A 71338-nucleotide genomic window follows, 5' to 3' on the forward strand; every position below is an offset into this window, starting at 1 on the left:
CCCTTTGGAAGTCTGGGAGTCCTAGGTGCTCCTCCCACGACAACAGCCTCAGACAGAGACCCACATCAGCAGGAAGTAATTGGTGATGGTGTTGATCATCCCATTGCTAATATTGGGACATTCTCTTAACCACCTTTGCCATTACTTTCTATAGAAAAGTTTAGAGGCTCCCTCCGACGAATCGACATGGACGTATGCTTGTATTTTTAGGGCATTGTTAACGAGAGTGGAGCACACTTAGCAGAACATGATTCAGCAAAAAAGGGAACTGGAAAAAATAAAGTTTAATACGGTATTGGTTCAAAAGAAGGGCGGCCCAGCACAAGGCTCCTACCATTGCGGGGTTTGAGGAGATGTACGCAGCCTTACCCCTGCTTTGTAGAGAGACTGTTTCCGTGACTCGAATCTGTGACCAAGTGGTCACAATGGAGCAACCTTTCCGTTGCACCAAGGCTCGCCTTGTTTAAAATTTTTTCCATCTACAAACTGTGGAAGGGGTAAAGTTGAATAGGTGGCCAAAAAATGTGTTTAATACGTTTAAAATGTGTTTAAAACATTTTCCTCAAAAACCTGGTTTTTTTTTAACCGTAAAAGTCTTAAACGGAGCAAGTGGAAAACCCAAAAAAATATGTTTTTTTTCCCAAAAAAAAAAAAAAACCGTTTTGCTAGAGGTGATTAGGAGATTATTAACACACCTCTAAGGTTCATTGATTCTGGCTTCATTGAATCCCTGAAGTAGAGTTGCCATGATCCCTTGCATATTAGGAGGCTCCAACAGTCTTCAAGAAGTGATATTGTAACACACCTCTAGGGTAACACACTTCTAAGTAGTGATTGAAGGTTGATGAATATTTGTTCAAAGTGCACAATGTTTCTAAGAGGATGCCATCCCAATTAACTTAAATGGTGAAATGTCCTCCCAACATCAGCCCTGCTAAATTGTTGAAAAAGGCTATTTAAAATGAAAAATTACAAAGACAAATACAATTAACTCATAATCAAATTATGTAAACGTCAGATGCATATTATCTTGAGGGCTGCTAGCAATACGGGAATACGTTTTGTAAGAAGCACTAGATCCTCTATCGTGACATGTCCTCAAGGAAAAAAAATAGCATGAATTCCCACGAATGCCAAGACGCATGTGAAAATGTCCAAATCGTCCATCATTTTCAGAGCGGGATCCCGTTTTAGTAAGGCCCTGTTCATTTAAGATAATGACAACCGATTGTGAGTGCCAAACCTATTATTAGACTCAAAATTATGTTTAATTGAGTCCAACAATCGGTTTAGCATGCAGATGTCACAATCTTAAATGAACAGGGCGTAAGCGTTTTTCTATTATCTCTACTTTTTTTTTGAACAGTAGAAATGTATTCATTAAAAAAGACTGAGATCGTCAAAGAAGAAGATATAACGAAAAAATATAATACAACGCAAAAGAAAAAAGGGAAAAAACAAACAAAGAACAAGGGGCTAGTAAATCATAGAGCTCCAACTCTTCATTCTCTACCCCTTTTCTAGCGAGTCTATTAGCCACACCATTCACAGAATGACGCACATGTTGAAATACAATACTCGAGGCCCAACCAGTCTTGAATTTCATCGAAATACCCAGCAAATCTCCAAGTACAACTATGGAGATTTTTAAGCAAAGCTTGACAAACTTCAAAGGGGGCGTTCCTATTATCTACACTATATTTCATTTTAGCTTGTGCATCGTGTAATCCAAGTCTAAGTAGGGGATTTTTTTTGTTTCCAAACATACCCATTTAAATTCTTCCAAGGGGCCTACTAGGAGGCATAAGATTGGAAAAACGTAATGCGATAAATCATTTTCACGGAGACATTAAGAGTGGGAAAATGATATCAGCACAACCATGTTTTAATAAGTTATGGACCTAGCTTGTCTTGTCTTTTTTAATTGGCCTGTGAGGACTTTTGGAGAACTGTAGTAACCCTTCGAGGCTTTGACATCTCTTTAAACACTAAGGGGCCGTTTGGATACACGGATTTAGAATCCAGGTTTTAGTTTGAAAACAGTGTAAAAGAGGGTTCATGATCAATGTATGATGTCTTGAGAACGTTTCTTGGATTTTAAGTAAGAAATCCAGGTTTTAAAAATCTACCCTCCATCCTGGGATTTTTAAAACTTGAAAACATGGACGATCTCACACTCTCTTGCTGTCGGAAAGAAGGGTGAGAAATCGGAAAACGATGAGTGGTCTCCTTTTTCTCTTGTTTCCCATTCATGATTTTGATAAAATCCAAGATTTTAAAATCCGCGCATCCAAATGGCCCCTAAAAGACAAGATGCGTTAGTGCAAATAACAAAACATGGCTGTGCTGATAACATTTCCCCATTTGTGTGTTTGATATTGTCTCATTCTACCTCTACTTGGTGCTGAGTAAAATAAAAATTCATGAGAAATGAAAATTCCAGGGTATAGCAAGTTTGGAAATTTTGTCTTTGAAAAAAAACTGCTCCAAATGAGTTTATGAAAGGCTGGAAATTTTCTTTTCCATGGAAAAAATTCTTCAATAAAACTTTCCAATAACCCAAACAAGGGTAAAAAAGCAGAACCCTCAACGGAAAACAAACACACTCCTCTCATTTGAATCTCCTCACTGTAATTGGAATGGGGAGAAGAAGAACACGCCCAAATACCCACAACTTTGTCTCCCTCAAGATCCATAAAACCCCTGCTATTTTCTCCTATAATCTCATCCCCTAATCAAAACCCTATTGTTCTCCCCCTTTCAATGGGAACCCTCCAAATCCCACTAGAAAATCTCATCCCACCACCATTTTTCATGAACACAATCTCTGCAAACTTGAGGGCGAAAATCCTCTTCTCTTCTGCTAAATGTAGATGTTTCTGTACATCTACCGTCGATTTGAAAGATACCCATGAGCTGATAAATGGAAAAAATTGCAGAAAGAGGGCTGCCATAGATGATGCTAGGGTTAGGGTTAGGGTTTCTGATTCTCAGCTTAAGGAAAACTGGTTGGCTTCTATGTCTTGCCCTTTTCCTGAAAGGGCTAGTTCTGAAGGGAATGAGCTTCCCACTAGTGGTTATGGCTCTGTTGGATGGGTGATTGGAGTGGACCCAGATACGTCGGGAGCTTTGGCGCTCTTGAGTGATGATAATCCGGGTTCTGCGCAGGTGATTGATTATCTCTCTTTGAATTGTATGTTGTTAATTATGCAATGCCGTTTTGAATTTATTGAAATTATTTTGTTTTAATGGGTGATGTATGAGTTTGTTGGAGTTAGGTAAAAAATTCGATTTTCAGTTATGCATTGGCATTTGATAATGGTTGAAATGGGTTGTTTTTTAGGTCTGAAAAACCCATTGCATTAATATTCATCAAATGAGTCTTCCATGAAACAAAAACCACAGTCCATATTCGCCACATATCGGGAGAATAGAACATTATGAAGGAACCTAAGAAGAGCTTCAAAGGTGGTGTTTTCATCCTCCTTGAATTTCCTTCTAGAGAGTCATCCCTAAACTACCCTATTCCCAATCTCTCATAACATTCCATAATACATACACCCCTCTCACTTACTAATTTATAGAAACCCTAGTACACACGGCATAATAGAACATTTCTTGACATTCCTCTCACATACTAATTTATAGAAACCGTGGTACATGCGGCATAATGGAACATTTCCTACCCATATATCTTCCCAAAATCTGATTCCATCCCCTTTCCTAACCTAAACCTAGTAAAGGACCCAAAAAGAGCCGCTACAAGCTAGCTGCCACACACCCAAGCCCCTACCTCTACCTCTACCTAACTCTCACCTCCCTTCACACCCCTCCTCCCTCTTAAAAATAAAAAAAATAAAAAAAAATCGTTGCCATATTTCCCCATAATAATTGATCTCCAAAGAGCACTCCTTTCTTTGCCACTCTCGAAAGCCATTTGAGTAGATAATCCACATTCTTCATTTTAATAGTGCCAATCCCAAGGCCCCCTTCCCATTTAGGTTGCATATATTGTCCAATTTCACAACGTGTTTCATCCCCCCCGCCTTCATCTTTTCCTTCCCACAAGAAATTACATTGGAGCTTCTCAATCCTTTTAGCCACCACAATGGGGGATTTGTAGAGAGGCATAAAATAGTTTGGGAGGTTGGAAAGGGCAGCCTTTGTGAGCCGTGACCGTAATTCTTCCTCTAAATGATAAATACGATTTCTTCTAATGGGAAAGTTTCTTCTAAATCCTCCAATTAACTGGACCCTTATAAGGCTTTGGTGGGAATAAAACTCCAAGAGGAAGGCTAAAATAGGATATTGGGAGCTTATCTTTCCTACACCCCAACACATTAGTTAAATCGTCAAATCTTCTTTCATATTAACACGCACACGCACACCCACACTCGCGCTCACGCTCTTCTTCCCATTAATTTTCGGCCTCGATACCTTCTCAAACCACCACAAACGTAAAGAGGAAGGGGGATAACGGGTCCCCTCGTCTCAATCTCCTAACACTCATGAAAAATAAACATATGGGCTTATCATTGATCACGATGGAAATTTTTGGGGATTAGATACACCCCATCATGCACCTCCTCTATCATTTATTAAAACACATTCTTCCAACAAATAGTCAACAATCCACTAGATGGAATGCCTTCTCCATATCCATAATCCCCGATGCCCCTTGTCTTCTTTTAGAATCAAGCCACTCCATAAGTTCCCCATGGTTATGATAGATAACCTGCCCTAAACCCCTCTCAATCTCTTTACTAGAATCTTTGCGATGATTTTATAGGAGCTACTAAACAAGCTGATGCACAACCAAAGTGTGTCACAGAAACTCGCGCGTGCTAGAGGGCCAGTCGGAGCCGGGCTGCCGGATCCGAATCAGCCTTGCCGGTCGTCGTCCCGGCTCGCCAAAGCAATTTCTTTTCTTTTTGTTATTGATTTGAACTGTGATTGGTTGCTTGCTGCAATCGGGCCGTCCGATCATCCCACCGTTGGGTGGGAATGATCACCAGGACTTGATGATGACGACCATGCTATCCAATTCCGCTCCCGGCCTCCGTTTGATGATGGTGACTAAGCTTACGGTCACTGCCAGAAAATGGCTGTAAACCCGTTTTTAGTTGTTTTTTCGCTCTCAGAACGCTTGTACTCATGCACTGATAACACATGTGAGTTGTTTGCACATGATAAACAACTAAAAACTGATCTTGGTTGTCTGTTGGAAAAAACCAATGATCTATCATGAACCCCAAGTTTTTCGGTTCTCAGTTCTTACATGTCAATATAGTGATTTCTGACAAAGATCAACACTGCTATTGCCGCCATTTCAGTACTCTGGAGATTCTGGAATGGGTATGGAACATCCTCTGATCTTCTCCCCTCACTTCACACAATCCCGTGGTGGGTTTCCTTGGGTTTTTAGTCACCTTCTTGCTGTGGATTGCAGAGCTTGTAAACCATATGTCCATATGCATGAGAGAGGAAAAACTAAACATGTACTGGTTATGCATGTAAACCATCTACAACACATATCCTCACCTCTAAACTGTCTTCCCTTCCGTCTCATGCAATCGAATTGATAAGATTAAAAACCGAGTTAGACATGGCCGACAATCCAATTCAACAACTGGGATCTTTGCCAAAGCTACCTTGAATTAGGAAAAACTTACCATGTACTGGTTAATCTAATGCTTATTTGTAAGGGCTCATTAGTATGCTACCAATGGTAAGTATTTGGTTTCTCTAACAATTAGGCTAGTGGTTTGGTTTTGCACTTTTGCTACCAAGCCTGCCATCTGTTTGTCATCATTTATTTGCACTTGGTTGTGGAAATCCTCCCTAGTTCTTCTTCCAAACCCAAAATGTGATATGCCACAAATTCCTAATTTTTCTGAGAAACCAAAGGGTTTCTCTAATTTTAGAATGTTAGATAAGAATTTAGCATATGACAACATGCATAGCTTTTTCCTTGCTTCAAATGTCTTTTGAAGGATATTGCTTTTATCTTTCTTCAAATGGTTGTTGCTCAAACGCAAATGGTTTAGCTTTCCTTTGAGGATGTTTTGGCTTGCTAAGATTTTAAGTTATATATATATATATATATATATATATATATGAGAATAGAGTTCCTGAGGGTGCCCTCATATAAGCTTATATTAGGTGGCTCTCACAAAACATAAGGGGCCGACATTGTTAGGATGATCTGAAGCATTCATTTGAAAGGCCCCATCATAAATAGGTTGTGTACAAAAAATCAGCTCCATTGGATCATCCCAACCCCTCCAAAAGTGGGGGCGAAAATGGGCAGATTTGTGGACAAAACGTGTCTATCCATTTTTGCCCCTACTTGTGGAGGGGTTAGGATGATCCAATGGAGCTGATTTTTTGTACACACCCTATCTATGGTGGGGCCTTTCAAATGAATGCTTCGGATCATCCTAACAATGTGGGCCCCTTATGTTTTGTGAGAGCCACCTCATATAAGCTATATGAGGGCACCCTTAGGAACTCTATTCTCTCTCTCTCTCTCTCTCTCTCTCTCTCTATATATATATATATATATATATATATATATATATATATATATATATATAGAGAAAAATGATTGTACGCTCGAGCGTACCAAGCTTATGGTGCGCTCGAGTGCCCAATCACATGCGTGCCACATTTTTTGTGGTGATCCAAAGCATTCATTTGCAAGGCCTTAACATAGATAGGGTGTGTACCAAAAATCAGCTCCATTGAATCATCCTAACCCCTCCAAAAGTGGAGGGAAAAAATGGGCAGATTTGTGGACAAACAGTGTCTGTCCATTTTGACCTTCACAAATGGATGGGTTAGGATGATCCTATGGAGTTGATTTTTGGTAGACACCCCATCTATGCAAGGGCCTTTCAAATGAATACTTTGGATCATCCTAACAAAGTGGGCCCACATGTGATTGGGCACTCGAGCGTACCATGAGCTTGGTACACTTGAGCGTACAATCATTTTCCTCATATATATATATATATATATATATATATATATAATTTTTGTTACCATTAAAAAAAAGATTTTAAGTTTTATGTTTTTGGTTGCTAGGATGTTTTAGCTTTTTGCCTCCCTGATGTGGAGCCAGACCCTCTTGTATTTTTTCCTGTTTCCCTGTTTGTTTTCAATCTTCTTGTATCTTTTGGGTTGAATTCCTCTGTCGCCCCTTTGTTCATCAATATATCCCTGCTACCATTAAAAAAAAAAAGAATTTAAGTTTTATATCCTCTTTTTGTCTTGTAGGTGTTTGATACTCCTCACCTGCAGATATTGGTTGGCAAAAGAGTTCGAAGACGCCTAGATGCAAAGGCTATTGTTCAATTGCTTCACAGTTTTAGGGCACCACTTGGTATGGGACATTTTGTGTCATTGAAGTTGGTTAAGAGCCGGTTGCTTAATGTATTCACATTCACAGTTTCAGAGCAAGGTTTTAAATTTCGGTTTCGGGCAGAAATTTCGGTGGAAATTATAACATTTCAGTGTACATTTTTAAAATTTCGGTGGAAATGTTGTAAAGAAACGACTTCATGTTGTGGGAGCCGGTAAATTGGGTGTCTACACATGTGAATTTCGTTTTGGTTTAGGCTGAAACCGAAATATTTCGGCCGAAACGTGAAATTTAAAACCATGTTTCAGAGTAGACCACGCTAGACTTGCGTGAAGCCAGAGTTGCCTTTTTAACCTCAGTTACAACACCACGTGCATGTTCTGTTCTAGTTTTGTACTAGAAATGAAATTATAAAACAGTACTATGAAGAAAAGACTAAATGCATATGTTTTTTTTTTTTCTGCAAACAATACAATAACTAGAGTTTCAATGCACAGATGTTGCTCCATATGGATAATTTTCTCCATTGGATTGCCCAAATGTCCCTTCAACATCCTTGAACTATCCAAATACCTCTTACTCAATAGTTCTCACCGGAAACATTGCCTATTATTTTTGGCTTCTTGAGTAATTGTGAAAATGCCCTTCCTTTTTGCTGAGGTTTTGATTTACTTGAACACTCCCAATTTTATTGGTCTAGGTACCGATGAGCTGGAGCTTTCTCCGACAAAGCATGGAATACTATGAATTTTAATATACGGGTAGCTTGTCCAAACGCGCACGCACGCACGCTCTCTCTCTCTCTCTCTCTCTCTCTCTCTCTCTCTCTCTCTCTCTCTCTCTCTCTCTCTCTCTCTCTCTCTCTCTCTCGCACACACATACACACACGCACACGCGCGCGCGCACACTAGCTACATGTTTCTCTATCACTGTTAGCAACAGAACTTGTTTTCAAGACACTGTATAATCTTGCCTATGATAGACTAGACACAATCCAGTGTCATGAGTATAAACAAATTCAGATTTTCCATTACAAAAAAAATAAAATTCAGATTTATGGATGTCATCATTTTGCCTGAAATTGTGGGATCAAAATTTAAACATCATTTGACAATGCCTACTCATAAAAACTTGAGATCACAAATCAGTATTATCTACCATTAAATTGAATCCCAATTGCTCAATTGTTTGCCAGATAATAAAATCTTTAGATTCCTTTGTGCATGTAACTTTCTTCAAGTCTTCTATAAGGCCCATGCCACAATTTCCAATGAGAAAGTCAGGAGGAGTTAAAGGGACTAGCTAAAAGAAAATGAACATTATATCTGCACTTCCATTTCTTAGATATTTGCAGTCCTCTCTTTATTTTTACTTCTCTAATTGGCTGCTGGTCTTTTGAGAAAATGTAAAATAAAGAGGGCTGCCGATATCAAAACAAGGGAGTGCGAATATAGCTCCCAAAAGAAATACGTAACCAAATAAAAATTTATGTTATTCTGTGATCTGTTGTTTGTATTATTCGAGGGTACTCTTGGTCTTTTTTCTTGAGAGACACACATACCATTTGATGTTATTCGCTGTTTAGTTATTATAGCTGCAATTGTTATACCTGTGGGTTGGGGTTGTGTTATGGATAACAGAACTTGTTGATCTTTAAGGTTTAACTTGTGCACTTGCTAGGTCTAACACTTTATAACAGTTGTTTTCTGCGTATGAGTAGAAAACATATTTCTTTCACTTTCTAACTAAAGAAGCTCTCTATAGCAATCTCCCCCCCCCCAAATACACACACACAAATTTTTTTTTCTTTTTCTTTTGACATTTCGTTAGAGATCATTGATTTGACTTCATTCAATTCATGCATGTTCAGTGGAAGTTGACATATTTCTCAGTAGAAATGTTATTCATTTCGCTTTCTAACTAAAAATACTCTATATTTCAGGAACTACTGCATATATTGAGCAATCAAACCCTTTTCCAAAAGATGGAAGACAGGTTTCTAACATATTTCCCTACATATAAAATATCTCATCTGGACTTTTTAAATTGCACATCTTCTATTATTCGTAGAGCAATGTTTTGTTTCTTGCACCTTTTATGGATAAGAGACTAAAAATATCTTAACTTTGTGCTAACTCTTCTTGTTTTCTTATATATTCTGTTGCACCCACATGCAATTGTGACAATTTGTGTTTTTCTATCCCATGGTAATTTTATTTGTGGTTTTCTTGTTGAGATACAATCTTAAAGCTGTCTTAGACTTTTCATTATAGTGTTATTATTGTATTTTATGTCACCATGTTCCTGCATGGTGAAGTTCTTATTACTCCCTCTTGGGACTCTATACAGTGTAATCTTCCTGTTTTCCATTCGGTTAGAAAAATTGCATTTTCCAAGTCATGCCACTTGATTTTGGGCTAATAAAGTCACAAGGGAAACGTGTTTTCAGGAAAGCACAAAGGAGAAAGGGAAACAGTCTGCTTTTCTAAAAGAGATGGGTAAGGATTAATTTTAAGGGGAAATTGTTTCCGCTTGTTAGGAAATATATTACACATGATTGCAGAAAGATCTGTTCAACATCTCAAATCGAAGTGCTTATGGGTCCCAGTAGCCCTTATATTGGAATTTACACTTGGATAGAGATCTAACAGTCTGGGCCAATTAAAAATCTGTACAATTGGATCATAATTGGTATATTTTGATTCTTAGACCATGCATATTTAGCTCCACTTTATGGAAGATCCACACTAGTGTCATTTGTTAAAGTATAAAAAGATTAAATAATGCCATGTCCAACAGCATAAGCTTTTGGAGTGATTGGTTGTTTCACATGGTGTCAGAGCAATTGGCCTGGGTTCAAAACTCCTTGGTATTAAATAATCCACATGTAATGGCCCACCCAAAAAGAGGGGCCACATGTGCCACGTGTAAAAGAGGGGCCACACGTGATCGGGGAGTGTTAAAGTATAAAAAGATTAAATAACACCATCTCCAACAGCTTAAGCTTTTGGAGTAAATGGTTGTTTAACATCATTGTCTAACAAAGTTGGCGAAAGCTTGTGTATTGACAATAATTATCCACCTTTATTGTGTGAGAACCAGGTTATCTTGGAACCCCCACCATTGCACTAAGGGATATTACATCTATTGCCTATGCCTCAACGATTGACATTGTTAATACAAGGTTTTTCACTGTTTAAAGTCAGAAATTTTCATTGGATCTTGTCCAGCAAGCTGATTTTGCCTTTCCCCGTACAAAACTTCATTGGTTGCAAAATTTTCACCATGCGAATGCATATCTTTTTGATATTCATGACAACAATCTTCACCTCCTATTTATGTGATTAGTTTTTCGTAGAGTGTCTTTTTCCTTTTTGGTAATGCCAAAAGTGTATTTAAAACTTTTTTTGAGAAAGGTAATAGCATTGCAAGGGTAAAAGAAACGCCCACTGTGGGGGCTCAAACCGTGGTGTGTATTTAAAACTTGAGATGCTCCTTTTAAATATACTCTAAAGTAATGTTTTCAAACATAAAAACTCATTTTTAAGGCTGGAACAAAACATATGATGTTTTCTCAAACACTTGACAAAATGAATAAAATTTCAAGCTTGTAAAAACTATAAATTCCTGAAACTTGTAATTTTATTCAGCCTTGAAGTCCCTTTTAACTACATGTAGCCATAACCTACATTAATTCTTTCTTCCTAAACGTACTATAAACATATAAATCTGCTTGAAGTAATTTTAATCAGCTTGTAAAACTATAAATCCCCGAAACATCTAATTTTAATCAGCCTCCCTGTTAACTACTTGTAGCCATAACCTACATTAACACTTTCTTCCTAAACGTACTATAAACCTATCTCATTCTTTGCGCTTCTCGTTTGCTTCCAATGAGGGTTCCTAAATACTTCATGTTCACTTCCCATGCCCATGATGCTTTCCACATGTTTCCAATTTACCTTCCCAATTGTCTTGGTGCTTTTCACTTCCTGCAATTTCTTTTTTTAAACCTGTTGCTTCCCACTTCCGCTTTCTGTATTGCTTTTCACTCTGGCAACTATGGATGGTACACGTTGGGATAGATTGTCACTTTCCCACGGAGAAGGTTAAATCGGGTTTGATAAGCACTGCTTGCATTCACTTTGGTCTTTGGTGGACAATTGGCTGATGTATTTACAAAAACTTTTGGAAAGAGCTTTTCAAAATATTCTTTTCAGTAAGGCTCCATTTCTTTCAACGTTAAAATGGGCGTAAAATTTGTTTTATGTTGTAAAAATGAACCTAAAACAAATTTTACATCCATTTTTACGTCGAAAGAAACGGAGCCTTAGGGAAAAATATCTTTGTCCCAACTTGAGGTGGAGTATTATGAAGTAGATATCATAGGTCTTTTTTGTTTTTTTGAATAATAGATATGATAGGTATTTTATTGCATTGTTTATTTATTTGTCACTCTTTGTCCCAACCTGTTGCTTCCCATGCCCAGAGTTTACTCATATGAAGAGGTCAGCAAATGATCGAGCAGATAAGCTAGCGAAAGGAGTGGAGAAAGGAGCGGTGGCAATTACCAGCACTCACTTGGTGGCTGGATGTTGTGAGTTTGGGTTAGGCATGGCTGGGCAGATAGGGCTGTTTGGGGGGAAGCTGCTGTAGTTGCTTTGTGGGACGTCTTGTCCCTGTTATTTGTATTATGGCTGCTGTTTTCATTAATAAAATCTGTTATTTTTCAAAAAAAAAATAAAAAATCACCCATCTGCTTAGTTAGGAGACAGATTATTTTTTGTGGATTTCCGACCGTACATTTTATGTGTGCAATCCATTAGCTCTCCTCATAGCTGTTTCAGGTATATACTCGTTGCAGTGTTTTTCTCATGCTACTTTAATAGTGAGTGATATACATGCTATTTAACCATGCTATTATAACCTTATAAACTATCAGTGTATGCTGATAATATTTCCCTGAGTGTCTCCTGTACTTGCTTTTGTGAAGAACGATTATTTAAAGTGTATAATTGCAGTCAAGATAATACTTTTAGGGAAGTGATAAATGCACCCCTTTTCATCACTTGGGACACCCAGCTGCATTGTACGTGGCAATCAGGTCACTTCATTCCCTCAAATGTGAAGTACATCAGCACCTTTGCAGTCATAGATACACTGTAGCTGGGTTTCCCAAGTAATGAAAAGGGGCACATTTATCATTTCCCTACTTTTATTATAGTTCTTTCTATGGACATTGTTTGCTTTTTTCAATGAAGGGGTGGTGGTGCGGAGGATTTGGATATGGATTGTGGATTGGGATTCTAGTTGCCTCAGGATTTTCTGTCGTTCCCGTGCCATCTAAACTTTGGAAGAATCAGTTTGATCTCTTGGGGAGTACCTCGAATAAGGTTTGCCTTATCCTTATGGTCCCAGATATATACAAGCTGACTATAGTTTACTGATTTTAGGAAATCCTTATTGAGTTGTGGGAGAATGCCATAAGATATAAGTGAAATTTCGTTGAGGCCTTGTTTGTTTTGGATTTTGAGAACCGATTGTGAGTCCAAAACTGATTATTGGATTCAAAATTAAACATAAAATTGAGTCCAATAATCAGTTATGGACTCACAATCGGTTCTCCAAATCCTAGTCAAAACAAACAGGGCCTAAGGCATCTTATGAATTGATTCTGTACAGTACCTACATGCCATACGTGGATGGTATACTGATGTTGTCATTTTCCTTTATTTTTGCTGGCTAATATGATTTGGATGTATATAACCATTCCCTTACTTTCATCTACTGGCTGCTTCTATTATACTGATGTGTATCTGTCAGCACTTGTTTTTTATTTTTGTATTGCAATTGTATTTGTTTTCATTTTGAAATGTATAGTTTTGCTATTTCTTCTCAGAATTACATATATTTCAAGTAACTGTTACATTTCTTGCTGCCAAATATATAGCATGCAACCAATTGCTTGTTACTTTCCACTGTTTGTATTGGCTCGCTATGCTCAGGCAAAATTTGGTGCAAATTTCTTGTTAATTTTTTTTAATGCCACTTTTTGTTATTTTTTCTAATCAGCACAAATGTTGATTTTTGGCAGGATAGTAGCAGGAAAGTTGCATCCGACTTATTTCCATCGCTGAGTTCCTTATTGAAGAGAAAGAAGGATCATGGTATGTATTTTCATTTATTGCTCATTTAATTAGCAAGCCCTCCATGTTCTTCCACAGATTTTTATTGTGCTTGAGGATACGTTACAAAGCATTTGAATCAAGTCTATACTCGATAAAATCATATAATAGTCGATAAGTTGGTATATATCTTAACTGTTTCTTTCTGCTATTCTTAACTACACCAGTTTCCTTGCTTGGACAGAGCTCAAGCTATTCAATAGTATCAGTGATTCATTCCAGTGATTTTTTTTATAAAGATACCAACTACATTAAAAGTAAAGGATTACAAGTGCATTTTAGGTGGTAAAGATTGTCCCCTATGAAATGAGGTGCTAGATGCTCCTGATTTGGCTAGATGATCAGCCAAATCGTTGGCCCTTCTAGTTCTAGGAATGAGAGAAAAAGAGAAAACACCATAACAAAAACAGATACTTAATCTCATCCATGAGGTTGTCTAGTTTCCATGGCCCATTGCAAATCCCTTCGGCCCACAAAATAGTATTCTAGAGGAATCACTTTCCACTTTCAAACTGCTCTCCATCTGGTTGATGAAAGTGGTCAATCCTTAGTGAAGAGTGCAGACCTCTCTGCTGCTTCTGTAGAATCGGTGATGCCGATTGAGCCTGCAAATGAGTAGATGATGTCACCTGATGAATTCATAAATACGCCTCAAATAGCCAGTGCATATTCTCATGTTCTTTCGACAATCTTATTTCTCCTCAAGTTATTCTCTGCTTTTCTAATACTTGCAGGTCGAGCCGAGGCTCTTCTAATTGCTGCTTATGGGAAGGGACTTCGAAGACAGCCGGAGTTGTGTGATACATCGAACCTCATGTCTCAGAACTAGCGAGGCTTTGGGGGGATGTTTGCCCATTTCTTGGCTACAACAACGGTGTGCGGTTTAATTGGTTATAAATTATTCTGGGTAAGAAACAACATGGAATGAAGAAAATGGTACCATGTCGTTGGAGGGGAGGTGGGGGATTAAGCAGTCAAAAATATGTAGCATCTATGTGAAGGTCTAGCCGTTTTAAGCTTCAAGGAAGATTGACAATCTTTTTGTTTTTGTAGTATTAACATTCAATTTGTCATCAAATTCTTGTGGGATTTATCTCCCCACCCCAATTGATCTCACTGAAGAATTGCCAGGACATCCTTGTTTTTACTTGCAATTGCTTGAAAGCAGTGTTTAGAGTATCAGTAAAAGACAGTACCAATGTATCCTTGTTGGGGCTTTTCACTATGCATCAATGTGTCGTTCAAGGACAAAACTAAACCCCAGCTTGCTATCCCTTTTGGTAGTCTCTCTCTCTCTCTCTCTCTCTCTCTCTCTCTCTCTCTCTCTCTCTCACACACACACACGCACGGGCGCGGGCAAGCGCTATTCTAGACAATAAGCGACGCAAACGTTCAGAAAATGTTTGGGAAGAGTTGAACATTTTTTAAATGAGTTTTCTATTTACTATGCATATATCTACTTGATATGTACTTATTTTTCTAAATAAGCAACATAAGGCGCGAAATGATGGTTTAAGAGCATATGTTTGGTTGATTAGGATGCTGAGTTTGAGACAAACAGTTTGGAAAAATGTTTGGGAAGAATTAAAGATTTTTTTAACTGAGAAAATTAACGTCAGTTTGTTTTAGGTACTTTTTAGCAACTATTTTAAATAAGCGGGACTCTTAGGATATTACGGGATCGTTAAGGACCATTTACCAATTATTTTGCAAACTAGGGACTTATTGGCAAAAATCCCTTCTAAATAAGATAACATAAGGCACGAAATGATTGTTGAAGCACATATGTTTGAAAGATTAGGATGCTGAGTTCAATCTTTGTTTTTTTTTTGGGTGAGATTTAAAGAATTTGATGAAACATTCATCTAATGTTTTCTGAATTATTTGAGATTTATACGAAAAAAAGAAGAAAAACAAAATCCTTCAATTCTCAACGAAAACTATACGGCAGTCTCCGGGGAGAAAGCTTGGGCCCACCTTTCCCAATAGGACCCGAAAATGGAATGGAGCCATTGAGAGGTTCCATATTGCAGAGCCAAAGTGCAGCACCTATGCCTCCAATGCCATGGTATAGGCATGGTGAGGATAAAGACTGTCTTTAACTTTCATTCTGCTTGACAATAAACTATATCAGATCATACAAGAATTGAGTAGCTGAAGGGTGAATGAGAACTTCGATCGAGGTGCATTGATCTCCCTTGAACCCTGCAACCATTTGGATAGTTGTGAAATGCAAGAATGGTAACACTCATTTAGCTCAATTTGCAATGAATTAAGGTGGGTACTGGGTAGGGCCTGGTGTGTCACCAGAGAGAGATAGGACATACCTGGATTCGGGCATGCAAGATGAGGTGAAGATGAGAGCCATGGACTTGTTAGGTAGCTAACCCGTATGGCAAAAGCCTGAGAGCTGATGGAACGCGTTAGGCTAGGCCTTTTAAACATGTCCCATACGAAGCTAGGTCCCACCTAGTCCCATACTTAGGCAAGCTCTCCCTTCGGACCGTAACATTCCACCATGCTCCCGCATGCCCTATCCTCGGTAGCCCACTAGGTGATAGCTTTTCCTATGGACTTTTTCTTCCATGTAGGCCCCATCCGTGACTCGAACACATGACATGGTGGCTGCTATGATACCAAATGTTGGGTACCTCACCAATGTGCCAAAAGACCCAGAGCTGATGGAACACGTTAGGCTAGGCCCTTTAAACCTGTCCCATACCATGCTGGGTCCCACCTAGCTCCATACCTAGGCAGGCCCAATAGGACTATGGAGACCAGTCTAAGGAGCAACAAAACCCTGAACATGTAAAGATTTCTTGATTTTTAAATATGTCAATAACTGTGTTATACATGTTAAAGACTAATGAATACCCAATAAAACCATAGGCAAGGGGATTTGCTCTCTTCAGGTATGCAATGACAGCAAATTCATGGCTTCAATGCTTTCCATTGGCAAAGAAAGAAAAGATAAAACTTACATTGGTGGTAAGATTGTGGCTTTGTTTCAACCCCACACTTGGGGGTTTGAGTTGTTTAATAAACAAGATCTTGATTTCCCTACCCATCCAAATAGAGATCCCAACAGTATTCATGTTTCATCAGAGAGAGATCTCGAAAATGACTCCTTCAAGGTCACTGATCATTGATCGTGTCCCATGTACTTCAGTGACCTGCATTCCATGCCTGATAGCTTCATTGATCACCATCACATCCATGCTGCTCCAAGAGGAAAAGCTATGCATGTTAGCCAAGAAATCTAAGGTTTTAAGAAGAAATATTAGGAATTAATATTTTACTTACGTCTTAGCGCGAGATACATAGGCCAGTATGAATTTGCATTGGCTACCTTTAAGACGGAGAAGCTGCCCCACAGTATCAAAAAGAGGAGGGATGCTGGACTGTTGAAAGCTTATAAATCGTCAAGGAGTTTAAAAGCAAAGAAAACAAGTAACCAACATAAAAGAACAATCTCCTTTAAAAAAAAACATAAAAGAACAGTCTAGGAAAAGAAACTTGGATATAAATGTCAGCTCCAAGAACGAGATCGAATCCCCCAGGATATCTTCGTAAGATTTGGCCCACGTGATCAGCATTTCCCCATTCTAACTTCTCAGCTACTAACCCTGCACAAAAAATTATCAAAAGGAATGTAACTCCATGCTCTGTGCCACAACGTTAAGGTTGCGGGTTGGATCCTAGTCTTATCAACCAAAAGAAAGATTAGACAAACTAGTTCTTACGGTGATACTCAAGAGTCGCGTCCAAATTCCATTATTATGCTTCATTTAAATAAGACTTAGAGAGAATGTAGGGAACTTAACCGGGTAGAACTCACCCCTAAAAGCTAGCCATTAGAGGGAGGGTGCCCATTCCCTTATAACCCATCCACATCCACTCGTTTTATCCGATGTGGGACTATTTGCTTTTGCATGGAACCCCAACAATCTCCTCCTCCACGCGGAAGCAACATGGACAATCTCGCCCCTCCACACGGTGTCAACGTGGGAACCATGAGATATTACACCGGGGTTTCCGAGATCTTCCCCGAGGGACATTCCCGCCCTCGGAGCCCTGAGCTCTGACACCATTTGTAGGGAACTTAACCGAGTAGAACTGACCCCTAAAAGCTAGCCATCAGAGGGAGGGTGCCCATTCCCTTATAACCCATCCACATCCACCCGTGTTATCCGATGTGGGACTATTTGCTTTTGCGTGGAACCCCAACAGAGAAAATGAACACCAAGTCCCAACATAAAGGTAACTGGTAAGGGTTTCCCGTAGCATGGGCTATGCGATGTAAATCACATTTTTAAGCACATAAGCAGGAACAAAGCAGAATTCAGGTTACATGTGAAGACCTTGCGCCTAAAGGGTGTGTTTGGATTGCCGGAATCAGGCGCTGAAATCATCATCCTATTCCAATTCTGGCATTTCTTTCAAATAAATAAAATAAATGGAATAAAGGGGTCTGTTTCCAGCCCCAAGAGGTGGTATTCTGATTTCGCCATGGTCAGAATGAAATTTTTATTGGATTTTTAATTAATTTTTTATTTTAAAATTTCCCATTCTGATTATGGGGGAATCAGAATATGAATCAGAATAGGATGACGATTTTGATTCCTGATTCCGGCAATCCAAATGCAGCTTAAGGGTCTTCAGAGAAGCTTGTGCTGGAAAACCCTCTATAATCTCGATTATCCATTACATATGATATTGGTCTATTACAAAAACTCTAGCAAAAAACTAATTACCTAGAGTCCTATCAAATAGAATTTAAAAAATAAATAAAATGATATTGGTCTATTACAATGCAGTATAAAATCTCTATAATTAATTTCTCTTACCAGCATGACCTGGGGTTCCAGAAGATACATGGAGCTCAATATTTCTATTCAAGATCTGGAAATGAACCAGAAAGTGACACATTAGACTGTAAAAAAGCAAATAAAGAACAAATGAAACCTCAAAGCAAGCAAATTAATTAACAATAAACAGTCATGCTATATATGTGTACTTATATAATCTTTCTATTAGTTTGTTGATTTATATTTTTCTTACTTGTTTCTCAATTTCATCTTTCTGCGTTATCTTCTATAAATAAATTGAAGAAAACTTAAATTCCCTTAGTAAGCGACCAGAGATAAGTCAATAAATCATGACTTATCTTCGACTTATTATGGATATAACACTGTTAAAAGTATAAAAGATTAAATAAAGCCATCTCCAATAGCTTAAGCTTTTGGAGTTACTGGTAGTTTAACATGGTATCAAAGCCAAAGGTCCCGAGTTCAAACCTCCTCGATTGCAAAAATCCACATGCAATAGCCAAACCCAAAAGAGGGGCCACATGTTACACGTGTAGGCCAAACCCAAAAGAGCCACACATGAGGGGGAGTGTTAAAAGTATAAAAGATTAAATAACGCCATCTCCAATAGCTTAAGCTTTTGGAGTTACTGGTAGTTTAACAAACACCATAGAGGTTAGTTTTTGACAACTGCTAGTCGGAAAATAGAACTTCAAACTCCACAAGTGATTGAAGCAGTTTTAAGGCTTAGAACAAATAATGGATCATGGAAGAGAAAACTCGGTAGGACCTGCCTTGAGAACTTCTTCACTATGATCAGTCAACACAACATCGCGACAGAATTTGCCACACAGTATACCTGTAATGCCTGTAAAGTGTAAACCGAAAAATGGAGCAGCATATGCATAAGGGTTGTAAAACAAATAAAGGACAAGCAGCTTGGAGAATCACATGCTCATCAAGCAAATGAGGTTTGCAACATAGTTTTAAATTTCGGCCGTAATCCGAAATTTCGCCGAAATCCGAAATTTTGCCGAAATTTACAAGATTATGACTGAAATTTTAAGATTTCCACTGGAATTGCCAAAAATTCCTGAATTTTGTAAATTTCCACCGATTTTTTTACCAAAATTTATACAATTTAGGCTGAAATTTCGGTTTTGGTGGTGGCCAAAACCGACATTTAAAACCTTGGTTTACAAATGTACATCCATAAATGTAATCATACATTCTGCCTACTTTATGTGGAGTGTGGTTCTTAAGAACACACCTCTCTTCATCCGGTAATCTTCTTTGCCTTTTCAGGAGAAGAAATAAATGCATATAGACGTCATGTATGAGATTGTTGCATGAGAAGGACACTAGCTGATAATGGAGCAGGTATCAATGGTCTTCCCCTTCTCAAAATGTAAAAGCTGTAGAAAATGCTGAGGCAAATGTCTCTCCCTAAAAAAGATGTGTGACCGACCACCTTAAGTCTCCTTTATTACTACCTGTCTTATGAATGAGTAATAAAACAAACATGGCTGACATCGCCCAAAACTTACCGACACCAGACCCTAATTCGATAACAGAACATCCTTGGAGCATGTCGGCATTCTTCAACAGGTAATTGTTCATTAGCATAGCACCTGGCCAAACCAACTGCCCTGTAAGATCATAGTCAGCTGCGACATGGGTAATTGTCAGTATACAATATGAAACAAGGTAGAATTAGAACACACCACATGACATTGCTTAAATAGAGAAAACATGTAAGCTGGGGTGAAGTTTGCAATTATTTTATTCTTGTCCTGTCATTGTGAGATGCATGCTATGTTCTTCTGTTGAGTGAACCAAGTGGGTTTATTCCCACATTGGTTGCAGAAGCAAAGCAACTTGCATGCCTCCTCTATATAAAGGGGCCTATGATTATGAAACATCCATTTGAAGCTTGTTATCTTGAAGATGACAGATTAGGAGGTCCAAAAAAGGGTGTTGTGGTGCCTATATGGTCATAAAGAGGAAATGAATTAAGAGCACAACTTGCCTAGTAGCTGTGACTCACAGCTACTAGGCAAGTGCCTGTGACTTCCATATACCGAAAGGGAATCAACGCAACAGCTTGCCAAAGCTGTTGAGTCAATATCCCCTTTGTAAATCAAGAAAGGGACTTAACCAAGCTGCTCCTTCGATTGTATAATGTTTGATAGTGTTGTATTCTTTTTAAACACATAACTTAAATAGGATATCTCGATGTCCTTGAAAATATCTTGTAAATTCTTTAAATAGAGCTAATGTACATAGCTCTCCATCAAGAAAAGAGAGAGAGAGAGAGCTTTTCAAATTCTTCTTGTTTTCTTTATGGTATTAGAGTCCTAGCTACCACCATCGTGATCTTCTTTTCTCTATCCAGCGTTGAACTATTGTCATTTTCTTCTCTATATCCAGCCTTCTCTCCTTTTTCTTTTACCAATGGCAGCTTCAACATATCCTTATCCAGCTTCAATCAATGTTATGAACTTTGTTTCAGTAAAACTGAAAACAATCAAATTATTTGCTGTGGAAGACAAATCACAACATTGATAGAGAGCCAAGATATGCTTTGGCTTCATCAATGGGAGCATGCCAATTCTGAGATCTGAAGTGGAAAAAAATCCCAATCCAGATTTGATGTCATGGATTTGGACAAAGTGATCGCTCAAGGCGTGAATCACCGGAACACTCTCGGAGGAAGTTTTCGGGTTGGCAATAGGGTTGGCTACAACACGAGATGTGTGGCAAGCCATTGAAAATGCCTTTGCTCAAGACTCACAAGCCCGACAGATTGAGCACTAGCACCAGTTGCAATTTCCCAAGGGTACTAAGTTATCATTATCTGATTACTTGCGTCAATTAAAATCAACCTCTGATGAATTAAATGAAATAGGAAAGCTTGTTCCCAATACAAATAAGATCTTTACCATGTTGAATGGGCTTGGAACATTAATCATTCACTACTGCAATGCTTATCCCTCCAATGTTATCTTACTTCGATGCAGTACCCTTATTGCAAAGCAATGAATTGCGTAATAAGGAACACATGGGAGAAACATTGAACCACTCAATGGCCTTCTATGGCCAACACTCCTCTTATGGTGAAAACAATAATAAAAGAGAAGAGGAAATCAGTTCTAATTGTTTTATTTAGGCAATCTTTTGCCTTGATTCCCTTTCTTTGTATGGAAGTCACAGCTATTAAGTAAGCTGTGATCTTGATTCTTTTCCTCTTTAGGACAGTATGGACTGTCATCTTCTATAGCCACAGCTCCCACAAAGAACCTTTTTTTCCTTTTTAGGACCTCCTAATCTGTTATCTTTTGCAAGACATATCTGTGATTGCTCTCGTGTCTCTTCGTATCTGAGAGTAGTGAGCCATGTAGGTTTGAGTTCACAAATTCTCTCATTTTATTCCTAATATACTAATGATTGTTCTTTGCTGACTTATGCCTGCCGCAATGCTAACAGATCATAGTATTTTGACGAAACAATTTTCTTTCAAGCTTTGCATCGATCATACATGTGGTCTTCAAGCTGTTTGTTGCTACGGCGTATACAAGATTTTCATAACAAGGTGATGATCCCTATGGTTTACTGGAGACAATTTCATTCGTAAATAATGAATTGCCAAGTCAAAATCAAATGACCATGAATCAACACAGTTGAAATTTGTGCTACTGCATTAACGGCATCCATGTAAGCACATAACTAACCAATCCCAAGAAACCATTAAGCAAAGAAACAAAAAACAACTAATCAAGATAAAACAAGCAAACTTCCAATCACTTGCATGAAACGAATTCAACCCAGTTCTTAAGAAATTAGAATTTAAAAATTAAGAAAATGCACCAAGCACTTGACAAAACTGTATTCACTCAAATCAACATACAATTCTCCCAAATAAACTTGATTATTGATGAAAGAAATATAGGCACCCATGTGCCCAATACAGAAAAAAAAAACTTATTATCCACACATCGGACGACCAAATATATAAAATTCCAAAATCACGAATTCCCAGCATTTACTCAAAAGGTTCTAATTTTAACTTGGTCTGGAATGAAAAATTCAAATCTCATACAAAAATTAAATGAAAAGGGACACCACCCAACAGACAAAAGAAAAATATGTAAGCAGTGATCAACCCAATATGAAAAAACCCAAGAACTAAAATACCAAGCAGTTACTCAAAAAACAAAAATGTTACAGAAAGAATAACAATCATTAGAAGTAAACAGGAAAACACTTTAAAACTCAATAAAACATACATATAGAAAGGGAAAGATGGGGTTTTATACACTTACTAGAAGCTGATTGCAAGCAAAATAGCTCAAGAACTTGAGACCCAAATGTGAAAGTCGTCAATTGATAACTGCAAAAGACCAGTGTTTAATGAGATTAAAGATGAAAAAAAACCTAATCTCTCTCTCTCTCTCTCTCTCTCTCTCTCTCTCTCTCTCTCTCTCAAAATGAGATTTACTCGTCATTGATGAAGAAAGACTCGTCTAAGCAAACAATCTCATCTCCTTCGTCGTCCTGCATCTTGGCTTGTTTGAACTTTGAACAATGCATGAAAGGGTTTTTTTTCATTATATCTCGAGCTTTGGGTTTCTTGAAGATGTGGGTGGGACCCATCGGTGAATGATCTACACCCTTCAATTTGTGGGCCTCACCTTGAATGATCTGATCTGATTAAAATCGACCCAGACACTAATTTTAATCCAACGATCCTCTTAAGATCTCTATTTATAGATCCAATTAGGGTTGAAAAGATTATAATTCCATATTTAGGATTCGTCATTATAAAAAAGGATTTTTGCCGATTAGTCCCTGTATGGCAAAATAATTGCTTATTAGTCCCTAAGAAAAGCATATTAGCTGAACACTCCTACTTTTAGAAAGTATTTGCTAAAAGGTCCCTAAAAGTCATGAACTTCATTTTTCTCTGTTAAAAATTTTAAAATGGCAAATTTACCTCCGAACCCATTTAATCCATTTAGCGTTATTTAATTTTATTTTTGGAAAAAAACTAGGAAATAAGCAACAATATTATCTCTTACAATATTGACTTGCTCTTTGACATTCTCCCTTCTTCTTCTCCCAAGAATAGAAGCCAAACCCTAGTTCTTATTTCCAAAACAAAAGTTTGGAAAGGAAAAAAAAAATCTACAATCTCTTATTTCTTACACATAAATAAAGAGAAGGTTAACCAACCCTATTCAATTTTTCAGCTAGGGACCTTCGGTTTATGATGTTATCCCTCTAAATTAATCAGACATAATTCCTCAATGAAAAAAAACTTCAATAGAAATAATTTTATATCAGGGATATTTTCTTGCAATCCAACCAAGATAGGAATTTCTTAGAAAAGTTAGAAACAAAAAATTTGCCATTTTTGTTTCTAACTTTTGCCATTTTAAAAGTGTGTGTGCCGGGGGGGGGGGCAAGGTTGGGAATTTGCCATTTTAAACGGAAAAAATTGAAGTTCGTGAGTTTTAGGGACCTTTTAGCAAAAGTAGGACTGTTAAGCTAATATGCTTTTCTTAGGAACTAATAAGCAATTATTTTGCCATGTAGGGATTAATCAGCAAAAATCCCTTATAAAAAATGCACTTACAACTTTTGTATGGTTTAATATAAGGGATTTGCTAGCGTCCAGCATTTTGTGGATGGTCTGTTGCAAATGAGAGCAGCCACACAGGCTCACTTTTCAGCAGATTTTGTCTTCATTAACGAGGTGGCTGCTCTCATATGCAACAGACCATACTCAAGGTAGCTTCTCGGGTTGCAATTTTTTTTTAATAATTTTAATAATTTTTAGAAGAGGTATGCTTGACTGACACGCGCCTTGCAAAAAATAGGGTAAAGTTTTTCTTCTCCCCTTGGTATAACTTGTCTTTGATTGGGATTTCGATTGAAAAGATCCCACATTGGTCATTAACCCGACCCTGCTCGAGGTAGCTTCTCGGGTTGAGTCGGGATTTTCTACCTGCACTCGTCTTACCTTGAAAATTCGTGACATGAATAATGTATCATTTAGCGATAATACAAGTGAGGAATCAACTAATTAGTCTTAGGTTTAAAAATACTTCTCCTGTGAAGAAATCAGATGATGAAATATTCGGTGCAACTAACTGTTTTTACTCTGGAGTTTGAGACATGGGTCGACCGACGGGTGCATTGGGTAAGAGAGGAGTTTTAGGTTTTATCTTTTATGTTTTAATGAAAAAATGGGAGAAATTTTTCATGTTATGAAACTCGGTTTGGGTTCACTTGGGTTTCAAGTATTTTCTCTCTAAGCCCCACTTGAGATTAAGTCAGATTTTTTAATCTAAAAACTTACCCAACCCAAGACCCTAGATCTCTAAATTAACCCGACCCAATGTTTTTTCTGGGTCGGGTCAACTTGCAATCTTAAGAGAGAGAGCAATTCAAAAAGGAAAAAGACATCCACTTTCTAAATTGCGCATTAAGAGTATAATGTGAGGCTGATATTATTGAAGCAAGGGATTGTGGATATTGTGAAACAACCAATAACTTCAAAAGCTTAAGCTGTTAGAGCTGGTGTTATTTAATCATTTATACTTCAACACCCCTGGCCTCTCTTTATTAAGTTGGCCGTACACATGACACGTGTGGCCCCTCTTTTAAGTTGGCCTTAAATGTGGATTTTTAATATGAAGTTATGGGGCCGTGAGTCAGTTGCTCTCATACCATGTGAAACAAACAATTGCTCCAAAAGCTTAAGCACTTGGAGTTGGTGTTATTTGATCATTTATAATTCAACAGAAATCATCAATTCTCATTCAAAAAGGGAAATGATTCTCATCCCCCTCCCCTCACAAAACAGTTTCTGTGAGAATGGTTCACTGCTTGAGGATAAATTCAGCCCCTTAAGCGTTTTTCTTTGCCTTTAAAACTTAACTAATAAGGTTAAAGGGGGGCGAAATATCATTCCCCTAAATACCAGCAAAAATCAATACCAAATTGAAAAAGAGAATTGGTTCAACCGTTTTGGGGACCATGGAAATTGCATTACCTGTATTCAATTCAGAGGGCCAAATTTTTTATGAAATGAATCCATTTTCGAATTAAATTGTAATTATGGTTTTAGAATCTATTAATATTACGGGATTCACAACACAACAAAAAGGGCATTTGGTCTAGTGGTATGATTCTCGCTTAGGGTGCGAGAGGTCCCGAGTTCAATTCTCGGAATGCCCCATTTTGAATATTTTTTTCAGCAGCAGATTTTTGTCTTATGGATTTAATTCATGTGAGGCTCTTGCATGAAATATTACACCCAGGCAGTCCCTGCTTGTTTTTAGATTAAAATAATTTGCTTTAATCAACCAAAGATTTTGTCTTGTGCATTTGAGGTGGGTGTTCTCTCCTGCAAAAGTAAGTTGCAGAATGGCTTTATGAGAAATTGTTGATTTAAGACTAAAGTAGTTTCTTTTTTTCCAAAAATTAACTTGTCTCAAAGTTTTTCCTAAAATAAACCAAAAGGTTTCAAATTTATGTTAATTTTGGTCAATCCAAATTCATAATATGAGCTACAAACTATTTCAAAATGTTGAACAATTGATGTAATTTCCAAAGGATTGGTTTAGGCCTTATTTCTTTGGGCTCGGTTTGTTATGGATTTTGAGAATAGTTTGTGAGTCCAAAACTGATTATTGGTCCCAAAATTAAGGCCCCGTTTGTTTTGTATTTTGAGAATTGATTGTGAGTCCAAAATTGGTTATTGGACTCCACATTAAGGCCTTGTTTGTTTTGGATTTTGAGAACAGATTCTGAGTTCAAAACTGATTATTGGACTCTAAATTAAGGCCCGGTTTGTTTTGGATTTTGGCAACGGATTGTGAGTCAAAAACTAATTTTTGGACTCAAAATTACGGCCCTGTTTGTTTTGGATGTTTGATTATTGGACTCCAAATTAAGACAGTAATTGTTTTGGATTTTGAGAACTGATATTAAAATTAAAGCCATGCTTGTTTTTGGAGAACCAAATGTGAGTCCAAAATTAGTTATCAGGCTTGATTTTGTTTTGGATTTTGAGAACCAAATTTCGAGTCCAATAACCAATTTTGGACTTGCGTTCTGTTTTGGAAAATCCAAAACAAACCGGACCTAAACATAAATTTGACTCCAATAATCAGGTTTGGACTCACAACCAGTTCTAAAAATAAAAAAACAAATGGGACAATAGATTATTTTCAAAAAAATTACAAAAATCCCAGATTGAGCTTTACTCAGTCATGATTAGATTGTGTCACTCCCATCAGTAGACCACGGTGTCAATCAGTAGTGAGTAATTATTGATTGCACACTTTAAACTCTCGATCAGAGCGATTTATTCATAGAAGAAATTTTTTTTTTTACAAAAAAATCATTATTGGCCGTTAAAATCAATGCTATTTTTACAAAAATCTATTCTTGACAACTAAAACCAAATTGTATAGTGATTTACTACTTGATTTTAGTCCGAAATTGTTTTCAAATAGCTTTCCTTAATTCTAAAATCCTATAAAAGGGGTGGTTTGGAACTTTTCAAAACACAATATTTCTTTAGCTCTTTAAAATTTTTGAGATCTTCACAATTTTTTAAGATTTCAATTGAACTCAATGGACATGTTTGGCAATCAATATTAGTTTATCAAGTGGTGGGAGAAGGCAAGGAATGTGGGAGAGTGTTAGCCCATGGGTTCCCAAGGGTTCAACCAATCACCTTAATCACCTTTGTTTTGATGATTCACAAACACAAAATTGATTAAGGTTTTATGAACTAATATTGTGCCTTGACGGGTTATCAGTGTTTCAATCTCATCTTGCACTACACCAGTGCCAATGATGAAGGAACAACCTTGAACAAGTCAAAAGGAGCTGGACCAAATTGGAGACATTCTATCCTTGGAAGATGTCTAAAGAAGTGCTCAAATGGGAAGTCCTCACAAGCAAAGGCAAAAGTTCAAGTTGAAGATCATTCAAGGCCAAAGTCAATCAGCATGATCAAGGAATCAAGCCGAAGCAAATGCAAGTCATTTGAAGACCATTGAAGTAAAGGCTAAGCTCCAAAGAGTGTCCAATTTTGAAGATGTGCAAAGCAAGGCAAATTCCAAGAAGATTCAAAGTTGAAGACCAAAGATCAAGGGAGAAAAAGGTTTAGAATGTACATCCATTCCTCTTAGTTTTTCTCCAAAATAAAAGCACTCAAAAACCCTAAATGAGCCTTTAAAATAAACTCAAAATCATAAACTCTTAAAAATAAGTGGACCCAAAGCCCAAGTGCCAAATTGAAATAAAATATGAAAAGGCATCAAATTGGCACTTGCATGGTTGGCCATAGACTTTAATTCTATAATAACTGGTCTAAGAAATTTTTAAATATTTTTGAAATTGTTTTTAACAGATAACTCTCATTCTTCTGATATTCGTAGAGCACAAGAACGTTGAAATCCGATAAGAAACGAGGGAGATATGAAATTTACAAGTTTACTATGCAAAATAGGAAAAGTTCATATCGGTTGCTCGGGCATTCGAAGAAATGTTCGGGCACCCAAATGTCTTCCAAAGGTCATCCGAGATAGCCGTTAGGGCTTAATGGCTAGTTTACAAAAAAAATGCCCACAGTTTACAAAAATGCCCCTGTAACAGCTAGTTTTGATTTTGGGCTATATATGTTTGTTTGGATCACTTCCAAACCACTTCTAATGATCCAAAAACTTCCCCAAGCCATGTTATAACCTTGTCAAACTACTTTTGGCTTAAAAATCTCACCCAATCTCTTTGTGCCTTAAGTTGGAGAGAATCCTCAATAGAGTTGGGTTAGGCTTTACTTGTGATCTTATGTGAGAGTTTTCTTATGCTTTTCATTGTCCAAATCAAGCTTACAAAGAGGCTAAATTGTATCTTCCTCTTTCTTCATTCACTTCATTGTAAGGGATCCTATCTTGGCCCAAGGAAAGATAGCTTGACAAGTGCTCGGAGACGCGGATCCATCTTCGGTGTAACAAACATATTATTTAGTGGATTGACTCAAGGAGCTAAACTTGAGAAGGGTGGAGTAGGTCTTGTGTTAGACCGAACAACTATAAATCTTGTGCGCATTCTCTCTTCTATTTTGATGCACTTTCTTTATCACGACACTCTTTATTTGTTTATTTATTTTTGGGATAATCTCTTCCTTAGTTGATTTTTTGTGTTCTTAATATACATATCTTGTTTACTTGGTCAATTAATCTTTCATACTTCATGATTAAGTAATTAACTAATATTAATCAAAGGTTTTAAAAGGCTATCATATCCATTTGATTATTTGGGGGTTTAAGTAGTGTTGTATGCATATTGTTATTGAATCAACTTAGCATTAATTAAGACCTAAAAGTAAACAATAGGAATTAACTAAGATTTTTTTTTATTTTAAAAAGAGGCAAATTTTTATAGGACAACCAATTCACCACCACCACCACCCCCCCCCCCCCCCCTCCCTTTTTTTCTCACCAAAATGCATGTGAAAATCAAATAACCGGCCGGTGGGTGATTCTGCGCTCGATCAGCGAGCTATTATAGGCAAACCTCCTGGTTGTCTCTGCACCCCTACCTCCTTTATTACTGAGCAGTCATTTAACGGCCTTAGCTGGTGATCCGGCTGTTTCCCTCTCGACGATGAAGAGAATTGAGTAGGCATAAGTGAGGAGAGGGTGACAAGTGTCCCAAAAAACAAGGAAAAGTAAAAATCTACTCAAAATAGTTTTATTTTTCCTATTTTTCAGAGACAGAATCGTGTCCTCACTCTTGCCCTCTCAATTCTCTCCATCTCCCAACCTTTCTACCCTCTTCTCACTACTTGCTAAACTAATATTCGTTGAAAAATAAATTCACGGTCACCAAATATGGCCAAAATGTACCTCCGATCATAAGTAGTTTTCTTTTAGCTTAATGTTCTTTATTTCCTTTTAGTTTAGATGAATATTTTTTGCCTCGTTTTTCTTTGTTTGTTATCACATTTTGTATTGGATGCCAATCTTCACTATCGTAACTTATAGTAGCTTTAAGCCATTTTTTTCATCTTCTAAGTTTTCTAATATCATAGGTTAGATTTTCATCATTCTTTTTCAAAATCAAATCTTGTTCCCATTTCCAAATGCTTTTGTTGGGACCCAGGTTGAACTCACTCTTAAAAGCTAGTAATTAATGAGAGGGTGCCCAAGTCCTTCCACTTCAATTCACTTTTCTGATGTGGGAGATTTGCTTTCGCGAAACACCCAACAGTCTCCCCATCCACTTGGTAGCAAAGTGGGAACCCCGGCTCTCATCATTGGGAGCCGGGTAAAACTCATCATTAAAAGCTAGCTGTTAAGGAGAGGGTGCCCAAGTCCCTATAAGACCTTCCCCATTCATTCACTTTTCCAATGTGGGATATTTGCTTTTGCGTGAACCTCAACAGCTTTTATAACTGTTAAAGTATAAAAGATTAAATAATGCTTTCTCCAACAACTTAAGCTTTTGGAGTAACTAGTTGCTTTCGCATGGTATCAGTGCAAATGCCTGGGTTCAAACCTTCTTGATCCTTATAAAAAAAAAAAAAAAAAAAAACCTCCTTGATAGCAAAAATCCACATGCAATAGCCAGACTCAAAAGAGGAGCCACATGTGCCACATGTAGGCCAAACCTAAAAAGAGGGGCCACACGTGAGGGGGAGTGTTAAAGTATAAAAGATTAAATAATGTCTTCTCCAACAGCTTAAGCTTTTGGAGTAAGTGGTTGCTGTCACATTAACTTTGTCACATGTTACTCAATTCTACTAGTTGATATTAAATGGAATCTCCGCTCATCTTTGGGATTTAAATAAAACATAGAGTTCATGATTTAATGTCTGTTTATTTCATATTTAGTTAAGATAATATCAGCACGTTGTTTTTGGTGATTTGTTATTACGACTGGGCTCTAATAATTAATGCTCCATTAATTCATAATCTCGTATATCTTATTGCAGAACAAGGTTCCAATGTTGATAATTTAAACTCTCTTATTCTAATACTTAATACAAAAGTCCAGTGATTTAAGATATAAGAGAGTAAATTCTTAGGAAACATTGTTCAAACTTCAAATTTCATACAGGTGAACAATAATGTTGTTAAATACATATTATAGGTAATCACATATTGTATGTAGGTACATACGAAACGTTCTTTAGTTTCTTCAATGGAATTTGTTGTAGTGATCGCAGGAGCCATGTACTTTGATGTGGCAGTGAAAACAATGCCAATGGCAGATGCAGTTACGACATTAACACTAGACTCTCGCTTGGTAACGGCCCCTAGGAATTCTACATGGGCCTTCAAGTGCCCATTAACATAAGATTAGTTTGCTAATGATTTGGTCATGTCATTTTAATTCTTTTTTGGTTTAATAGAGGTAATGTCTTTGTAAGTAGGGCTGATATACTTCTTTAGGTTTTCGGCTTTTGGATCATTTTTCATTTGAAACTTTGGGAGCTTGGGTTTCTAATTGGAATTTTCGTTCAAGGGGAGATTGTAGCAAATGCAATCCTATCTCTCACCTGTTGAAAGCAAGGCTAATAGCAAATGAAATCCTCAAGAAAGAAGATACGTTGCTGCCAGTCATTATTCGAGTGCAAGAAACATAGCAAATTCGAAAGTTTTTTTTATCAAGTCCTCCTATGATTGTAAGCTATAAGTGAAAATCACTTCTCAAATTGCGTGTAAATCTTCTTAATTCTCATTGAATTTTACAAGAAAGACAATCAACTAAAAGTGCCAACAATTTCGGTTCACAGAGAACTCCATGATGAGTGAATTCCGATCTCCAAAGATTTATAGTTCCTCAATGTTCATCTCAGACCCATCATTAGAAAATTAGAAAATTCTACAATATTGTAGAATTCTTTCAGCTCTATAGTCATTGTCTGGAAATTTGGTGACAGAATTTTTAAATCATCAAGCATTATCCTAAGCCTACCATTATAAGCAGTTTTTTTTTTTTTTTGGTGCCAAGGAGATGAATGGATTGTGTTGCAGAGATATTACAACTTTGTTCTAGGGTGTTGGTTGAACATCTGGAGAGCCACACTTGATTAGGCTGACTTTCTAGTTGGAAAAATTGTTCTCCGATTGTCCTGAAACTTAATAGTTTGTGTTCATGTTGATGGGCAATCATTACTACTTGGAGGTTTTTTGCTTATAATTACAGCAAGCACATGGAGACAGATTCTGCGTAGGTCAATAACTATTAGGCAGATTACATGATTTAAAGCTTGAGTTGAATGCATGCTTATGCTTTATAGCTAGTCTTTACATTTAAAATCTGTTTCACAAATGTCAGCTGCTCAGTCAGAGGAGTAAAAGCCACCTAAGGGTACAATTCACAAGCTATCTTTTCACGTTGGATGGGTTGATATCTTTCACTAGCTCTTTAAAGTCCCAGTAAAATATAGTCAACCAGAGTAATGGGGAGAGCTATTAACATTCCAAAGAAAACTCTGCAGGAAGTTAAAAATCCATTAGAATTACCACCATCCTATTTTCAAACAGCCCTGAAACAAACAGAATAGCAAAACATAAATGCCTGAAATCAGAGAAGAAAAAGGGTTCATACCCAGTGCTTAGAATGCTTGATGCAAATTGTATTCCTCGGCGAGGACAGAAGGAACAATTCCTTGTGGAAGGGCTGCCTGCAAAATTAAAGACCTAACAGATCAAAACCTGGCAAATAAATGTACATAAAGAAAAACCAAGAAAGTAGAAAGCTTTGATGACATAGCATTTCTTTAGATTTAATCTCTAGGCTAATTGATGGGGTTTTGGATGGTGTCTCATTTAGTGTGCAACTGTACACAACATGATTTGAAATTAGAATTTTAGGTGCATGTTCTCCTTGAAGGATTTGGTTTAATTTACCTGAACAATGGCAATGCGTAAGAAGACGCCGTGCAGTACTACAGCAATTGAAGCAATAGCCATAACAGCTGGGTCCATGAGAAATCGAACAGCCATGGCGAAGGCCGCAACAGAATTACCACAGGCAATAATCCGCCGCTGCAAAGCCATGAACAAAACTGTAATAATCAAGAGTTATTATTGGCTTGTAAAAGTTCGTGTTGAGGTTAATTTACATAAACAATGAAATCCTTAATGCTTGATTCTTAAAAAAAAATCAGCAGGATGCAATTGTTACTCAAAATTTCACTAGATGATCTAAAACGGTTTGCAAATTTCAATCCCTGCTTTTCTACCTAACAGAATATAATCCAACCAGAGATGAAAAACAGAGCTGATGCTGAACTATTGGATATTTATTAAGCAAAACAATTTGCACTCCATATTCATGAGCTCAGATAAAACTGAATAAAAAGCTTATCCATGGTCTCAGAAGACTAGTACTCTAAAACAAATACTCATGAAAGAACACCTACGGTCAAAGACGGAGCCAGGGGGTCCGGGGGGGGGTCGCAGTTGCCCGCCCTGAAAATCCGAAAAAATTTCAGATGTTAATTAAATTCCAAGAATGCCGTGCAATTGCCCTTTTGGTCTTTTTGGTCTTTCTATAGATCCTTTGCGCAAAAAGTAATAGGGCTGCACACAGTTCAGTCCGGTTCGGTTTAGGGAGTTTTTTTTAACCGAACTGATCCCATCGGTTTGGAGAACATCCTAACCGTAACCGAACTGATGGGGGGTATAACCGAACCAAACCGATTTTGGCCGGTTCGGTTCACGGTTTATCCGGTTAAATACGGTATATGTATCCAAAAAAAAAAAAGTTTTTTCTATCCAAATTAGCCATCAATCCAACCATCAACTTTAGAATATATCCAAATCAAGTCATCAACACAAATACACAGTCATAAATAAGTTTAATACAAATAAAATAATTCAATCCATATTTGCGCCCCCCCCCCCCCCCCTTTTCCTTTTTCTTCTCTTGAACAGCCCCTCTAAGTATTTACGACTATTCTTTTACACTTCTAAGGGGAAGGGGTGAAAGTATCAATGTATCATTACTTTTGAATATAGGGAATTAATATAGGCACACCTCTCTTGTTTAGATCACCCCTCTTCTCTTTGCAAATGATATTAAGTATTAACTCACCTTAGATTTGATAATGACACAAAATCAGTTTGTCTTTTTCTCCATTTCTCAGTTTGGTTTGGTTAATTTTCAGATTAAAACTCAAAAACTGTGAACCGAACCGATGGGATCGGTTCGGTAAAATTTTAAACTGTGTCCGAACCAATGCTTAGAAAAACCAAACCAAACCAAACCTAAAGGTCTGGTTCGGTTCTGTTTATCGGTTTGGCTAGTTTTTGTGTAGCCCTAAAAAGTAAATCGCCCTTTTCTCTCTTGGCATAACGTGTATTTCGCAAAAGTTAAAAACCTTTTCAGTCTCTAGGGTTTTATACATTTATTCTTCCATCTCCAAGCAATTTCTAGGGTTCTGTTTCTTCCATCTTCACGTCTACACACTCCACGCTAGTCAGTTGTAGCAGGTAATAGACATCAATGCTAAAGCCTAAAAATCAATGCTAAAACAACCTTATTTTATTTAGTAGCTTGAAGAAACCTACCAAACCCCTCCAAGCACAAAGCATTCTATTCTCTTATCTTTTTTTTTTCTTTCCAAAAAGATTGAAAGAGAAAGAGGGATTGATAGATTGAGAGAGAATGAGGGAAAATTGAGAGAGAAAGATTGAAATCAAGATCTCTGATAATAAATAAAAAAACAGATTGAAAGAGGAAAATTGATTTTTAGGCTTTAGCATTGATGTCTATTACCTGCTACAACTGTGTATTGAAAGAAAGAAAAAACAAACGAAAAGAGAAAGCATTGAAAGACGACAAAATTGAGATAGATACCCTTATTTTGGGGTGAAAATTCTTTTTTTCCTTGCAACTTATTCTCTTTTTTGAGGTGAATGATATTTGTGCTACCATAGTTTGATAATGACACTACTAAGTTTGTTTTACACTTTTCTGATTGGATATAGATAGCATTGGCCGCCTTTGGATTGACCAAAATATTATTAGAAAGAAAGATGAGGCCGGCCCTCAATGTTATTTTGTAATTTATGAAAACTTATTGGTTTTTATATAACAACATTTGTTTGCCCCGACCTATGTTAGCCCCGCTAGGCAAATTCCTGGCTCCGTTCCTGCCTACGGTGAAGACTTTCAGATTGAATTTGGGACATACTGAGATTGAACATAGCCATTCAAAGACCAGCATCAGAGAGGATAGAGATCGAGCGGGCAACAATCGCAGGCATTTCAATCCCCCACTTGTAAAAATAAACCCATAAGCAAACATGGTTATTTGTCAACAGATTAAAAACAAAAGAAGAGAAATTCTTGCTAATAGGAGTTGCACCTGTAAGAGACCAAAGACCAAATTAGACCTATAAGGCTTGAGTATTTGTTTGGGTTCCTAACGAGTTTTCGCCAAACCATGATCAAAATGAGCTTGGTCATGACACTGGCAGGTGGCATTGAAGTGGGTCTAGAATCATCATGAATGCCACTCTTTGGGTGGAGTTCAGCTGTGGAGCTGGATCCCAGAGAATTACCCCCTCTTGACACAGGTCTGTTCCAAAGCTGAATTCATCACGACCATACTCTTCCTAGGCATCTTGATGAGCTTCTGAGATCATACAAGGTAAAATCAGTTGGAAATTCTGAAAACTCAATTTATGATTTATAAATGAGAAAGAAAAATGAAGGAGCAAAGAGCATTCAAAGTTAAATTAGAACAAAAAAATAAATTGGGATGGGCAAAAAAAGAAAATGGGAGATTAGATAGAGGAAACCCAAATCATGAAATAGAAAATGGAGGAAAAAGGATTATAAGTTAAGACCAGATAGAGGGACATGGTAATAGGAAGGAGAAACAAAACAAAATGGGATGGGCAAAAGGTAAATGGGAGACAAGATGAAGAGGAACATAAAAAAAAAAGGATCAAACAAGTTTTACTAATGTCACAGAATGTCTCATAAAGGGAAAAAAATAGAAGAAATCAGAATGAGAAATTGTTACATATCATATAAAAACAGGACTTGGAAATGAAATGCTATGCATTTTTTCTATTTTTGGAGCCCTAAACAAGTAAGCATGCTACGCATGGGTGTAAAATAGTGGCCGTTCCAATCAGAACACGAGGAGTAAAAAGTGGGCCCCACTACATCAAAATATGAGGAGTAATTGTGGGCTCCACCTTATGCATGGGTTAGGGGGAGATGAAGGGCCCCACCTATCAAAACATGAAGTGTAAAATTGTGGGCCACAACATGCTATAATAACTATTCTCTGCCCCCTCTCGAGCAAATTCCTGGCTCCGCCCCTGCAGATGATCCACCTTACACGAGGTGCATGGGCTTGGTAATTTGGACCATTGATCCAGTGGTCCCCACCAGGCCAATACTGCCGTCAACCTGTGGGGTCACCATTGTCCAACTACCCTCATTCCGTTACCTATTTGCAAAATCCACCCTCTTGGTTGTGCAACCAAGTTGCACTTTGGCTGCACTTTGTGTAAACTGAACTCTACATGGGCTTTTTTTGACTAGTTTAGATGGGGATCTAGGGTGTCATATGTGTTATTGCAGTTTACAAACAACTTGCAGAATGCAAGTGGTTTTCACACTTGAGACCCACTTTTAGAAAGAAACCATTGTGAACTGAAACTCAGCAGAAAGACCAACCAATTCCCCTGTCAACCTGTGCTGCAAAGATGGGGCTATTTTATGGCAGATGTCCCTAATTTCCGCTATGATATTTTGCAATTTTCAAGGCCCCACTGATTTATTTAATGCCCATGAAATGCAATGACATTAGAAGAATCAGCATGCCATTCATTGATTTTTCAAACCATCTAAAAGTTCTCAACCCCCACAAGAGTGCTCTCGTTCCAAAGGATCAGACATTCAACAGCAACAGTAAGAAAAACAATTTCCTTATTTCTTAAACATGATTTATTTCATAAAAAATGGTACGAAAATTCATGGCCTCTGGCCTTACATCAATAATAGGCACTCTTGCCTTCTATTTACGAGATTTACACAGCCTTTTAATGGCTTAAACTAGTATATACAGTCACATATGAAAGAATAAATGAATCTCCGCCTTTGGCGAACAAATTGCGTCAGTCGCAACTTTCTTCAAGTTAGAGTTAAGTTGCCGTGCTGTTGCAGAACTTCCCACGCCTGACTAATATTCCAGAGAGGGTGGTTCTTGTGTCAAACACTAGACATCAGACTCAAAATGCTGTACAGAGGTTAGTCTTCATGTTAGAGGAGAACTCCCGTCGGATCGGGCTAGCAGGGCATCAGAGCCTACTCCGCTTTGCTTCACATATTCTCACACGCGAGATAGCGCCTGCCAATGCATCAACCAAACCACAGTCTTCCTGCTTTTCTGACTTTGGGCTCGAGCTTTCCAAAGATGGAAACAGGTTCACGTCGTCTAGCGAAGTGGTGCTGACTGTAATTCCCTTCAACTCTACTGCAGGTGCAATGAGGACTTGGCGGGAAAGTTCTCCACGATCTCTAACTTTAGTCTTGGTTCTTAGTGTCTTGAACATGCGTTCCGTGTGAAAGACAATCCACGGATGTCCTGCAAAAAGCATTTGTTAGTCAGAAGTTGAGACTAGAGTTTTAAACAAGATGAACTAAATGAACAAGGAGAACGTCAAAATACATACTTAATACTTCGTCTGCTGTAAGCCTCATTGAAACATCCCTCGTCAGCATTTGCCCGATTAGATCCCGAGCAGGTTTGGATATTGACTCCCATAACCCCGTGTAGAAATCAAGCTTCACATTTTTAACTGCCTCGAACATTGCTTCCATAGAGTACCCTTGAAACGGGAGGACTCCAACCAACATTGCGTGAAGGAGCACACCGGCGCTCCAGATATCTACTTTCTCAGAATAATGCCCCACGAGAACTCCCGGGGCAAGATAGGCTGGACTACCAGCCACACCAGATAATCTTTGACCTGTAAACAGTATACACTCATGTAAGAAAAAGATAATGTAATACAAGACAATCAACATAAATGTGAGAAGAATAAGAAATCCTTTAGATACATTGTAACATACTTCTGATACAACTTTTGGCAGATAATTTAAGTAGTTTATTTCCATATGTATTTGAAAAAACCGGGAATATTGTTTGTGCGAGAAGTACGGTGTCACCATTCAAAACAAAAACGCAAGAAGAACAGTGTCATCAAAATGCACTCACATGTCTTGACTAAGAGGTTCAAATTTTCTCTTCACAAGAAAAAAATTGACACCATTGAACAGCAAGAAGCCTTTAGATGAAAGAGGAACCAAATAGGGTTGCTATTACATTATGTTGGGATTATGATTTCTTCTTCTAAGGTTCTTGAATCATCACCCCCTTTGAGTTTTACCTGCTTTAAAACCACACCATTTTTTCATGGATTTTGAAGTATTAGAAAATGATTGCATGCAGCTTGAATGAAAATTTCATTTCCATGATTCCATTTTAGCACCTTCAACTATAAAGGAGCACAAGCTAAATACACATCTGTTTTCTATAACATGATGAACAAGTAACTTGTAGGGTTTGTGAACACCGAATTGTTCCAAAAGTAATTATGTGTAAAGAATATGAAGCTCGCACATACATACATAAGCCTACAACAATACTGTAACAAGAGCTAGTGTGTAAATGGAAGCTCTTATTATCTAGTCATCTCATCAAGCAACCGCCCCCCAGAGCACAACTCCATGACTAGATGGAAAGAATCAGAATCCTCATACACAGCTTGTAGAGTCACCACACTGGGATGACCAGAGAGGTGCTGCATTATCTCCACTTCCCGGTGAGGAGTCTCTTCTGCCATTTTTGACAGCGTCTTGCAAGCAAACTCAGCTCCATTGGCCTTACTCCGACACAAGCGGACCATCCCAAATTTCCCCTACCCTATTTTGTGCCCTAGAATGTATTCCTGCTCAAGCTTCTTCTTTCTGCCCATTTGAGTGGCAGCTTCAATGCACCCTAACTTCCTCTTGAGACCTCTACCATGGAGATCTGAAGGTGAATTTCTGCAAGGTGGGGCAGTCACAATTACCACGAGTTTATGATTGGTAGACCCAATTGCTACCACCTGCTTTATATCCTGGCACTTCTTCATTTGCCTCGAACAATCCTTCAACAATAAGTGTGGACTTTCACTCCCTTTCTTATTACTCAATGATTACATAGCAAAATTCCAGGTTTTGACTACCTAAACAACAATGCAATCAGCACATGAGCTAAAATTTATCAGGAAAACCCTAATTGGCGTACAAGAAACAGAACCCCAGACAAAGAGGACCTCAAAAGTGTGAAAACCCTAGAAAACCCTTATTGGCATACAAAAAACAAAACCCTAGAGAAAGAAGACCCCAAAAGCGTGAAAATCCTAGAGAAAGAAGACCATAAAAGCGTGAAAACCCTGGAATACCCTAATCGACGTACCAAAAAACACCCTAGAGAAAGAAGACAGCGAAAGCGTGAAAACCCCAGAAACCCTAATCGGCGTACAAGAAAGAAACCCCGCTCTGTTTGGTTGCTGGTTTTTTTTTTGTTCCTGGGATTTATGTGGGAGAAAAAAAATCCCAGGAGATTGGTGGGAAAAAAAAAGAGTCCTAAGACTATCCCGGTCAAATAAAAATCCCATGTTTGGTTGATCGGACTATGGTGGGAAAAAAAAACTTTGTTTGGTTGCTTAAACTGTTGGGAAATAAAAAAATTCTTCTCAAGCTTATTTTTGGTTCCTGGGATTATTTTGGGATGGGATGAAAAGGTAATCATTACAAAAGTGGGATTAAAAAATTCACCACACAAGCAATCATACAAGAGTGGGATTAAAAAAATTCTAGTGCTAAAAGGCAACCAAACATGGGATGGGACCAAAATTTTACTAAAATTTCCTAGGACAAAATTTTTACTAAAAAACCCTAGTCGGCGTACAAAAATTAAAACCCTTTAAAAGGAAGACTGCGGAAGCGTGAAGACCCTATAAAACCCTAATCGTCGTACAAGAAATAAAACCCTAGAAAAAGAAGACGGCAAAAGCATGAAAACCCTATCAACCCCTAATCGTCGTACAAGAAATAAAACCCTAGAAAAGAAGACCCCAAAAGTGAAAACCTTAATCGGCGTACAAAAACTAAACCCTAGAAGAAAAAAAGACGGTAAAAAGGTGAAAACTATGGGAAGAAGACCGCAAAAGCTTCAAAACCCAAGAAAACCCTAATCAGCATACAAAAATAAAACCCTAAAAAGAGAAGAACACAAAAAAAGTGAACCCTAATCAGCGTACAAAAATAAAACCCTAAAAAGAGAAGAACGCAAAAAAAGTGAACCCTACTCGGCTAGAAGACCGCAGAAGCTTCAACAACCCAAGAAAACCCTAATGGGAGTACAAAAATAAAACCCAAGAAAACCCTAATCAGCGTACAAAAAAGTCCCAAGAATAAAAATAATTCCGCCAACCAAAAATAGTAGTCACAAAGTCCTAGGGGTGCAACTTGGGTCGGGCTCAACCCCAACCTGACGGGTTCAACCCGATTTTGGCGCAGGTTGGGTTGGCATTTTCTCGGGTTGGGTTGTGTTGGGTTAGGGTTGGGAAAAGCCAACCCGATTTAATTTCGGGTTGGGTTAGGGTTGAGGACTTGGCAACCCAACCCGACCCGACCCGACCTGAACCCGAACCCGAACCGGACCTCTATCCTCTAGTTTTCTCATGTTTTTTCTAGGATTATGCTTTTTTCCTTATATTTTTTTATTTGGCCCGAGATGAACCCGAATCCAACCCGACCTGATTTGGAGGCGGGTTGGGTTAGGGTTGACATCCTCAACCCGAGGCTCGGGTTGGGTTGGGTTAGGGTTGAGAGAATGCTATCTCGGGTTGGGTTAGGGTTGGCCTCAACCCGACCCGAGTTGCACCCCTAACACATACTCATAAGAAATACACTTGATGGTTCTGTCCCTAGTAAAGAACGGGGAGAATTTTATCACTTCCCGATCTGGTGATGTTCCACTGTAAAAGAGGGGACTTTCTAGGCAATTTCGCGGAAAGCCATTTCGTGGCTCACTTTTGAGGCAAAATCTGTTTAAAAGTAAGCCTAGGCATGGTTTTAAATTTCGGACCAATTTTGAATTTCAGTTGAGACCGAAACCGAAATTTGGTGAAATCTGAAATTTCGGGTTTTACCGAATTTAGGCTGAAATCTCAAAATTTTCGGTCCGAAATTTCGAGAATTCAATTTTTTTTAATAATATAGTATTTTTCCAAAATTTTGTAATGTATAAAATATTGTTTTTATAAAATAATATAGAAATTTCAGCAAGGGCTGAAATTCATACTGAAACTGAAATTTAAAACCATGACCCTAGGTGGCTCCTCTTTATGGCAAAAGTTATCCACGAAAGTGCCTAGCAAATCTCGTAAATAGTAATCACAACCTCCTAATGGAGATTGAGGAATTCTAGACTGAAGGGAGCCCTTGCAAAAAAGAGGTGAAAGGGTTCTCCTATTGGCCACACATTGCCATCATGCATTAATAACGGCTGAAAAGTCAAACATGATGGTGATGTGCAGCCAATGGGGGAGCCCTTTCACCTCTTTTTTGCAATGGCTCCCTTCAGTTTAGACTTCCTCATGGAGATTTAGGCGTTAAAAGATTTAGTTGTTATTTGGTGTGTTAATCTCTACCGTCGAGGGCTCAATTGTGGATGGGCCCGCTGATAGAATTGTTTTAGGAAATGATATATTCGCCCTTTTTTCTTCCCTTGGCCACCTAATAGTGTAGAAGAGCACCAGAGGGGTCTGGCCCGAGGAAGAAAAGCAGGGCTGATATATCCCTTTCCATTTTTTCTCTTCTCCATTTTAATTTATGCAGGTTGAAAAATATTTCCAAAAATAAGTTTTGTTTCTTTCGACATAAAATGGGCGTAAAACAAATTTTACACCCCTTTTTCCCACTAAAAAATGGCTATAAAATTTGTTTTACGCCCATCTTACGTCGAAAGAAACGGAACCACATAAAAAATAAAGTAACCCCGTGCAATTTAGAAGGACACTCAATTTTGTTAATAGCCCTTTGTATTAACCATAATCATATCATTTCCTTCTTAATTGTAGAAAGAAAAAGTTTTTTCCAGAAAAAGTTTCCTATCAGAAATGTTTTTGTTACAATCTAAACAGAGCGATGTTAAATAGAGGACATATCAATTGGTACATCACAGTACATTCATCATTCGACTTTTACTCTTCGATATGGAGATAGTCTTAGGGTTTTAACAAATAATGCCTAGTTATTTATCATTGAGCTTTCACCAAGGCTCTGACAAATATTTGTGATGCGAAATTTGTCTTTCAACAATTTAGAGGAAATTAAAAGAGGTCATACCCAGTGATTATAGTAAATTTAGAGGATATTATCATAAATTGAAGGCCCCCCTTAAGTAAAAATTGAATTGAGGTGATTCGAGTTATCTTTGTTTGTGTGTAAAAATGTAAGAAATTTTAGAAACATTTTTCCTTTCTACACATTTTCTCGAGTTATCTTTGTTTGTGTGTAAAAATGTAAGAAAATCTAGAAACATTTTCTGAAAAAGTTTGGAAAAGGAAAAATATTCCCAAAATTTCCTACATTTTTTTATAGATTGAAGGAAATAAACTAACCCAGCCCTAGTTAATTTAGAGGGCCATTCAATTTATGATAATATCCTTTTATATTAACCATAATCGTATCATTTCCTTCTAAATTGTAGAAAGAAAATTTTTTCCCAAGAAACTCCAAGTCACACAACAAATTCCAATGCTCCCTGAAATGCGCCCTGAAATGTGCATGCCTTTCCTTCAACACCACCCTTATATGGATGAGATTTCCTCTCAACCTAACCGATGGGGGTCTAAATGTTTTTCATTGATATTGAGAGTCTCTCCACACGCCCCAAAGTCTTGGATTCATGTCCCCATAAACACAAAAGACACTTGCTCTTGAAAACAAGAGGGAATTCAATTTTGAATCTTCCCTCCAAATTGAAACTTATAAGAAAAGGTAACTTTTGACCTTTTCTATTCATTAAAATTTCCGAAAATTAGTAGCGTCATCTATTCAGACATGGTGATGGAGGTTTGGAATGATCTTTAAAGCTGACTCCCACATGGCGTGTTTGGTTCACTGGGAGATTAGTGGAAGTAGTAGTCAACACGAAGGTGACAAGGATGGGAGATGTGTAGAGTTGTCTAGAGGAGATTACGGGACGAGTGAAGGAAATGAAGCAAGGTTTTTTCATATTAAACACTCCATCTGTACCCATCTCCAAGAACAATCATCTATCACATCATACTTTACGAAGTTTAAATGTCTATGGGATGAGCTTGCTTCTTACAACACTATTCCCACTTGTTTTTGTGGTACTTCAAAAGCCCTCAATGCATATCAATAGGAGCGTGTTTATCAATTTTTGATGGGACCGAATGGGTCATATGCGGCTCTTCGCAGTCATAAATTTCATATGGATTCTTTACCTTCGCTCAGCAAAGCATACTAGGGGTGGTTATTCGGTTATAACCGAACCGAAATAACCGAAATAATTTCGGTTACCAAATTTAGGCAATCGAAACTGAACCGAAATTTTTACAAAATCCTGGATTGGATCGAGGGAAAACTTAATTAGGTTGTGGGAGAAAAAGAGGGAAAAAAGCAAAATCCTGGATTGGATCGAAGGGCTAGGGTCATCCGATCGAAATGATTTTTTTAACACAACCTAATTAAGTTGTGATCAATCAAATGGACGGTTTTGATGACCCTACGGAGTGCACATATAGCACTTTTTTCTGGAAAAAAAGTTTTTTGGAAAAAAGTGGTTTTTATCATTATTTCGGTTAACCGAAAAAAAAATTTAGATAACCGAAACCGAATAACCGAATTTCCAAAAAAACTAACCGAAACCGAAATGGAAAAAAACCGAACTGAACCGACCAATCGGTTCGGTTCGGTTTCGGTTATTCGGTTATAATCGAATAATGCTCACCCCTAAAGCATACCCACTTTTTCTTCAGGAAGAAAAGTGAAGAGAACTACATGCTGGGACCCCTTTCCAACATAATGTCACAGCACTTGTAGTAGCTAAAGGGATTAAATCGGTATTCGAAATCAGTTCCCCAATAGTAGATAAAATCGACCTCGTTGTTGTCACTGTGGATAACTTGGACATGTGAAGGCTAAGGGGCCGTTTGGATACACGGGTTTTAGAATTCAGGTTTTTAGTTTGAAAACAGTAAAAAGAGGTTCATGATCAAGCTGATGTATGCTATCCTGACAGCGTTTCTTGGATTTTGAGTGGGAAATTCACGTTTTAAAAATCTCTCCTGCATCCTGAGATTTCTAAAACCTGGAAATATGGCAGAATCTGCTACTCTCTTGCTGATGGAAAGAAGGGCGAGAAGTAAAAAACGACGGCTAGTCCGCTTCTTCTCTAGTCTCTTAGCTACAATTTTGAAGAAATCCCGGATTCTAAAATCCGCGTATCCAAACGGCCCCTAAGTGTTATAAACTACATGGATACCCAATAAAACACGCCACCGCTAAAACCCTACAAAACTGTCAATATATAACTTTGATTTAAAGCAGGTCCCGGCAAAAGTGTACGGGCTCCATGTCTAGTTTAGGATAGTTGTGAGTTGTCTTTTGATTCATGTGCGGGGTGTAGTTTTTTCGCTTATGTTAGCTAAGAATTAATAACTAGGGTTTTTTCTTTTCTTTTTTTTTTTTTAGGGCACCTTTGTTGATTTTGAAGGAATAATTGGAGGAAAAAGGTGAGATGCTTGGGATGCTGCCATTATTAGCAAGACCTTTTTGTAAGGAAATTCAGAGACGGGTATCGAGAGTACCCCTGCCCTCCAATTTCTTTTTCCATTACCCTTGTTGCAAGCAGGATTTTTAAAATGTTGAATTCAGTTTCATTCTATCTTCCTCACCATAGAAATTTCTCTTGAATTTGATTTATTATCATCGAATTTCGAATGAGCTGGTTTACTATCATACTTAGCTCCGTTGTGATGGAGTTTGATTTAATTTCAATTCATTAGTCATCTGCTTCATTCTCTTTTGACCGAGAATCATACGTGCTGGGAATGGCCATCAAACTTAATGTTTAACAAGCATTACCATTCAGCTACTGGGATGAAGGACATTGGAATTGTAATGGGAGTTTGGCTATACAACAGAAAACCATAGGCCTAAATTAATGGATCAATTAGTGAAGCCATCTTGTGAGGAATTTCAATTGTGAAAAGTTGTAGAATGGAAGGCACTTTGGTGAGTTTTGGTTGAGAATGATGTCTTTGACTTGGACCTTTTAAAATCTACAAATCAATCTATAAGCACAAGAACTCCATGACAGTTCATTGCTGTGCTTGTCATAGTAATCTTCCAAAATCCATTTGATTATTACACTAATAGATGGTGTTAGGCCTAAAATCGGTAACAGTTACGGCAGTGACGTAAGAGCTGAGCTGAAGGACCTGAGGAGTTGAAGTGAAAGAACTGAGTCCTTCACAAGAGCGCACGAGGTCAGAAAACCATCCCGGAGTCGTTGCTTCGGACGGGCCCTTCGACACTCAAGTCAGTATGAGCAGAAGTGAAAAGCCAAAAATTTAAGAGTGGTAGCTTAGAAGTTATTATCCTTTACTTTGAGCCTTGAGAGGCCTTTTATAGAGGGAGGCCTGGGGTAGTTGGATTACCTACCCCAGGACAGGTGTCGGCCCTTCTGTGAGTTTAGGTTTTACCTACTCTCAGGTAATTACCGGATTACCCCTGGACAGGTGTTGAATTCGTGGTGGACCCTTCCGGGGCTACGTGTCGACAACTCATTAGTTGTTGTTTTTCATCCCCCATCAGTTGCCCCCCAGTTCTCCAAGTCATTGTGATGATTTGGGGAGTGTGAGGCTGTACTCTGGGGCGGTTGGAAAATGAAGAGAGAGGATCTGTCTGGCCAAGCGATTTGGGCGGCCTGGGACGGGCAGAAACTTGGCATGAAATCTGTCCGGCCAAGCTATATGGGCGGCCTGGGCCGGGCAGATCTTCGGCGTGAAATCTGTCTGGCCAAGCTATCTGGGTGGCCTGGACCGGGCAGATTTTCGGCATGAAATCTGTCCGACCAAGCTATCTGGGCGGCCTGGGACGGGCAGAATCTTGGCGTGAAATCTGTCCGGCCAACCCATCTGGGCAGCCTGGGACGGGCATAAACTTGGCGTGAAATCTGTCCTGCCAACCCATCTGAGCGGCCTGGGACGGACACATTTTTGTCGTCTAGCGGACGCGTCATATTTTGTCCGGCTTGGGCCGGACAGATTTTTGTCTTTTAGTGGGCGAGTCATATTCTGTCCGGCTTGGGCCGGGTAGATTTTTGTTTTTTAGTGGGCGCGTCATATTCTTTTAGCGGACGCGTCATATTCTGGCCGGCTTGGGACGGACACATTTTTGTCTTTCAGTGGACGCGTCATATTCTGGCCGTCTTGGGACTGACACGTTTTTGTCTTTTAGTGGACGCGTCATATTCTGGCTGGCTTGAAACTGACACATTTTTGTCTTTTAGTGGACACGTCATATACTGGCCGGCTTGGGACGGACACATTTTTGTCGTCTAGCGGACGCGTCATATTCTGGCCGGCTTAGGAGGAACACATTTTTGTCGTCTAGTGGACGCGCCATATTCTATCCAGCTTGGACCGGACAAATTTTTGTCTTTTAGTGGACGCGTCATATTCTGGCCGGCTTGGGACGGACACATTTTTATCGTCTAGCGGACGCGTCATATTTTGTCCGGCTTGGGCTGGACAGTTTTTTGTCTTTTAGTGGACGCGTCATATTTTGGCCGGCTTGGGACAGACACATTTTGTCGTCTAGCGGACGCATCATATTCTGGCCGACTTGGGACGGACACATTTTTGTCGTCTCGCGGACGCGTTCATTTATACGCTCGCATTTACTCACGTCCTTGCCTCAAAGTGTGTGCCCTCCATTAATGAAAGACACGTGGCGTTACCTGGTTCACGAATGCGAACCGCCTCAAGCTTGGAGGCTATAAGAAGGGGTTTTCACCTTTCATTTTTTCACTTTTAACTTTTTACTCTTGCTTTTTGCTCTGCCTGCTCGGCCCGGTAATCTTCTTTAGCGCGTCTTTTATTCGTTTCTTTTCCTGCGTTCCTCATGTCCCGTATTGCCTCTAGCTCTAAGTCTGGTTCGGAGTCCGGTTCTAGGTCCTCTTCAGGAGAGTCCGGTTCTAGGCCCTCTTCAGGGGAGTCCGCATCTTCGAGTAGTTCAGACTCTAGTTCGTCGGAGAGGACCCAAACTAATCCGACCAGGACTCCCGGCCCCTACATGGCGAGTCCTGATGTTAGTGTAGAGGTCGTAGATAGTGGGGACGAGGTGATTTTGGATCTGAATACCACCCTGCCCCCAACTGATAGTTTCTTCCAAACAGAGGCCAGCGTAGGTAGTGACGCCGCCGAGGCGTCCACCACATTCTGTCCGGGCCGGGCCGTCGAGGTCACTTCTAGGGCTCGGATGGACGCCGATCCCAAATATAACATTCAGGCTCTTTACGAGGAGAATATCCTTGATGAGTCCAGATTAGGGGACATTAGAGATAGGTATTGTATTCCCCAAAGGTTCAGGCTGAGGGCTGTGATAGAGGGATATAGGGCTTGCAACGACAGCACCAACATCTGAATATACGATGAGTCGTTAAGAGCCGGGCTGAGGTTCCCTTTGCATCCGTTCTTCGTCGCGGTCCTTCGATATTACGGCCTGGCTCCGGCTCAAGTCGTACCGAACTCACGGAGGACGCTGGTCGGGTTCATATACCTCGTCCAGGGCCGGCTCCAAAGGAGCTTGTCCCTACTGCTGTTTCGGATGTGTGCGCACCTGAAGAGGCACAAGGATGGGGGTTGGATTTATATCAGCCAACGCCCCGAGGTGAAAATGATTAGTGGCATTCCATCCTCCATACACCTATGGAAGAACATATTTTTCTATATTGAGGACAGCGAGCCCACTGAGCCCTGGCCGGTTCCTTTGAAGTGGGACACCCCGAACACACTTGCGCTGAGCCGCAAACTGCTCTTGGAGGGCGAGGATTTGAGAACGTTTGCCCTAGTCTGTGATGAGGTACATCGGGAGGGCGTGATTCACTGTGCGGACTTCTCTAGAGAAGAGGTTCTAGTCGGGCTCGGCATCAGTACTGCGACCCCGGAACGTATGTGGCGAGTCTTGATTTTAAGTCCTCTTTTCTCTTCTTTGTTCCTGACCGGTTTTTTGTTTGTGTTGTTGGATTTCAGAAATGCAGACGCAGTCAAAGCTAGAGAAGGTGAGGCAAGGGGCCTTCGGGAGGGGCCAAGGTCAGCAGGGCCAGAAGAAGAAGGTCCCGGAGATTTCAAGTCCCGCGCCAACTAAGGACGCACCGCTCCCCAAGGGCAAGCCTACTGTGAAGTTGGTCGGCTCCTATGGCCGGGGAGCAGGGAGCTCTAAGTCGGGGGACGCAGCCATCGGAGCCTGCCCTACCCCTGCGAGGTCCGGGGACAACGTCTTCCGGCCTAATTGGGCCGTTCAGAAGAGCGACACCGGCCTGGGTGATAGCTGGGTGGCCATGGAGATTGCCACAAAAGGCCTACTGAACCAGGATCAGCTCCCGGTTTTGAATGAGCCTCCCGATGCGACTGGTGAGGCCATTTTCTCCTCACTTTATCAAATCGGATTGTACTATAGTGACTTCCGCGAGAAGAGTCGGAAGTTCTCTGCCGCTATCACTAAGTCTGAGGAAGAGAACAGCAAACTGGTGCAAGAGGCAACCGAGCTCCATAGGTCCAGCGGGGAGAGGGACATGGAGATAAGGCGGCTCAAGGCTGAGATGGCCGCCCAGAAGTAGAAGGCCACCGAAGCCCTCAATGCACAGAGGGAAAGAGCCCGGGAGAGACAGATGGTGGCCGTCGAAGAAGCTGTGCAGAAGAAAGAGGACGAGCTCATTAGTTTGTCCACTGAATCCTACAAACTGGGATTCATGGACTGCCTCGAGCAGGTCAAGGGATCCAACCCAGCTGTTGTTCTGACGGGCCTTGTCCTTCCGGATCCGCCGGTGGCCGGCGACGACGAGCAGGGCACCATCGCACCAGTAGAGGTCCCGGGGGCAGATCTTCCACGGTATGGTGGTCACGGGGTGTCTTGAGCTCCCCATTTCCCCTTCTTTGGCACGGCTCCGTGATTCTTTTTGTAATGGCCCTTGGAGGCCCTACTTTTGTAATGGCCCTTCGAGGCCCTACTTTTTGTAATGGCCCTTCGAGGCTCACTTTTTCATGAATAGAAGTTACATTTCGCTGTCCACTGTCTCCACTCATGTCTGCCTCTTGCTAATACTGATTAACTCAACACTGTGGGCCAATAATACTTGTAAAACAGTTTGTTGCCGAGCAGAACGGCACTCCGGGTAGTCATTCAAGCCTTTATTGACTCGCTTCTCTGTAGAGACGAACCGGGGTGAACTAGGCAGCTATTACCCAAGTTTTAGTGAACTGGGTTTCCGAGTAGGTTTTGTTTTTCTGTCCGGGCCCGTTCCTGACCAGGAGTGCGCTCCCGGTCTTTGTAGAGACGAGCCGAGGCGAACCAAGCAGCGAGTACCCAAGTTTTAGTGAATTGGGTTTCCGAGGTTGGTTTTTCTGTCCGGGGCCGTTCCTGACCAGGAGTGCACTCTCGGTCTTTATGGAGATGAGTCGAGGCGAACCAAGCAGCGAATACCCAAGTTTTAGTGAACTGGGTTTCCGAGGTTGGTTTTTCTGTCCGGGCCCGTTCCTGACCGGGAGTGCACTCTCGGTCTTTGTGGAGACGAGCCGAGGCAAACCAAGCAGCGAGTACCCAAGTTTTAGTGAACCGGATTTCCGAGGTTGGTTTTTCTGTCCAGGGTCGTTCCTGGCCAGGAGTGCGCTCCCTGTCTTTGTGGAGACGAGCCGAGGCGAACCAAGCAGTGAGTACCCAAGTTTTAGTGAACTGGGTTTCCGAGGTTGGTTTTTCTGTCCGGGGCCGTTCCTGGCCAGGAGTTCGCTCCCGGTCTTTGCGAAGACGAGCCGAGGCGAACCAAGCAGCGAGTACCCAAGTTTTAGTGAACTGGGTTTCAGAGGTTGGTTTTTCTGTCCGGGCCCGTTCCTGACCAGGAGTGCGCTCCCGGTATTTGTGGAGACGAGCCGAGGCGAACCAAGCAGTGAGTACCGAAGTTTTAGTGAACTGGGTTTCCGAGGTTGGTTTTTCTGTCCGAGGCCATTCCTGGCAAGGAGTGAACTCCCGGTCTTTGTGGAGACGAGCCGAGGCGAACCAAGCAGCGAGTATCCAAGTTTTAGTGAACTAGGTTTCCGAGTAGGAGCGCTAGGAGATTTGCAAAGAGTCCTTTTTATCATTCACATTCAAACAACATTTTTTTTCTTTACAACGTCACTTTCGCACCGAGCGGCCAACTACTGATAGTATTTTCGGAGGTTCCTTAAGCTCCAGGCGTGGGGCAGTTGGTGCTCCCCGAGCGTCTCTAGTCTGTAACTCCCCCGGCGAATTATCTCTTTCACTCGAAACGGCCCTTCCCAGGTCGGGGAGAGTTTGCCTACCTTCTTTGGTTGTGAGATAGCAGCCTTTCTCAGGACTAGGTCTCCTGCTCGGAATTCTCTTGGGCGTATCTTCAGGTAGTGATAGCGGGACACTTTCTGTTTGTAGGCCGCGACTCTGATTCGGGATTCTTCTCGGGCTTCGTCTAGCAAGTTGAGGTTTGCGCGGAGCCCATCTCCATTGGTCTGCTCATTGAAGTTGGTGACTCTGGGAGACGGGATGCCAACATCGACGGGTATTACGGCCTCTGTTCCAAAAGACAAGTTGAATGGTGATTCCCCCGTAGCGGTTCGCGGGGTGGTACGCTACGCCCAGAGGACATGATAAAGTTCGTCTGCCCATCGACCTGCTTTCTCGTCCAGCCTCTTTTTGATCCCCTAGAGTAGGATTCTGTTCGTTACTTCGGTTTGCCCATTCTTCTGAGGGTGTGCCACTGAAGTGAATCTATGTTCGATCTTCAAGTCAGAGTAGAATTTCTGAAAGTTCCGGCAGTCGAACTGCCTCCCGTTGTTCGTTATCAAGATGCAGGGAATACCGAATCTGCAAACGACTGACTTCTAGAAGAAGGTCTGCACGTTTTGCTCTGTGATCTTGGCCAGAGGTTCAGCCTCAACCCACTTGGTAAATTAGTCAATGGCTACCACGACAAACTCACGCCTCCCGGAGGCAGGCAGGAAGGGGCCTAAGATGTCTATCCCCCAACTGCGAAAGGGAGCGGGCTGATGATTGGGGCCAGGGACACAGCAAGTTGATGGATGGTGCGAGAGAACTTTTGGCATCTTTCGCACCTTTTGATCAGGTCCAGAGCGTCTTGCCTCAAGGTTGGTCAGTACAGACCTCTTAGCAGTACTTTGATGGCCAAGACCTTGCCCCCTAGGTGCTCTCCGCATATCCCTTCGTAACTCTCTTGCAGAGTGTATGCGGCGTTGCTTGGCAAGAGGCATTTTAGGTACGGAATGGTGTATGACCTTTTGTACAGACTTTCACCATCTAGGGAGAGTCGGGCTACTCTCTGTATCACTTTGCGGGCTTCCTTCTTCGCTTCGGGGAGCTTCCCACTACGCAGGTAATCAATGATCTCGTCCATCCAGCACGGCTCGTGCTCGACCTACATCACCTCGACAACCTCATTTTCGATACTGGATTTCTTCAGAAATTCCATACATATACTCTCAAGAGTGGTGTAACCGGATACCGCCAGCTTAGACAGCACATCCACCTTTGCATTCTCTGTTCTAGGGATTCTGATGACCTCGAAGTTTTTGAACTTGCCGGCCAACTGGCGCACCTTGGAGAGGTACTTGATCATGCGCTCGTCGCGCGCTTCATAGACTCCTTGGATTTGGTTTGCGACCAGCTGGGAGTCACATTATGCCTTCAGCCTTTGGGCGCTGGTCTGGACTCTAGGTTCATTCAGACGATGAGAGCCTCGTATTCTGCCTCATTGTTGGACGCACGGAATCCGAACCTCAGCGCATAATCCAGAACAAAGTTATCGGGTCTAGTGAGAACCAAACCTGCTCCACAACCAACCTTGTTTGACGTTCCGTCCACATATACTTCCCAGAGCGGTTCGTTGGACGATGGATTCTGTTCTGCCGGTACAGGGATGTTTTCCGTTCTCACTGGTTCAGTCTCAGCTTCTGTCCGTTCCCCAATCGTAGTTGCATTCTCTACAAACGGGGTTCGGGCAACTTCGGATTCGTTGTTTTGCGGGTGGACGGTGAACTCGGCCACAAAATCTGCCAGCACTTGAGCTTTTATCGCCGGCCTCGGCAGGTACTGGATATCGAATTCGCTCAACTCTACGGCCCATTTCACAAGTCGTCCTGAAGAGTATGGCCTGTGGAGAACCTCTCTGAGCGGTTGATCGGTCAGGACCTTTATTGTGTGGGCTTGAAAATACGGCCTCAGTTTTCTGGCCTCCATGATCAGGGCGTATGCCAATTTCTCAACCCGTTGGTACCTGATTTCAACGTAGTGTAGGACCTTGCTGACATAGTAGATCGGTTTTTGTTGGTTGTGCTCTTCTCGGATCAGCACAGTTGCCAGTGCCAGGGGGCTTACGGATAAGTATAAGAGCAGCTCTTCCCTCGGCTCCGGCTTTGTCAACAGCGGTGGAGAAGACAGATACTGCTTCAACTCTTCGAACGCGACTTGGCACTCCTCAGTCCAAGGTGCTGTCTTGATTCCTTTGACGGCGTTGAAGAAGGGTAGGCATCTCTCTGCAGACTTTGAGATAAAGCGCCCAAGTGCGGCCACCATCCCGGTTAACCGTTGCACTTCTCTGATGGTCTTTGGTGAGGTGAGCTCCACCACGGCTTTGATCTTTTCCGGATTGGCTTCGATACCTCTCCGGCTTACCATGAATCCCAGAAATTTTTCCGAACTGACACCAAAAGTGCACTTGGTGGGGTTGAGCTTCATGCTATGCTCCCTAAGGATTTGGAATGTCTCTTTCAGATCGGAGACGTGATCTTGCACGCTTTGGCTTTTGACCAACATGCCGTCTACATAGACTTCCATGTTGCGGCCAATCTGTTCCTTGAAGAGCTTGTTCACGAGCCTCTGGTATGTGGCCCCAGCATTCTTTAGGCCGAAAGGCATGACACGGTAACAGTACGTTCCCTGATCTGTTATGAAGGAAGTCTTCGGTATGTCTGATTCATACATCATAATCTGGTTGTACCCGGAGAAGGCGTCCATGAAGCTCAGCAGTTCGTGACCTGCGGTGGCATCTATCAGCTGGTCGATTTTTGGGAGCGGGTAGCTGTCCTTGGGACAAGCTTTGTTCAGGTCGATAAAATCAACGCAGGTCCTCCACTTCCCATTGGCTTTCTTTACCAAGACCACGTTCGCCAGCCAGTCCGGATATTGATTTCCCGAATGAAGTCAGCTCTCAAGAGCCTCTCCACTTCTTCCTTGATCACCCGCCGCCTCTTCAGGGCAAAATGTCTTCTTTTTTGTTTCACCAGCCTGCAGGTCGGATCAACACCGAGTCTGTGCGTGCTGACCTCCGGGTCTATGCCGGGCATGTCTACGAAGCCCATGCAAAGACTTCTGCCTTGTCATGAAGAAATTGGGTGAGGCTCTGCCGGGTGCTACTGCCTAGAGAGGAGCCGATCTGAATGACCTTCTCACTATCGCCTTTGCACAGAGGGATGGAGATGAGGTCTTCGGCGGGGTGAGTCCCCTGGGCTTCCTCTCTCAGATCGAGTAGCTCAATCGGCAGTGATTCTGACGTATTTTTGCCCTTGAGTGCCATGGCATAGCACTCCCTGAACTGTGGTTGATCTCCTCTGACTCCTCCCACGCCGTTTGGCATTATAAACTTTATTTTCTGGTGATATGTTGAAGCGACGGCACATATTAGATTCTGGCCGGGTCATCCCAAGATAGCGTTATAGACCGAAGTGGCCCTCACTACTAGGAAGTTGACCATCGCGAAGGCTTGACAGGGCGGCTCTTCGACGAGGACTGAGAGTTCAATCTGCCCTTCCACTTTCACGACCTCCCCTGAGAAACCGAACAGATCGGAGTTCGCCGGCCTTAAGCGGTCGTCTCCTATCATCATTTTCTCAAAAGCATGATAGTACATGATATCGGCCGAACTCCCGTTGTCGACAAGGATTGTCTTCAATTCTCAGTTCGCGACGAGCATGGTTATGACCAGGGCGTCGTTGTGAGGTAGTATCAAGTTGTCGAGATCCGCATCTGAAAAGGAGATTTCATTCTCCGTCTTCATCTTTTTGCTGCATGTGTGCACGGCATTGACTCAGCGTGCGTAGGCTTTTCGAGCAGCAGATGATGTGCCCCCAGCTGCCGGCCCACCCATAATTGTGTTGATGAACCCCTTGGGCTGGGATTGGCGCGCCTCTGGCTGTGGACTGGATGGCGGGGGAGATTGATTCCGCGCATGGGGCGGATGTGACCGTCGGGGGCTCTGGCCCTGGAGACTCTTCTCCCTGCACTCTCTTCTGTGACCGTCATCTTTGACGTACTTTTTCAAGTATCCCCAACCAATCACCAGCTCGATTTCTTCCTTGAGCTGCCAGCACTCGTCTGTGTCGTGCCTGTGGTCCCTGTGGAACCGACAATACTTCGACTTGTCTCTCTTGTTTCCTTTGGAGATCATTCTGGTCGGCCACCTTACGAATTCTTCTCTTCGGATTGCGGCCAGTATGTGTCTCCGGGAGGTATTGAGAGGGGTAAAGTTTCTCTCCCTCCTCTGGGGGGGCCTTTCTTTTCTGGGGGCCTTATCATCCCTACGCTTCTTGGTAGGGTTCTTTTCTTCGGAGGTTCTGCTCCGGTTTGAGTCTAATGCCGCTAGAGTCTCCTCCACGGCTATATATTCATCGGCCCCTGCCATCAGATCCGCCAGTGAATGCGGGTTCTGGCGAGCAACCGATTGGCAAAAATCGTTGGATTTGGAGCCTGCAAGGAGCGCATTCATGGTGGCTGATGGATCCAAATTCGGCACTTGGAGAGCCTCTCTGTTGAAATGGCTGACGAATGTTTTCAGAGGTTCATTATCCTCCTGCCGCAAGGCCATCAAGGGATGCTGTCGTTTTCCTTGGCCTCCGGCTGCTCATAAAATGACGGACCAAGTCGTCCCCAAAGTCCTCAAAGTTGCTAATGGAGTTCGGCTTGATCCTCGAGTACCAGTCCCGGGCTGCACCTGTCTGTGTGGTCGGGAATGCCCTGCAAAGGAATCCATCGGAGGCGCCATGGAGGAGCATCATAGTCCTGAACATCTCCGGGTGGTCAACAGGGTCAGTGGTTCCGTCATATTGTGGAAACGTCGGCATTTTGAACCCTCTGGGTGCTTGCGCGTTCATAACATTATCAGTGAACGGAGGTTTGCTTGAGTACGTCTTCGCAGCAGGCCGGCCTTGATCCTTTGCCAGCTCTTCTATGCGGTGGTCTATTTCTTCTATCCTCCGTAGCATTGGATCAGCCCTCTGGTCTGCTCGACCCAATGATTGTTTTTCTCTACTGAGAGGCTCGCAACAGAGCCGGAATGACTTTTCGGACTCCTTCGATGATGCCGGGATCTTTCCCGCGGCGCACGGTCTTCCTTGGCTTGGTGCTTTTGCGCGGAGCGAGATCGTGACCTCCAGCGGTGGTGAGACTCTGTATGGGCATGCCTGGTTTTGGAATGATGGACTCGCCTTGTGGAGCAGTGGGTCCGGTCTCCACTAAGGCGTGTCGGCTCTCCCCTGTGGGCACTTGACCTCTCCTGTACATGTCGTGGGGCTTCTGGGGGATGCTGGGGAGGCGTTTGGATCAGATGTTGGTATTGACCGACAAGAGCAAGTCATCTGTTGAAAGAGGGCTTGCACTTGATCCGGAGCGGGAGTGGGATTGAGGTGTTCCGAATGAGCCGGGCTCTGCTCTGCTTTTGCAGAGGGAGCTACTACTTGCGAGGCGATTCAGTCACTTTGAATCCTGCGATGTACTACAGCTCAGGTAGTTCAGGCAGTTGGTACCCGAGCACTCTTCCGCCCTGCCATTTTGTATAGGGGATTCGAACAGCTTTTTTAGTTCGGGTCCCACGGATGGCGCCAATCTGTTAGGCCTAAAATCGGTAACAGATACGGCAGTGACGTAAGAGCTGAGCTGGAGGACCTGAGGAGTTGAAGTGAAGGAACTGAGTCCTGCACAAGAGCGTACGAGGTCAAAAGACCAACCCGGAGTCGTTGCTCCGGACGGGCCCTTCGACACTCAAGTCAGTATGAGCAAGAGTGCAGAGCCAAAAATTTAAGAGTGGTAGCTTAGAAGTTATTACCCTTTACTTTGAGACTTGAGAGGCCTTTTATAGAGGAAGGCCTGGGGTAGTTGGATTACCTACCCCAGGACAGGTGTCGGCCCTTCTGTGGGTTTAGGTTTTACCTACTCTCAGGTAATTACCGGATTACCTCTGGACAGGTGTCGAATTCGTGGTGGACCCTTCCGGGGCCACGTGTCGACAACTCATTAGTTGTTGTTTTTCATCTCCCATCAGATGGCGTGGATTTCCAATCAAATTTAAGTGCATTGGAAGCTTGATTCTGTTGTCCAGCTACAGTACCAACCTATTTTTTTTATCTTAACCATTTATTTCCCCTAGAATTAATTCTATTTTTACAAAAACATCAATCTTGGGCATCAAAATCAATGTTGTTTTTACAAAAATCTATTATTGGGTACTAAAACAAAATTGTAGTGAGATTTACTACTTGATTTAGTTCAAAATTGTTTTCAAATAGTTTTCCAAAATTTTAAAATTCCATTAGGCCACGTTTGGATATCAGCAAGATTTAGATTTGGATTTAGTTGGTATTTTGAACTAGATCAGATCCTTAGAATTTCCAAATTAGTGACAACAGTGCAGAACATTCCGATTTTCAAATCTTTTCTGTGAGACATTATTTGGAAATCAACGTTTGTGGCAACTTCTGTCACCATTGCTGCTCCTCGATGTTGCTCCGGCAGCAGTGAGACATCCCTCCCTCCCTCACTCTCACTCTCTCTCTCTCTCTCTCTCTCTCTCTCTCTCTCTCTCTCTCTCTCTCTCTCTCAAAACATGATCAGGAAGATGGTTGATGTGTTTTGTATCCAAAACTCAAATCCAAATCAAAATACAAATGCATGAGGTATCCAAACGGGCCCTTAAAGGAGTTGCTTGGAGCTTTTCAAAACGTAATATTTCTTTGATTCTTGAAAAAAACTCGAGATCTTTGCAGTGTTTCAAGATTTCAAGTGAACTTATAGGTAAATATTAGTTTATCAATTGGTGGGATAGTGATCATGGACCATCAACAAAATCAACGACCAAGATTGTATCTTGAAGATTTAGGGCCCATTTGGATACCTCATGCATTTGTATTTTGATTTGGATTTGAGTTTTGGATACAAAATACATCAATCATCTTCATGATCATGTTTTAAGAGAGAGGGAGGGAGGGAGGGGTGTCTCACTGCTGCATGAGCAACATCGAACAGCAGCGACGGTGAAGGAAGTTGCCACAAATATTGATTTCCAAATAATGTCTCGCTGAACATATTTGAAAATCTGAATTTTTTGCACTGTTGTAGCTGATTTGGAAATCTAAGGATCTCATCCAGTTCAAAATATCAACTAAATCCAAATCTAGTTCTTGTGGGTATCCAAACGGGGCCTTACTTTATTTTTAAGTGGGGTTTGCTAGGGTCCATCACAAAGGCCTTTCACAGAACATCCATTGCACGAGAGAGCAGCTATCTCATGAATAATGACAAAATCTATTGAAAAGTGAGCCTGTGTGGCTGCTCTCTCATGCAACCAATGTTCCGTGAAATGCCTTATGCGATGGTCCCTAGCAAATCCCATTTTTAGTTGAAATTAGGAAACATGGCAATAGTTGTAATTTTCTTTCTTTCTTTATTTGGGCTTTTAGTTGATAAGAGTTTCAATTTAGTTGGTACATGAACGATTAGCCCAAACCAGTCCAAGCTTTGAATTTCGTCACTATACCCAACCTTTCCCATAAAACCACCCATGGCTACCTCAACACTGCCTATTCCTTCCCTCTCATTTTCACGAATTCAGCCCCAAACCAGTCCCTAAATTACCTAAATATAGGCACCCAAAACTCCCACTAATTCTGAGCCAACTCTCATCTATCTTAGGCACCAGCCCCCCTTCTCCACTTTCACCCAAAAGCCCTCCTTCCATAAATTGTTTAGCCCAACACCCATTCATGATTTTACCCACCTACTCCTTTTAATTTCAATAGATTACTTCCTAGAAACCCCAACACTTCTTGTTAGCCAAAGACATTCATGTGTCTGTGAACCCAACCTTCACTTAACCGACTTCTCTAACCCCCATCCCTCATCTTTGGTCTTGTTTCTTTAATCACACCCAATCCTTATCCACTTCAACAACTCTCTAACTATAAACCTTTACCCAATAGTTACCTACCCTATAGCCATTTTCCTTTAGGCTATGTTCACTAACGTTCTCGGGAAATCAAATCCCGGTAAAACATCTCTTTTTTTCCCGAGAAAGCTAAAATAGTGGTGTTCACTTGTTTTCCCAAGAAACTAACGGGATTAGGTGGAAAATGTCAAAAATGACATGGAAAATCCCACAAATTATGTGGAAAACAGTCTGTTCTCACAAGTGTGAGAAACCATTTCCTACCATTTTGATGAGACACAAGTGAAAAAAGATGGGCAAGCAGTTTCTCGGGAAACCTTTTCCTGCGCTCGTGAACAGGCACAGGAAACCTTTTCATGCACAGTTTCTCGGGATTTCTTTTCCTTTTGCCACTTCAGTTTCTCGGGAAACCTTTTCTTTTTCTTTCCCGAGAAAACTAGTGAACAGAGCCTTAAAACCTTAACCCTTCCTTACCTTTCCCTTGAAAAGTTTACGCACCGCCGCGTCAGCTGGGAAGAGAATTGAAAGGGCTAGAGTGATGGGAGGGTGACAATTGGCCGAAAAAGAAAGGAAAAACTCTACTCAAAATAGAGTTTTATTTTTCCTATTGCTAAGTGACTTAGCACCATTTCCTCACTCTGCCCTCTCAATTCTATCTATCTCCCGCTCTTTCTACTCCTTTCTCACTATCTTACAAAGTGTAATCCAATTTAGTTCGAGATTCCTAATTCTAAGAAAAGTAGGGGGACACAACCTTCAATCCCCTCCTTGGTCATGAGTAATTTTCTTTCAGTTTAATGTTCTTTGTTTCCATTTTGTTTGATGCATTCTTTTTTCATGGTTTGCTTATCAAAATTTAAGCTATTTTTTATTTCATCTTGTGAGTTTTCTAATATCATAGGTTAGATTTTCATCCTTCTCATTCAAAATCAAATCTTGTATCCGTTTCTGAATGCTTTTATAACCGTTTTTCATCCTTCTAATTCAAAATCAAATCTTGTTTTCATCCTATTCATCCTTCTCATTCAAATTTGTTTCCATTTCTACGTGGGCAGGAATTTATCACCATTTTTAACCGGCTATAAGGTGCTACCTTAACGTTTTGCGTCAAAATACCGTTAAAAGGGGTCGATTTATCACTGCTTTTAAAAAAGAGCGGTCATGAGTTTAAGCGTGTTTATTTCATATTCAGTTAAGAAAATACCAGCATGGTTGCTTTTTGCATGATTTCTTAGTACAATTGGGCTCTAATAATTAATGCTCCATAAATTTATAATCTCTTATATCTTGTTACTTAGACCAAGAATCAGTATTGTTCCAACACTGATAATTTATACTCTCTTATTTCAAATGCTTAATACAAGATCTAGTGATGCAAGAAATAAGAGAGTAACTTCTTACGAAACATTGTTCAAATTTCCAAGTACAAATAAGTGAACAATAACATTGTTCAAAGCAGGGGCGATGCCAGAAATTTTGCACAAGGGGGGGCAAAATTTATTGTAATTTTTTTTCTCCAAACAAATGAAAGCAATATTATAAAAATGGTTGCAGGATTTAATTGGTTTTGGAAAGGAGCAGGATTTGTTGGAAATAATCTTGGGTAAATAGATTAGTTCAACAATCTATTCAATATGTATTCCGGAAAAAATGAAATTGAAATTACCTTTGATGATCTTGAATGAAAACCTCAAACCCGTTAGCAAGAACCAAACTAAAAATAATAATAATAATGAAATGAAATTTCAAATAGAGATGAGTGGTAGAGGCACGTTACGGATTAACGCTACCCTTAAGATAGATTATCGCCCCTCCACGAATGGTATGCAATCGGGTTCTCTTGCGACCTATCTTCAGGATACAACACCACTATACTTGTCTTTGACGATGTGCACGCACCGGCTCGGACCTTGCGAACAACGGTTGATGCCAATCAAATTGCCCACTTAAAAGAGAAACTTGCAAAGTTTTGAAAATATTGAAACTTTCGAAACAGTACTCAAGAATAGAAAAGAATGAACAAAAACTTCAAGAAGAGGAAAACGTGTGTCAGAGGAAAAGAAAGAGCTACTCTTGTATACACTGTTGTTGTGTATATATTAACACTCTTCAACGGCTCTTTATCTCTCTTAATGCACACAACGTTTGCAAAATAAAGACAAAAAATAAAAACGTATAAAATATTCAAAGGCATTTAAAGATTGCATAGTAACGATGAAATTTCAACCGTTTGAAATTTGATTCACATAAGACAAAAGAAAAAATCTTTAAAGCCAAAGCATTAAAAGCTTTAAATGATTAAAATTCAACAATCCCCCACATGAATCAAAATTCAAATTAAATATATTAAATCAAATATGGGCAAATTTGAAATATCATGCAATGGGTGAAGGTGTCTTGTGGACTTGAACCTCTACTTAGTGTTCATATATTCCAGTCTATAAAGATTCCAAGTGAACTATGTCTTGAAATAAGAATCTTGAGTAATAGACCTTCATATATTACACACACGATATCGGCAATGTAACCGTGTTCTATCGGGGTAGCACATTTCGGCCATGCGCTGGTCCTGTTTCATGAGCGCTCTAGAGAACAAGCCTTAATTCTCATAGGAAGTGGCCCCAGTTCCACACTCATATAGGTGAGTCCATCAAGGGTACCTGTAACCACGAACCCCGCTTATAAACAGCTATAGACCCATTCAGAGCAAAGCTCTTCCTCCATATCATTACAGTTAGTACTATTTACATCTTAGGGATAGGCCAAGAGAAGTCTTTCATTCTTTTGATAATTTAAGTACAGTGCTTTAACCGATCACTCGAATAACTTGTTTTTCCCACTGAACCTAGTTCTTGGGTTCTCCAGTCATATAGGTTGGGTTGCCGTTATTGGTGATTCTATTTGATAGGCTTTAGCCCCATCCCTCTTGATGTTTCAGCCACTAGCTTTTTAGCTAGTCCTTTGGTCAGTGGATCTGCCAAGTTTCTTTCTGACCTTATAAAGTCAATTGCAATCACTCCATCAAAAAGCAATTGCCTCACATTATTATGCCTCAGACGTATGTGTCTGGATTTACCATTATATGTTCTACTCTTAGCCCTTGCTATTGTAGCTTGGCTATCACAATGAATATATATAGCTGGAATTGGCTTGCACCATAGAGGAATATCTGCTAATAGATTCCTAATCCATTCCGCTTCTTCACCTGTTTTATCTAAAGCAATGAATTCAGATTCCATGGTGGAACGTGTTCTACAGGTCTGCTTGGTAGATTTCCAAGCGACAGCACCACCACCCAAAGTGAAAACATATCCACTTGGGGATTTAGTTTCTTCTGAATCCGAAATCCAATTTGCATCGCTATATTCTTCTAATACAGCGGGATAACGACCATAGTGGAGTCCAAACTCCATTGTGCCTTTCAAATATCTTAAAATCCTGATAAGTGCATCCCAATGTTCTTGACTAGGGTTGCTAGTGTATCTACTTAGCCTACCAACTGCATAAGTTATATCTGGTCTAGTGCAATTCATTAGATACATTAAACTGCCTATAATTCTGGAGTATTCTAATTGGGATATACTTTTTCCAGTATTTTTCTTAAGTTTTGAACTAGGATCATATGGTACACTCAAGGGAGTACAATCAAATTTGTTAAATTTTCTAAGGATCTTTTCAACATAATGGGATTGAGTTAAAACAGTCCCTTCTAAATTCCTAATTATCTTAATCCCTAAGATTACATCTGCCAATCCAAGATCTTTCATGTCAAAGTTCTCTGACAAAAGATTCTTGGTGTCATTTATAACATCTAGACTCGTACCAATGATTAACATATCATCGACATACAGGCAGATCAAAACTCAAGAATTACCTTCAAACCTACTGTATACACATTTATCTGAATCATTTATGATAAAACCATTTGATAACACTACTTTATCAAATTTCTCATGCCATTGTTTTGGTGCTTCTTTTAAACCATAAAGAGATTTTATAAGTTTACATATTTTACGTTCTTGACCTGGGACTGCAAATCCCTCAGGTTGTTCCATGTAAATTTCTTCTTCTAATTCTCCATTTAGGAAAGCAATTTTAACATCCATTTGATGAATTTCTAAGTTATAGATAGCTGCTATAGCTATCAACGTTCTTATTGTTGCAATCCTAGTTACAGGAGAATATGTGTCAAAAAAATCTATCCCTTCTTTTTGTTTAAAACCTTTGGCTACTAATCTAGCCTTAAATTTTTCTAAAGATCCATCGGTTCTAAGTTTCTTTTTAAAAATCCATTTACAACCTATTGGTTTGCACCCATGAGGTAAATCTGTTAACTCCCATGTGTTATTTGACATAATGGATTCTATTTCACTATTTATAGCTTCTTTCCAGAAGTTTGCATCCAAAGAAGACATAGCTTCCTTAAAAGTAGATGGATCATCCTCCATCAAGAAAGTATAAAAGTAAGAGCCAAAGTTAGTAGCTTTCTTTGCTCTTAGACTTCTTCTAGGTTCTATTTATAGGTTATCTTCTTCTCTACCTCTTTTTCTTCCTTTAGGTTCTTGGTTTTTTATTTGAGGAATACCACGACTACTAGATGCAACTTCTGTTTGAGGTATTAGAGATTGACTCACATTAGTTTGTTTAAGAGGAAACACATCCTCAAAAAATTCTGCATCTCTAGACTCTAATATAGTGTTTACATCTATGAAATTATGTTCAGATTTTACTACCAGAAATCTATAAGCTGCACTATTTTGTGCATACTCTATGAATACACAATCCAATGTTTTAGATCCTAACTTTGTTTTCTTAGGGGGAGGTAAGCTTACTTTAGCTAAACACCCCCACACTTTAAGGTATTTAAGACTTGGTTTTCTACCTTTCCGTAACTCGAATGGAGTTTCATTTTCATTTTTATATGGTATTTTGTTTAGTATATGACAAGCCGATAATAAGGCTTCCCCCCACATGTTAAGTGGTAGCCCTGAACTAGTTAGCATGGCATTTACCATGTCAATTAGAGTCCTATTTTTCTTTCTGCAACTCCATTTTGTTGTGGAGAATAAGGTGCCGTCACCTCATGAATAATTCCATATTTTCTACAATATTCAGAAATTTCATTTGAGGTATATTCACCACCTCGATCTGATCTAAGTATTTTAATTCCTTTTTCTAACTGATTTTCCACTTCAGTTTTATAGGTTATAAATTTTTCTAAAGCTTCATCTTTAGATTTAAGAAGATATACCATTGCAAATTTTGATTTATCATCTATGAAGGTAATAAAATATTTATTTCCTCCTCTAGTAATAGTGTTCTTTAGGTCGCAAACATCACTATGTACTAGTCCTAGAATTTCTGAATTTCTTTCTATTGATTTAAATGGTTTTTTGCTAAATTTTGATTGAACACATATTTGACACTTTGATTTCTGTTCAATAGAAACAATTGGAATTATACTTAAGTTCACCATTCTTTTTATAGATTATGAATTTACATGTCCTAATCTACCATGCCACATATCATACGATTCAATAATATAAGCAGAAAAATCAGAAATTTTATTGATTTCATTGATGGATACATTGAGCTTGAATAAACCTCCACAAGGATAACCCTTTCCAACAAACATCCCACCCTTGGTGAGAATAAATTTATCAGATTCGAAGACGAGCTTGTAACCGTACTTGTTCAACAAGTAGCCAGAAATTAAGTTCTTCCTGACTTCTGGAACATAGAGAACTTGGTGCAGTGTGAGAACCTTGCCGGAAGTGAGTTTGAGATCAACCTTCCCTTTCCCCATGACCTTAGCCGTTGAGGAGTTACCCATGAAAAGCATTTCACTTTCATCTACTTGATAATAGGTGACGAACGCACTTCTGTCACGACAGACATGTTGTAGGACCCGATCCCACGAGAGGGTTGAGGCGCGAGGCGCTACGCTCTCTCTTTGTCTCTCGTACCCACGCGAATGGTGTGTGCTTTTTATTATTGATTTTAATTACCCAACCAAGCAGGCAGAAACCAAGCCATATGGTGCAAACAAACGTGCAACCCAGTACCCATAAGGGCAGGAGTAAGCCGCCGAGCCTAGCAAGGTGTGATTTAATTCATCTTTTCCGTAAACTTGGGACCACTAAGGCAATCTGAATTCCACGCAAAAGAGTGACAGAGTCGCCATCTAGATGATGGATCTAGGACCCATAATTGACCAGAAATCTAGACTCGTTACCTGGTTACGAGAATGGAAGGTATGGGGAGTTACCACCACATGCACCATTCCTGCCCGATAATCGGTCTTCAATTCCAAAAGTTAACTCTTTTGAATTTCTTTTAAATGGCTCATTTAACTCTATATTAATGTGCGAATTACATGACATGCATCGTAAGATCTAATTTCAGTGTAATTCCTAAATGTGTATCTTGATTTTCTTAATTTGTTTGAATTCAATCTAAGTGAAAGTTCTCCTAAAATTCTAATTCCATGAAAAGTCCTAAGTGATTTAATTACTTTTAATTTAAGGATTAATGTACAAAACCCCACCACTTATGTGTGGAGCCGACTCGGGCTTGGTATGCCACTCAAGTATCCAAGTTGCCTACGTATTCCAGCCTCACTGGAATCAGAGTCGATCGTAGTTCGGTGCACCTGAACTAAGCTACTTATGCCTAACTCATCTAGGACATCGATCTAGACTGGATTTACTGTTTTAACAGTTTAAGAGAAATTATTTAGTTCAAGTTAAAGATTTTATTATCCTATGACTTCATCTAAGATGTTATATGGTCATATCTAAGTGCAAGACATCCTTTTGACTAATGCAGGTGAACCTACATCCTAGGTAACTAGGCTTGTCTTATGGAAAAAAGGGGTGACTAGTGTAACTAGATCTATTGGCACGATTGCTATCCATAGCAAACGACCGTGATGAGGCTGGACTCCTAACTCTAGGACTCCCTAAAACCTAGGACACAACGAGACGTAAGTGTTCCTAAGGGGCTCTATAGGTTCCTACGATAGGAGACCATAATACAACGGCTCCTAAGACGCAGATTGAGTTAATTCGATTTGTTAAACTTAATGATTTTCAATTTTTGAGGATTTTCGATTCCTAAACATCTAAGGAATATCAAAGGCTCTATGGTTCGCAAGTTTCGCCCTCGAACCACAACCATGGAAGGGAATCGTGCTCTCAACACTCGTATAATTTAGCACGTAAATTATAGTAACTTATTGCCTGGCATATTTCTCAGGATTTCCGTGGACAGTGGACCTCGGAGCCAATATCATATTATAATTTACGCACTCCAATTATGCAGGATTAATCGCAATTAGTATACGATTACGGTTGCGATCTCGGCAGTTAGACTATCGCGGTATAGCGAATTTACAATGGAGATCTATTAACCCTAAGGTTTCTATTTCAAACAAGTTAGGGATTAAATTCATGATGTAAAGTTAAGATTTGTTTGAGGTTTTTACTGACTTTTGTGTTGATTTGCTATTAAATTATGATTTATTAACATTAAGACCAGATTGCTAGGATTACACAGAAACCCTAAGCAATTAAACCCCAAATCAGCTGAAACTTTTCCAGTAACAAGATATGGATGATTGTGGCTTACTGGAAAAATTTAATGAATTATCATTAAGATTTGATATCAATTTCTGATTTTCCAAAATTTAAATCAGATTATAGATTAACACAGCAACTTATAGCATATCAATTTCAAATTAATCCAAACTTTCACAGAATAGAGATCTAGATTATTATAGTTTATTGGAAAACTTATATAAATTTTCATTAAGATTTGATATCAATTTTCAATTTCTCAAAATTCAAATCAGTTCATAAATTAACACATTAACTCATAGCATATCAATTTCAAATTAATCGAAACTTTCACAGAATAATAATAATGAGATTAGACTACGGTATGAATTTCATGGAATTTTATTACGATTTGATGTCAATTGAAATTCACACAAAAATCGGATGAAACCAAAGAATTACTTAAAATCGATTTTTAAATAGAAAAGGGGAATTTGTTTCCTAAGAATTGAAACCCATTTATTAAAATAAATTACAAAACCATATTAAAACTTTGCAAAACCAATTGAAAATTTTTGTCTAACATTCCAGTAACCAAAGTTAGTGGTTTGTAAAGAAAAATTTCAAAAATTTACTAATTTAATACGAAAACGAATTACGGCACGTAAAACGAAGAAGTGATTAGAAAACAAATAAAAAAATCTTTTTTCGAAAAAACAATTTCATGAGAAATTCAATTTATTATTGAACATTAATTCTGGAGAGTTTCATCAATTTGTAAAATATTCTGATATTTATTAAAAATGGCCGAAATTTAAAATAATTTAAAACGGGATTAAACAAATTCAAAAAAATCCGAAAATTTTTGTGTATTCTGGAAATCAAAACATTGGTTTGGAAACAAGATTTCACAAATTTTGGACATGGTGTGATATACTTTTGGATTCGTTCATCAAGAAATAACCCCTTTCGGGGTTATTGTTTGAAAAATAGAATGAAAATTAAAACGGCCAAACCACGATTGGAAATTAAGTTTCCAGTAGTATTTTATTTTATAGAAATTCCAAAAAATATCAGTTTTTAAAGAAACCCACATTTTCTAACACTTGCTTTGATAATCCAATTTAAATCCATATTGAATAAAAAATGAAAGAAAATCATTATTAAATGGAGAAATTTTAATTTTTTGGTAAAATTTTGAATTTTGAAAACTTATAATCTATATTATAACATACTGGAATTTCAAGAAAAAATTCATTGATTTGATCTATTAAAAGTAAAACCCTAGCATGTTTTTCTACTTTTGATATTACAAAGATAAAGATCCTACCGTTGATCGCGCTCCTTGTCTCTTAGGTGCGTAGATCCGAGGTATACGCTTTGTCGCACCCTTTTATATGATAAAGAAGACCCAAAGAACACCCCAAAGATCCTTGATGTGTGATTATTTGAAGAAGAAAATGGATTTTAAGAATCCCTTTTGTGAAGAACCCTTAAAAGATATGAACACACTTCAAGAGAGAAGAGGTTTTTTTTTTCTTGGGAGGAGAGAGAAAAATGACGAATTTGGATTTTTTTCAATCTTTTCTAGGATTGTTTGCTTTGATTTTTATACAAAAAAAGCTAGGGTTAAGAGAGAAATAGTAATTTCCAATTTAAGAGCTCTCTTTTTGGCTTGTTTCCAATTTTTCCCTCTTGCTTTCTTTCTTTCTTGTTTCCAAATTGGATTTGATTTCAATCTTATTTCTTGTCAATCAAGACATGTTATTCTCATTCCACATTGCTTCTTTGGAAGAAAACTTTTTTAAGCAATCATTCATCTTTTCCTTCTTTCTTTCTTTTCATTTTTTATTCTTTTTATTTTTCTTTTAACAAATATGATGTCACCATTGTGACATCATCAAGATTGGGTGCTCAACTCATGTGAGTCAACCATGTGGGCCGCCCACCATGGAGGTTGACCCATATGGGTGAACCCACATGAGCTCCATCTTTGCAGGCTTTAGCCCAATGGGCCATTTCACACGGGTTTCGGATTTTTCCGTAAAAAATCAATAAAATCTTTCTAAATTCAACATTCTATATATGGACCCAACCCATTTGACATTTATGGTGCATCCCTCACACATGATCGGACCATATTTTTTGGAAAATAACTTTTCTGACCAAAATGCCCCTATTTGACTGTTAGACACAAATGCGACCAAAATACCCTCAGATTGGTTCACCCCTAAAGGGAAAAATTAAAAATGGGTCTTTGTGGTCAAATTTCAAAAATAGAAACTTTTAAAATTGGGTCCTTTCGGTGAGGAATATTAAACAGGATCATTTGGTATCCCTTGAAAATACCCAAAATGCCCTCAACACTTAGAATTTCCAAATTAACCGAAACTCCTGAGAAATTCTAAATTTAGCAGGTTTTCCAAAATTCAGGAAATCATTCATAATCTCTTAGACATATTTCGAGGATCAAAAGAATTACACAGGAAAAGACCAAATTACCCCGAGGTGCTAGAATTTGGCGAGACTAAGGAAAACCTTGAGAAATTCTAAAAATAGCAGATTTTCAAAAATTTATGAACGGACTCAAGATTTCTTAGACACAACTTAGAGACCAAATATGATATGTTTGGAAATATCTAAAATACCCCCGAAGTGCAAGACTAAGAGAAAATCTTGAGAGATTTAAATTTAGCAGGTTTCCCAAATCTTACGAAATTACTCCTAATCCATCAGCCGTACCTTCGAGATGGCTTTGGACATATGAGAAATGATTGAAATATCCATAAGATGATGAATATGTGGAAGCCCCATGAGTTTCTAAAAATAGCAGTTTTTTCAAAATTTGTAAAATCACTCAAGATTTCTCAAATATAACTCGGGGGTCAAACGAGACACATTGGGAATGACCAAAATACCCCTGCAGTGCAAAATAGGCAAAAATGAGGGAAACCCTGAAAATTCTAAAAATAGCAGGTTTTTTTCATTTGCTTGGAAACTTGAACTTTCATCTTCCAGAGGCTAAAAGAACCCCCTAGAGACCTTCAGGATCGCGAATCAACTTCAAAACTCCCATAATGAAATGAAATCTACCCTAAAATGCATGGATGCCTAATCTAATGCTGAATACGGATTCAAAACTCGATGATACTACCGAATCTTTTGCTTTTTAAAGCGTAGCAAAATGGGGGTGTCTACACATGTATAGTGGCTCCAGTGTCTACCCACCAATCACTCACATTGAACACCATGTTCACTTCAGAGTCTACGGTTATAAGCTTCTTCTCTTCGATTCCGTGAATAACAATTTCGGATTCCACCATATTGGCTTGAGGAGCGGGTTTCGCTTGAGAGTTTCCGACATTTTGGAAAGTGTCTTTCCCCTTTCTATGTCGACATTGTCTAGCATAGTGTCCAAGTTTTTCACAATTGAAACAACCCTCTTTCTTCTTATTTTTGTCTATCTTTTTGTTACTTTTGAAGTGGTTTCGGTTCTCCATCTTCTTCTTGTTTTGATGAGACCCAAAGTTTTTATTTGTTTTCTTCTCACTAGTCTCAACAAGATTGGCCGTAGAAAGGAGTTCCGATTCTTTGTCATTTTGATCACGATTCCTATGTTCTTCTTCTATTCGGAGAGTGTTACTAGGAGATCTTCTAAAAATAATTCATCTTTTCTATGTTTAAGATTTTTTCTGAATTCCTTCCATGAAGGTGGAAGTTTATCAATAATGGATGCCGAATGGAAACGGTCATCCATTTTGATTCCTTCCGCTAGGATCTCCTTCAATAGGAGTTGGAATTCATGAACTTGTCCTAAGACGGGTTTTCCATCTACCATCTCAAATCTAAGATAGTTTCCAACTACATATTTTTTCACTCCGGCATCTTCGGTCTTATACTTTTTATCTAAAGCTTCCCACATTTCTTTGGCGGTCTTCATTCCATAATGCACGTCATACAAGAAATTCGTCATGGCACTAAGTATATAACCACGACACAAAAGGTCATCATTTTCCCATTTTTGAGTAACCTCGGATTGAGCGGGCTCATGCTGTAGACCCCCCATTTTGACTAGACCCGTGTTCGCGGTATTTGTGCGAAGCCTTACCCAATCAATGAGTTAGGACCCCAATTTCTACCCTAAGTTAGGTTAGGGTCTCACCAAGGCTCCCGCCAAATTTCATCAAAATCCAATCTGATTGGTCAAATAGGACGAGCCGAGAGAGAGTGTGTAATACAAATCCAAGAGGGGTGAATTATCTGCTGAAGGGGATGTCCAAGTGAGAAGAGGGGCGAATTATCCTGCGATGGTCGCGCCTAGACCTAATAGGACAAACCTGGCGGGCACGCCTCATCCTTTTCCGCATGCATCATCAAATGGGGGTGCGAATATCAACAGCTTTTTAATATAAAAAAAATCAAAAAAATAGAGGGGTACTGTTCATCTTTCGTGAAAATGAGCAGAGAGAGAGAGAGGGAAAGAGAGAGATTTGGGTTTTTCTGTTTTCCTCCGACCTTCTTCTCCGATCCATCTCCGACAGGCCTCCGGCCAAATTCCGATTTCTTTCTTCTTCTTCCTCTTTTTCTTCTTCTTCTAGCTTCCTCCACCTCCATTAAACCTAAATCCCCTTAGAGAACCTCCAACTCCGGTCGATCATTGTTATCTCAGATCTGAGATCTAAGATCTGAGGGAAAAGGCAGAGAAAGAGATCTGAGGCAGCCAGAGAGAAAAAGAGAGAGCGAAAGCAGAAATATAGATTTTATTCTTCTTCTTCCCTCCGATCATCTTCGCCGATCATCTTCTCCGATCACCTTTCTTTTCCGATCATTTTCCGGTCGGTTCACCATCTCCGGTTGGTTCGATCTCTATTCAGACCTTGTCTTCCTCTTCTCTTAGTGCGTAAGCATGAGATCTAAGGTTTTTAAAACCTAAGATCTCAAGGTTTCAATCTCTAATCTCTTCATCTCTTCATATTTCTTTATTAGAAATCCTAGATCTGGATTTATATAACCTTGATCGAAGCCTCAAAACCCTAGCAGAGCTAATTTTTGAACCAGAATCTTTCCTTCTTCTCTGATCTATTCACGTCAAGTTGAAATCTGAAGAGATTCAAGAGAAAATTCCAGATCTGAGCTCAGAAACCTCATATCTGAGTTTTTCTAGGGAATTCCTTCGTACTTTGTTGAAGAAATCTGCGATTCAAGCCTCTGAGTTTGTTCGTTGTGTCATCATCGTTAATTGCGAAATTTAAATCAAAGCTTTCAGATCTGGAAGATTGGAAGCTAAAAGAAAGAGGAAGCAAAGAGGTATTTATTTTTGTTAAATTAATTTTATGTTTGAAATCGTGCTGCTCTGTTCTCTAATGGTAATTTTGAAGTTATTTTTTTTTATCATTTTTGTGTTGATAATTCCATAGATCAGAAGTTTATATGTGATTGCCAAGTCTCTTGTGAAAAATTAAGATAATATGAGGTACTTGTTTGGGGAAATCTTAACTAATGGGAGTACAGATAATTTTGTACAGCATATACTTGTTTATGTAATTGAATTAAAACCTGAAAATAGTTAGCGTGTGAAATCAGCTCATCCATTTTATTGTTCAATTCATGATCTGTATACTCATTGAGCATTATCCGTATACTTTCTTTTAAGCTCTATTGTTTTAATCGTATTTCTCATAGATCTAAAAATTGGAATGCTGTTTGGATGATCCATTATTTGATCTGATCTGTTGGAAGGGTAATTGGATGAGTCAAGGGTAACTTTGTAAGTCTGTAGCATGTTATACTTCCATGGATGGATATTGTGTTGGATGAAA

At 39.7% G+C, this 71338-nt stretch overlaps 3 protein-coding genes, 1 long non-coding RNA gene, 1 other non-coding gene and 2 pseudogenes across 7 annotated transcripts; 2 read left to right on the forward strand and 5 right to left on the reverse strand.

The window, feature by feature from the left end:
- The first annotated feature begins 2430 nt into the window (after positions 1-2430).
- LOC143852565 (MutS2) lies at positions 2431-14806 on the forward strand. Of its 2 annotated transcripts, XM_077361997.1 has the most exons (6): positions 2433-3168; positions 7279-7384; positions 9306-9358; positions 12625-12756; positions 13458-13530; positions 14283-14806. In XM_077361997.1, the coding sequence occupies exons 1-6, from the start codon at positions 2764-2766 to the stop codon at positions 14375-14377; spliced, it is 864 nt and encodes a 287-aa protein (XP_077218112.1). In that variant the 5' UTR covers positions 2433-2763; the 3' UTR covers positions 14378-14806. The 2 variants fall into 2 exon arrangements, with proteins under 2 accessions (XP_077218113.1, XP_077218112.1); XM_077361998.1 differs by lacking the exon at positions 12625-12756 and having other exon boundaries at positions 2431-3168.
- A 648-nt stretch (positions 14807-15454) lies between these two features.
- Positions 15455-16347, reverse strand: LOC143852567 (uncharacterized). Its single transcript, XR_013236796.1, has 2 exons — positions 15876-16347; positions 15455-15753 (listed from the first exon to the last, which is right to left on the reverse strand). It is a non-coding gene; the product is annotated as an uncharacterized LOC143852567 (long non-coding RNA).
- A 131-nt stretch (positions 16348-16478) lies between these two features.
- On the reverse strand, positions 16479-23024 carry LOC143852566 (Putative methyltransferase family protein). Its single transcript, XM_077361999.1, has 8 exons — positions 22855-23024; positions 22679-22746; positions 19904-20023; positions 19151-19224; positions 18396-18450; positions 17072-17174; positions 16852-16950; positions 16479-16767 (listed from the first exon to the last, which is right to left on the reverse strand). Coding segments are annotated over exons 1-7 (576 nt in total). The 5' UTR covers positions 23010-23024; the 3' UTR covers positions 16479-16767; positions 16852-16949.
- A 2502-nt stretch (positions 23025-25526) lies between these two features.
- TRNAP-AGG (transfer RNA proline (anticodon AGG)) lies at positions 25527-25598 on the forward strand. The gene has a single exon. It is a non-coding gene; the product is annotated as a tRNA-Pro (tRNA).
- Positions 25599-31811: 6213 nt separating this feature from the next.
- Positions 31812-34880, reverse strand: LOC143852533 (putative auxin efflux carrier component 1b; annotated as a pseudogene).
- Positions 34881-36335: 1455 nt separating this feature from the next.
- Positions 36336-38183, reverse strand: LOC143852905 (serine/threonine-protein kinase PEPKR2-like). 2 transcript variants are annotated; one of them, XM_077362557.1, is made up of 3 exons: positions 38046-38183; positions 37088-37384; positions 36336-36999 (listed from the first exon to the last, which is right to left on the reverse strand). In XM_077362557.1, exons 2-3 carry the CDS (start codon positions 37269-37271, stop codon positions 36713-36715), a joined length of 471 nt encoding a protein of 156 aa, XP_077218672.1. In that variant the 5' UTR covers positions 37272-37384; positions 38046-38183; the 3' UTR covers positions 36336-36712. The 2 variants fall into 2 exon arrangements, with proteins under 2 accessions (XP_077218672.1, XP_077218673.1); XM_077362558.1 differs by having other exon boundaries at positions 38042-38168.
- On the reverse strand, positions 37420-46630 carry LOC143852340 (serine/threonine-protein kinase PEPKR2 pseudogene; annotated as a pseudogene).
- Positions 46631-71338: the final 24708 nt, after the last annotated feature.

The sequence above is a fragment of the Tasmannia lanceolata genome, unplaced genomic scaffold (genome assembly GCF_043159265.1).
Source record: "Tasmannia lanceolata isolate RefF3 unplaced genomic scaffold, GAP_Taslan_0.1 ptg000019l, whole genome shotgun sequence".
Taxonomy (NCBI): domain Eukaryota; kingdom Viridiplantae; phylum Streptophyta; class Magnoliopsida; order Canellales; family Winteraceae; genus Tasmannia; species Tasmannia lanceolata.

Bases quoted from the DNA above. Each gene is read 5' to 3' on its own strand.
- LOC143852905 (XM_077362557.1), bottom strand. From the start codon at position 37,271: ATGTTGGTTGGAGTCCTCCCGTTTCAAGGGTACTCTATGGAAGCAATG. The intron at 37,000-37,087 runs GTATGTATTTTG...TGCTTTTTGCAG, and splicing joins TACAGCAGACGAAGTATTAA to GACATCCGTGGATTGTCTTT.
- LOC143852565 (XM_077361997.1), top strand. From the start codon at position 2,764: ATGGGAACCCTCCAAATCCCACTAGAAAATCTCATCCCACCACCATTT. The intron at 3,169-7,278 runs GTGATTGATTAT...TTTGTCTTGTAG, and splicing joins ATAATCCGGGTTCTGCGCAG to GTGTTTGATACTCCTCACCT. The intron at 12,757-13,457 runs GTTTGCCTTATC...GATTTTTGGCAG, and splicing joins TGGGGAGTACCTCGAATAAG to GATAGTAGCAGGAAAGTTGC.
- LOC143852566 (XM_077361999.1), bottom strand. From the start codon at position 23,009: ATGGGTCCCACCCACATCTTCAAGAAACCCAAAGCTCGAGATATAATG. The intron at 22,747-22,854 runs GTAAATCTCATT...GGTCTTTTGCAG, and splicing joins TCTTTCTTCATCAATGACGA to TTATCAATTGACGACTTTCA. The intron at 20,024-22,678 runs GTAAGTGTATAA...CCCATGTCGCAG, and splicing joins TTGCTTGCAATCAGCTTCTA to CTGACTATGATCTTACAGGG.